Source organism: Cynocephalus volans, chromosome 9 (genome assembly GCF_027409185.1).
Source record: "Cynocephalus volans isolate mCynVol1 chromosome 9, mCynVol1.pri, whole genome shotgun sequence".
Lineage (NCBI taxonomy): Eukaryota > Metazoa > Chordata > Mammalia > Dermoptera > Cynocephalidae > Cynocephalus > Cynocephalus volans.
The window spans coordinates 58886803-58958891 of record NC_084468.1 but is presented as its reverse complement, the minus strand read 5'-3'; the positions used below and the strand labels follow the sequence as shown (position 1 = coordinate 58958891).

Here is a 72089-nt window from a genome sequence, read left to right as displayed (position 1 = left end):
CGTTATTTTCCATTGTTTTTATTGTATCTATTGAAAGGTTACAAAGTGGTATCCCATTGTTTTAACTACATTTTCCTAATGCCTAATGTCAAGCACCTTTTTATGTGCTTTTTGACCCCTGGTAAATTTTTGGAGAAATATCTACTCAACTCCTTCATTCATTTTTTAATTGGGTTGTTCTGCTATTTTTCCCCAGGTTTATTGAGTTATAATTAACAACAACAATAATAATAATAATGTGTAGATTTTATATACACTAAATTCTATTTTATTATAGGTTGCTTTATTTTTTAATAGTTGAGTTGTAAGAGTTCATTACATATTACATATTACTGACGAGCCCCTTATCAGATATATCATTTGCAAAAATGTTTTCCAATTAATTGTACATATCTGTGGGGTATAGAGTAAAATATTATTACCTGTGTACGATATGTGAGGCTGACATCATTATAATAAATATATTCAATGTTATACAATGTAATCATTTTTTTGTGGCCCTTTACCAGTTTCTCTCTTAATTCCCCTCCCAATTCCCTTTCCCCACCTCTGATAATCTAAGAAAATCCAGGAATATATGTTTATCATTTGGTCAATTGATTTTTAGTCAATTGATTTGTTAAAAAGACAGCTTTTTAACAAATCGTGCCATGAAAACTGGATATTCATAGGCTAAAAAGAAAGTTGGATTGTTATTTCACATTATATCTTTCTTTCCTTTTTTATTTATTTGTTTATTTCTTAGATCCCTCTTATGTGTGAGGACATGCAGCATTTCTCTTTCTGTGCCTGGCTTCTATTACTTAACATGACTTTCTCTAAGTTCATTAGTGTTGCTGTAAATAGTAGTATTTCATTCTTTATCACAGCAAAGTAGTATTTCATTGTGTATATATACCACATTTTCCTTATCTAATCATCTGATGAGAGACATTCAGGTTGGTTCCAACTCTTTGATGTTGTAAATAGAGCTGCAGTTAATGTGGAAGTGCAGGTATCCCTTTGACATAATGATTTCCATTCCTTTGAGTATGTACCCAGCCCTGGAAATGACAGATCATATGGCAATTCTATCTGTACTTGTTTGAGGAACCTCCGTGTGTTTTCCATAAATGCTACACCAGTTTAATGTCTTACAAACAGAGGAGGAAGATTTGCCTTTCTCTCCATACTCTCTAGCATTTGTTATTCTATTTATTTTTTGTTTTTGTTTACATTTTGTTTTGTTTTGTTTTTTACTTATAATAGCCAGTCTAACTGGGGTAAGATGATATCTCAGTGTGGTTTTGATTTGCCGTTCCCTAATGCTAATTGATGTGGAGTATTTTTTCATGTGTCTGTTGACCACTTCTATATCTATCTTTGAGAAATGCCTATTCTGCTCCTTTGCCCACCTTTGGGTTATTTGGGTATTTTTACTGTTAAGTTCATCGAGTTCTTTGTATATTCTGGGTATTATATGTTTTTTAGGTGAATATCTTGCAAATATTTTCTCCCACTTTCTGGATTTTCTTTTCACTCTGTTCTGTTTCTTTTGATATGCAGAAGATTTTTAATTTGATATAATGACATTTGTATATTTTTCCTATTGTTGCTTGTGCCTTGGGGGTCATATTCATAAAGTCTTTGCCCAGTCCTACTTCCTAAAGGGTTTCCCCTATGGTTTTTTTTTTTTTTTTTTTTTTTAGGAGTTTTACAGTTTCGGGTCTTATATTTAAGTGTTTAATCCATTTGCAATGATTTGGGTATATGGTGAGTGGTACAGGTCTAGATTCATTCTTCTACATATGGATGTCCAGTCTTCCCAACACCGTTTATTGAAGAAGCAGTCTTTTCTCTAATGTGTGTTTTTGCTGTCTTTGTTGAAGATCAGTTGGCTGTAAGTTTGTGGGTTGATTTCTAGGTTCTCTACTCTGTTCTATTGGTCTGAGTTTCTGTTTTTATGCTGGTACCATGTTGTTTCGGTTACTATATCTTTGTAGTATAATGTGAAGTTGGGTATTATAACACCTCAAGTTTTATTTATTTTTCTCAGGATTGCTTTGGCTATTCAGTGTCTTTTGTTGTTCCATATGAATGTTAGCATTATTTTATCTATTTCTGTGAAGAATGTCATTGGTATTTTCATGGGGATTGCAATGAATCTATAGATTGTTGTGGATAGTATATGCATTTTCACAATGTTAATTCTTTCAATCCAAGAGCTTGGAATGTCCTACCATATTTTTGTGTCCTCTTTAATCCCTTTCCACAGTGATTTGTTTTTCTCATTGTAGATAGAAAACTTTAATCTCCTTGGTGGAATTGTTTCTTAGGTATTTTGGTTTTTTGGTGAATATTGTAAATGGGCAAACTTTCTCGGTTTCTTTACATGTTAGTTCATTGTTAGAGAATAAAAATGCTACTTATTTTTGCATGGTGATTTTGTGTCCTGCAACTTTACTGAAATATTTTATCAAATCTAAGAGGATTTTTTTTTGTAGAGTCTTTAGGTATTTTTTCTATATAGGAACATGTCATCTGCAATTACATACTTATTTTTTTAAAAACTCATCTTTTCCAATCTGGATGCCCTTTATTTCTGTCTCTTCCCTTATTGCTCTGACTAGTACTTCCAATACTATGTTAAATATGAGTGGCGAAAGTGGGCATTTTGACTTTTTCCCATTACCATACAGGATGATATTGGTGGTGGGTTTGTCATAACTGGCTTTTATTGTGTTGAAATACTTTCCTTCTATCCCATATTTTCTGAGAGTCTTTAACATAAAGGGATGTTGAATTTTGTCAGATGGCTTTTTCTGCATCTGTCGAGATAATCATATGGTGTTGACCTTGATTTTGTTGATGTGGTGTATCACATTTTTTGAGCTGCATACCTTGAACTATCCTTGCATACCTGGGACCAATCCCATTTGATCATGGTGAATATTTGATAATCATTTATTAAGAATTGTGTTCTGCTTGATAATCATTTATTAAGAATTTTTGCATCTTCCTTCATCAAAGATACTGACCTGTAGTGTTCTTTTGTTTTATCTTGTTCTGGTTTTGATATAGGTGATGCTGACCACATAGAATGAGTTTGGAAGAATAGCATCCATTCCCAATTTTCAAAATAGTTTTAAGTGAACCTGTATTAATTCCTCTTTAAAGGTTTGGTAGATGGAGGACTTCTGGTCAAGATGACAGAACAGAAGGTCCACAGCATTACTCTCTCCCACAAATCAACCAATTTATAACCATAAAAAAGCAATAACAGCTAAGTTGGGGCCACTAAAGTTATAGGGAAGAGGAGAAAAGACCTGTGCAGTGGATGAAGGTAGGAGATGCCATGGTGACAGAAAGAAAACCTGCTCTGACCATTTCAAATCCTGGCTGCTTCCAGTCTTGAGCTGCTGAGTGCATGGAGCAGGAGCTCACAAAAACCACAGCTGTACTCTTTGGATGAGGTTACTTGGAGGTGGCAGGGGAGAAGAGGGCCTTGGTGGCCCCCATGCCAGCAAGACCACTAATAGGGTTCCCGTGGACCCGTGCAGGAGTGAGGAGCCACAACAACTGAGAAAAAGGAGCCAGTCAGAGGCCAGTGAGTCATCACAAGGGACCAGAGCATGGCCCATCCCATGGGAAGTGTTTGCAGCAAAGGTGGTGGCCAGGGTAAAACTGGGGCACAGCAAGGACAGCTGATCTGCCCCCAAATCAGCAAAGGACAACTCAGAAGAGATTGGTCAGGAATATAGAATTGCATGGGGTACAGATTGATAAAAAGACTCAGGCCCATACCTGAGTTTCTATATAACCCAGATGCACTGGATTTCAGTAGAACCAGAAGTTCATCTAAAGTCAACCATTAAAACCTGAGCTGCACAAAAAGCCTTCCCTAAGGAATCAGCAGCAAAGTAGCAATTTAGCTCAACCACACAGCTCAAGTACTGGTCCCCACAGGAATTTCCCTCATTTTAGAAATAAGCAAAGGACAACAAATTAGTTCCAGGGCTGAGTTTAAGTGGTGGGGACAGCAAATAATCCAACACAGACCTGGAAGAAAAAACAAAGTACCAACAACCAGAGACAAAGTTTGATATTAACTAGTAAAGGTCTCATTTCACCAGAGAACACCTATAACACCTAGAAGGACCAGTAGTCCCCTGGGCTACCAAGACAGAAAGGCAGGATGGTTGGAAGCCTCAGCCATGCCCCCAAAACCTGCAACCAGTCCCAAGGGTGGGGAATGATGGCTTCAGCCACATCCCCCAACATGTGCAATCACCACAATAACAACCACCAACATTTGTAACTTTTCTGAAGATGAAAGACACAAACTTGGGTAAGGAAAACACTTAATGGATTGAATCATGGCATACTTCCTCAGGCTTCTATCCTCTCCAGGCAGTTATCCAGTCCCTCTTTCCCTTAAATTCTAACAATCAACAAGTGTCCTCAAATTTCAATTTTCCTAGCAGAAAAAAATAAATGACATAGAAATGCAGGGTAAAAGACATGATTTTCATTTAGGGTGTAGTCTTCATTATGCACTTCTCTGATCAAAGATGACCCAGAAATTTGGTCCTGCAAGAGCTTTCCTCTGTGAAATATACTAGGGACCATGAGTCTGTAAGCTATGGAAAGGAAGGCTTGTTGATTCCTTGTGAGATCTGCATTATTAGACAGGAATTCTGGCCTATGAGGTTTCTCTGCCTGCCTTTTCCTTCACCCCTCAAGGAAATTCAGCTTCCCACAGTGCCCTGTTTGTTCTCAGGAGACTGGATGAGTGCAGCTGGAGACCGGATGGAAGCAACAAGGCACAATGCAAATTCTTCATGCTGTAGACCCATATTTAATGTGGAAAACCAGTATGATCTTTAGAAAACAATTTAATATTTATCCACTTAGATCAACATTGTGGCATGTCTTCAGTTTCAATGAGCAGCAAAGTGTTCCCAGTTTGGTCCCATGTCCCATGTGAAGCACTATCACATGAGTCTTTCCTCAAGGATGAGGATCTTCACTTAGTAAAGGAAATAAAACATGTTTGAAATGTCACAGAAATAAGTAAAAATGTTATGATGTCATAAAGGAGATACATACCTAATACTATGCAGATTAAATAAAAGATGGTCATTTATAATGTAACATGCATCAAATAACTAAACAATTATAGAGAATTAATTTCCTAGAAATAAGATCTATCAACTAAATTGAATGTGTAATACTTGAAAAGAAAATAAATTGTTAATGAATATTTGAACCTAGAATGTCTACAGAGGTGAGAGTATTTTATTAGATATGTAAGCCTCTCATTTGAATGGCTTGTATTTTCTTTGTTTTTGTTTAAATGTTTGTTAAAATTCTTAAACATTTTGAATATCTTGACCTACAGAAGCCTACAGAAACCTGAAACTTTATTGTTCTGTCCTCTAAAACTAAAACTAAAAATATAAAATAAAAATAAAATAAAAATGAAATGAGGTAAGATTTACATTCACAAATTTTCGTTTTCCTATTTTCTTTTTCAGGTAGACACTCTTCATTGTGTGAATGAGATTGGAAAGCTAACAAGGGGCTGATGTGAACATACTAGGATTTTAATTTCCTCACCCATAATTTGGAAGACCCCACTGCAAACTTGCCAAACTTTTGCCTAACGTGAAACTTTGGTCACTTGGAAAGAGTTTTTCCTTCTCAATCCAGATGTTATCATACAGAAAAGACATGGGAAAATGTATAATATTTTCTTACATCACTTCCTCACATATTTTGTGTTTCATTTTTTATGATTACTGCAAGACTCTGGGCTGCATTATGGTTTTGAAATGGATGAGGGAAATGCAACATTTTGTGGATATAACATTTTAAAACAGTCTTTCAATGTCCAACAAATAAGAAAAGATAATTTTCTTCAACAAAAGTGTATTCTGTGCCTACCAGATGCTCTGTACTAAAGAAAAGGCCAACATTACAGATATAGTTGAAGCTCTTAGGAGTGTGTAAACTGGTTAGAAAATCCATGAATTTTTATTATTAAACAAGTACATTATATTAATAAAATGAAGTGCAAATAATATTATGATAGGTAAATTTGAGGTGGTATGTCAGCTCTTTTCTTGTATTTTATTCAAATAAATTGCTATTGAGTATTAAAAAGAAGCAAATTCTGATAATGTTATGTTAAAAGTAAAAATGTGATGATATTCAAAGGTTGTGCTATAGATAAGATAGGATTTTTTGCTTTAATACATGGTACTATGACTGTCCTCAAGTTAAGAAAGGTCCCAATTCTGCTAGTCATATCTTTCCTATAAAAATAGAAATGTACAGGAAGAAAGGAGTAAAATAAAAGCTGTACTTTACTAAAAGTAAAGTTCTCTAAATATGTGCTTATAGATGAAAATGTAAAGCTGTGTTCTACCATGTACTGGTGTATGTGTCTTTGGCCCAGACATATGGCTGCTGTCATTTCTGTAAATGTGAACCTTACACAAGCTTTCCACCTGAAATTCAGGTTATGAGATGAATGCTTATGTATATAAAAAGGAGAGCAGGATGGACAGCTTAAACACTTGGCATCACAGAAGTACAAAGTAGGAATAAAGTGCCAGTTCCTCTTGTATGACATTTTCAGGTATACTTGTAATGAAGAGAAAGTACAAAAATTTAGAGGAAAGGAGAGGAACAATAGCTTCCCCTTTATCATGTAATTGAAAAGATAATTTTCAAAATGAACACAAATATATAATTTTAATTATATGTACCAACCCAGACCTCTTGTAAAGAGACGTGGTCAGCTAAAAAATGCAGACTCTGTAGTCAGAATAACAAATCAAGTCACAGTCCATGTTCTCCTAGTGAGCAGCTATGTAACCTTGGAGAAATTACTTAACTTATCTATGTCTCCATAGTCATATCTGTAAAACAAGAACTATAGAAGCTTGTGTCTCACTGGATTGGTGTGAGCATGTAATGGTCTTTCTCAGTTCCCTTGTGTTGCTATGACGGAGTCCATAAGGCTGGATAAATTATAAAGAAAAGAGGATTATTTGGCCTGCAACTCTGCAGACAGGGAAGTCCACAGTTTGACAGCTGCAACTGCCATAGACCTTAGACTGCTTATACTCATTGCTGAAAAATGTAAGGGAAGCCGGTGTGGACAAAATGATCACATGGAGAGAGAGGAAGGAAGAAAGAGAAATCAAGGATTGCTTGAGAATCAAATATACCTAGGCTGGTTGGTATCTTTTCTCTAAATTCATTCCATAAAATAACTTTATGATGCGTAAATTTCAAAATTCAATCACCAAAACTTATGTTCTTTATAATGTCTCAAATTGCTCCACCTGTTTTTTGTATACGAGATAAATTCTCACTCTAGTTAATCTTTTCTGCTAGAAATTATATTCTTCAAAGAATCTTGTTTTTAAACAATTTTTTTATTGTAGGCATACATGATGCTGGAAATTTGGTTTGTTTAATATAGATTAGAATGGGCTATCGTTTGCTATTTTAAGGAATGATATATCTTCGAGACTTTTTTGAAATTTTGTTATCAAAATGCTTATAGCTATGTTGAAGACATAATCAGGTAAACTCAGAAGAGCTCATATGAAATGATACTTATAGGATCGATTTTCTTTCATACCAGCACTTTATCACATATCCCCAATTCCATCATGTCTTGTCACCATGTCCCCATATAATATTGAAGAATAACCCCATTATCATCTTCTCTCTTTACTTTGCAGATTGCTACAGGGATGCCATATCCTGTCTCATTTCAGTTTATGAATTATCTCAAATACATAGAGAAGTATAAAAATGTTTTAATACTTACTGCATTCTTCCCACCTGCAGTTAACAAATTCTAAGATACTGCCACACTTCTGTCACACTTTTACTTTTAAGAAAACTAGAGGTAGCATTGAACATCTCATTTTACCCCATAGTGTTATTTTCTCTCCTCACTGTCCAAAGATAACCACTTAAATCAAACTGGATTGTATTCAATTAGCCTATTTTTCACTCTTAACTACATTTATCTTCCCTTATCAAGTCATTTTTTTGCTCTCACATTATAGTTTATAACCAATAAAAAAGGGCCTTACAATAATCTGTAGAGCCAGCCTCTCTCTATATAAAAGAGAAAACAAACTTGTTCTATGACTGACAAGACTAATATACTAATTAATTTTAAAAATTGTGTATTACCACTATAACTTTAGGAGAACTACAAGAGGATTTGAGATTCAACTATTTGAGACATAAATAAGTTCACAGAGAATGAGCAGATTTGTGTAGAATTCCTTTGTGCATGACGACAGGCCCACTTCATTTTGTTGTGCTTTACTTTTTGCACTTCGCAGATACTGTGTTTTTCACAAACTGAAAGTCTGTGGAAACCTTGCATCAAGCAAGTCTATCAGTGCCATGTTTTCAACAGCATGTGCTCACTTTGTGTCTTTGTGCCACATTTTTGTAATCTTCACAATATTTCAAAATTTTTGGTATTATGACATCTCTCATGATGATCTGTGATCCGTGATCCTTGATGTTACGATTGTGATTTTTGGGGGGCACCACGAACTTGTGCCCATGTAAGACAGTCAACTTAATTGGTAAATGAAGTGTGTGTTTTGACCGTTCCACTAACTGGCTGTTTCCCTGTCTCTCTCCTTCCCCTCAGGCCGCCCTCCCTGTTCCATAAGACACAACAGTATTGAAATTAAGCCAGTTAATAACCCTATAGTGGCCTGTAAGTGTTCAAGTGAAAGAAAGAGTCACACATCTCACTCTCTAAATAAAAAGCAAGAAATGATAAAGTTGAAGAAGAAAGGCATGTTGAAAGATGAGATATGCTGAAAGCCTCTTATGCTAAATAGCCAAATTCTGAATGAAAAAATAAGCACTTTTACAGATGAGGTGGGTAATGGTTATTCCCCCAGTATGAATCTGGCCCTCACATCATGAGCAGGAGGGGGGACAATTGGCTTTGTATCTCATGAATATTCATAATAAGTAAATAATTTTAAAAAATAAGCACTTGAAGGAAATTAAAAGTGATACTACAGTGAACACACAAATCATATAGCAAAACAGCCTTACTGTTGACGTGGAGAGAGTTTTAGTGGCCTGGATAGAAGAGCAAAGCAGCCACAACTTTCCTTTAAGCCAAAGCCTAATTCAGAGCAAGGTGCTAACTCTTTTTAATTCTATGAAGATTGAGAAAGTCAAGGAAGCTGCAGAAGAAAAGTTTGAAACTAACAGAAGTTGGTTCATGAGGTTTAAGGAAAGAAGCTGTCTACAAAACACAAGTGCTGATGTAGAAACTGCACAAATTATCCAGAAGACCTAGCAAGAATAATTGATAAAGACAGCTACACTAAAGCACAGATTTTCACTGTAGATGAAACATCCTTATACTGGAAGAAGATGCCTTCTAGGACTTTCATAACCAGGGAGAACTCAATGCCTCCTGGCTTCAAAGCTTCAAAGAATGGGAGCTCCACCACCAGCATGGCAGGGAAGGGCAAAGGCAAAGGTGGCTCCAGAGATTCGGCTGTGAAACAAGTGCAGATAGATGGCTTGGTTGTAGTAAAGATAATCAAACATTACCAAGAAGAAGGAAAAGGAACTGAGGTTGTTCAAGGTGTGTTTGGGGCCTGGCTGTAGAAGATCGGCTTGAAATTACCAACTGCTTTCCTTTTCCCCAGCACACAGAGGATGATGTTGACTTTGATGAAGGTCAGTATCAGATGGAAATGATGCAGAGCTTTCACCATATAAACACTGATCATCTCCATGTGGGCTGGTACCAATCCACATACTATTGCTCGTTCATCGCTCGTGCACTTTTGGATTCTCACTTCAGTTACCAACATGCCATTGAAGAATCTGTCGTTCTCATCTATGATCCCATAAAAACTGCCCAAGGGTCTCTCTCACTAAAAGCATCCACACTCACTCCTAAACTGATGGAAGTTTGTAAAGAGCAGGATTTCTCCCCCGAAGCACTGAAAAAGGCAAATATCACCTTTGGGCACCTGTTTGAAGAAGTACCTATTGTAATTAAAAATTCACATCTGATCAATGTTCTCATGTGGGAGCTTCAGAAGAGGTCAGCAGTAGCAGATGAACATAAATTGCTCAGTTTCGCCAGCATCAAATATTTGGGAAAGAATGTGCAGATGCTGATGGACAGAGTGGATGAAATGGGCCATGATACACTTAAATATAAACATTCATGAGGAATACTAGTAAACAGCAGCAGCAGAAACCTCAGTATCACCAGCGTCGCCAGCAGGAGAATATGCAGGGCTAGAATCGAGGAGAGACCCCGCTCCCTGAGGAGGACCTGTCCAAACTCTTCAAACCACCCCAGCCTCCTGCCAGGATGGATTTGCTGCTCATCGCAGGCCAGATTAATAGAGCCAGAACATCAAGGAGTTCACTCCCCAAAACTTAGGCAAACTCTTTATGGCCCAGGCTCTTCAAGAATACAGAAACTAAGAAAAGGATGTTCCCAGAAAAGGAGTTAATGTGGACTCTTGAGATCACAGCAGGGCAACTCTTGTAAGAAATATATTTGCATATCGAAAAGCCCAGAAGATCCCTTTAATGTTATTGCCATCATTGGCTGTAATGTTGTCTTTTTAGTCAATAATAAAATATTTAAGAATTTTGGAAAAAGCAAAATAAAAGCTTCAAAGTATGAATAAATTCTCTTATTAGGGGCTGCAGCAGCTGCTGACTTTATGTTCAGACCAGTGCTCATTTCCATTATGAAAATCCTATGGCCATTAATAATAATGCTACATCTATTCTGTCTGTGCTCTATAAATGGAACAACAAGCCTGGATGACAGCACATCTGTTTACAACATGGTTTACTGAACATTTTAAGCCCAAAGTTGAAGTCTACTGCTCAGAAAAAAAATATTCCTTTAAAAATATTAGTGATCATTGACAATGAGCCTGGTCACTCAGGATCTCTGATGGAGATGTACAAGGAGATTAATGTTGTTTTCATGCCTGCTAACACAACATTCATTCTGCAGCCCGTGGACCAATGTGTAACGTTGACTTTCAAGTCTTATTATTTAAGAAATACATTTCTTAAGGCTATACCTGGTATAAATAGTAATTCCTCTGATGCATGTGGGAAAAGTAAACTGAAAGCCTTCTGGAAAGAATTCACCATTATAGATAGCATTAATAACAATTGCAATTTAAGGGAGAAGGTCAAAATATCACTGTTAATAGGTGTTTGGAAATTGCCACACCCACCCCAACCTTCAGCATCTACTGCTATGATCAGTCAGCAGCCATCGACATTGAAGTAAGACCCTCCACCAGAAAAAAGACTATGATTCCCTGAAAACTCAGACAATCATTAGCATTGTTTACCAATAAAGTGTTTTTAATTAAGGTATGTACATGTTTTTAGACTTAATGCTATTGCACACTTAATAGACTATAGGATAGTGCAAACATAACTTTTATATGTACTGGGAAGCGAAAATTTTACCAGACTTTATTTATTGTGGTATTTGCTTAATTGTGGTGGTCTTGAACTGAACCTGCAATATCTCCAAGGTATGGCTTTAACTTTGATAAATGCATAAATATGAATCATACATTATTTGAATAAAAAGCATATGGTGTGCAATCCCTATTGCATCCTTTAATACATTGCTGACAACCCACACTTCATTTCAAATATATCAGTATTTCATCAGTATACTTTATTACTGTGTTCTTATGCACCACCAACAAACATTTAGAAAATGGTAAGTTTTTTAGATATATATATTTGTAACTTAATATGTGAATGTTATAGAAAAAAATCTAATAAATGGTGAACAAGACCACTGTCAAAAAAAAAGTATATGCATATACATAAATCATATTAAGGGACCCTCAGGAAAACTTAAGAATGGAAAGATGTGTCATGTTCAAGTGCTAGAAATCTTGGAATTATTGAAATGCCAATATTCCCCAAATTAAATTGATAAATTCAAGGTAATCCTGACTAATTTTTTTAATGGATTTTGACAGAATAATTGAAAAATTATGCATAATACATAGGGGCAAAAATGTACAAAACACTCTTAAAGAAGGTTATATAGAAAAAAATGTTACCAAATAACAAAATTTGTTATACTATAATAGTAAGGAAAATACAGTATCTCAGCCAAGACAGGCAGATTGAGAAACAGAGCCAAATACAGAGCACAGGAAAACACTTAAGCATGTACGAATATTTGCTATAAGGTACATATGGTTAGGGACATCAGATGAGAAAGGCGGCAATTTCATTGCATTGTATTGGGACAATTGCTCATCAATATAAAAAAGAGGCAGAGGACTAGTCAGTTAGCTGAGTGGGTTAGAGCATGGTGTTATAACACCAAGGTCAAGGGTTTGGATGATTCCAGCCAGCCATCTTAAAAAAAAAAAAAAAAAGAAAGGAAAGGAAAGAAGGAAGAGAGAGACAGGAGAGACTGGACCCACGTCTCATAGCAAGCACAAAAATTAACTTCAAAGAATTCAATACCTAAATGTGAAAGGCCAAAAATTTTAAAGTATATTCTAGAACAACATTTTTGTGACCTCAACTTAGGGAAGAAGGCTTAAAACAACACACTGACCACACTAATCACTAAAAAATAATAAAATAGGCACTTAAAATGAGGAACTTTTACTCATGAAAACACTGAATAGACAAGGCAAACAGTGAACAGAGAAGTTTGGAACACAAATTGACATAAGATCAGCATTTAACCTTTATAAATATCTTCAAATAAATACTATAACAGATAACAAAATACAAATAGAGGACTTGTCACTTCACACACAAAAAAGAAAATCCCAATTGCAAGTAAACAATGGAAATATCAGAGAGATAAAAATGAACAAACAAAATGCCATAACTCACCCATTTGATTGGTAAAAATTTAAAATACATAAAGTATCCCAATATTGCCATGAATAAGACACAATAAGTTCTCTCACACAATTGTAAAAATGAACTTTGAAAAACCATTTGGAGCCATCTTTTGAATATGCAATTATACACACCCTGTGAACTGACAACTCCCCAGTAAGCAAATATGTATGCCTAACTCATGTACATGTTCACCAGAATTTTAAAAACAAAATTGTTCACAGCACCATTATTTTAACAGTAAAAACTGGAAAGAAACAAATGCTAATGAAATGGAGAAAGAAGAAATATGCAAAGGTATATTCATAAAATCAATAAAAATAATGAAATAAATGAATTATTGCTATATGCATCAAGATATTTAAATTTCATGATCACAATGGTTACAGGGAGAAGCATGTCACAAAATAGTTTACCTCATATATATGTATATATAGTGTATATATATATATGTTTGTACGTATACATATACTTTATTTTCCATAACTGCATTTACAAGTGGTACAGTACAAAGTAGGAGAATATCACGACTGAAGAATGCACTAGTTATCAGGTTTTTGACTTGTAGCTCAAAAACCAGCTTTCGTTGCCTGCTCTGTGAGAATGTTTCTGGGCCGTTTAGAATTTTGTTTCTTGCCAGCTGGAATGACGTAAAGCTTTGTCAGTAGAGATAGCTGGAAAGACATTATAGCAGAAAGGTGTTTTCTTTCCTGATTCCAGATGATTACCAAGCTCTTAGAATGCATGCCTTTTTCTTTCACTGTTCAGTCCATGTGAGATCTCCTTTGTTATGTGCCTACAGAGTGCCCTCTCCTCTTTCAGGCTGTACACCCAAAGGGAGAAGAGGTCCTATCTGTCTTGTTTCTCTCTCTGTTACTACATTGCACAGCCAGGATATAAGACATAGCAAATACTGTGGGAGATTTAAAATGTTTTTATTCTAATATAAATATAATTGTAAATTTTGATAAGTGCTCGAAGATAATAACAAGGGGCTTTAAAAAACATTAACCATTTCCTCAATTTGATAAAGAATACCTACAAAACACTTACAGCTAATGTTATACTTGCTGGTGAGAATCTCAAACCGTCCCCACTAAGATCAGAAATAAAACAAGTATGTCATCTCTTACCACTTCTTTTCAACATCACAGTAGAAGTGCTAGATAATGAAATAATACAGGGGGAAAAATGATCAGCAGATTGGAAGAAATGGAGAAGGAAAAAACAGAAAGAGGGGAAAAATCTGTCTTTGTTTGCAGGTGGCCTGACTGTCTGTGTAGAAAATCTGAAATAATCAACAAAACAACAAAAAACTACTGGAACTAATAAATTATTATAGCAATGTTGCAATATTCAGCTAATATACAAAAGTCAATAACTTGTCTATAAGCCAGCAATAAAGAAGTAAAATTTGAAATAAAAAACAATGCTATTTACATCAGTACCAAAGAAATTAAATGCTTGGGCACAAATTTAACAATATTTATATGACATCTACTTGAGGAAAACTACAGAACTCTGAAAGAACTAAATAAAAGGAGAGATATATTATGTTCTTGGGTAAGAAAAGTCAATATTGTAAAAATGTCAGTTATTCACAAACTGTTCTAGGATTCAATGCAATCTAAACTAAAATCTTGGAATGGCACTTTTTGACATTGAAAACCTGATTTTGAAGTTTATAAGGACAGGCAAAAGACTCAGCACAGCTAACACAATATTGAACAAAAAGAACAAAGTTAGAAGACTAGCACTACCCAACTTCAAGTTTTAACATAAAGTTACTGTAATCAAGATAATGTGGGACAGGTAAAAGAAGAGACAAGCAGATTAATAGAATAGAAAAGAAAGCCCAGAAATAGGCACATGTAAACATGGTCAACCAATGTTCGGCAAAGGAGCAAAGGCAATATGCTGGAATATCCACATGCAAAAAGTAAATAAATAAGTAATAAACTTGATAGACAAAGAAATGAACTCAAAATTGATTATGGACTTAAATGTAAAATTCAAAACAATAAAACTAGAAGGATAACATCATAGAAAACCTAGATGACATTGAATATGTCAATGACTTTTTAGATACAATACCAGAAGCATGGTCATGAAATAAAAACTGACAATCCATATTTCATTAAAATTGTAGAGAATGACAATACAAACTACAGCCTGGGAGAAAATATTTGCAAAAAACAGAAATACTGTTATCCAAAATAAAATTTATGAAGATATTTTAAAACTTACAAAGGGGAAAAAAAAAAATAGAAAAAGAAAAAACTTAAAAAATGGCACAAAGACTTTAACAGACATCTTATCAAAGAAGATATACAGATAGAAAATAAGCATATGGAAAGATGCTTTGTATCATGTATTATCAACGAAGAGCAAATTAAAATAACAATGAAATACCACCACACACTTATTAGTGTAGCCAAACTCTGAAACACTGACAACACCAAATGCTGGCCAGAGCATAAAGCAACAGGAAGTTTCATTCATTGCTCATGGGAATGCAAAATGGTACAGCCACTTTGTAAGACATTTTGGTGGTTTCTTACTAAACTAAACATACTCCAACCATAACATATGACAATCATACTCCTTAGTATTTACTGAAAGAAGTTAAAATGTTATGTCCACACAAAAATTTTCACATGGATGTTTATAGCAGCTTTATTCATAATTTCCAAAACTTGGAATCATTCAGTGTCCCTCAGTAGGTAAATGGATAAACTGTGATACATCCAGACAGTTGAATATTATTCAACAGTAAAAGGAATTGAGTTTTCAAGCCATAAAAAGATATGGGCTAACATTTAATGCATATGACTAGCTGAAAAAAGACAATCAGAAAAAGCTACATACTGTATGGTTCCAAGAATATGACATTGTGGAAAAGGCAAAACTATGGAGACAGTAAAAAGTTCAGTGCCTCCCAGAAGTTGGGGGGTGGGAGGGATAAGAAAAGATGAGCAACAAAGAATTTGTGGAGAAGAAAAATACTCCACTTGATACTATAATAATGAATGCATTTCGTTATGCATTTGTCCTAACCCATAGAAATTGTGACACCAATAGTGATGAACACTAATTTAAACTGGGGTTTTGGGGTGGACATGATGCTTCAATGTGGACTCATCAACTGTAACAAATCTACCACTCTGGTGAGGATGTTGGTAATGCACGTGTGCAGGACATTTGTATATGAGAAATTTCTGTATCTTCCTTTTAATTTTGCTGTGAACCTAAAACTCCTCTTAAAAAATAACATTTTTAAAAAATAAAAATAAAAATAAATCACCAGAAGGAATGATGTATTAGGAGGAGGAAACAGAAGCACAAAAAGATGCTGAGTTTCCCTGTCCAAACAGGAAGTTGGAAGAGCCAGTTTTCAAGTTAAGATGGACCAGAAAAGCAATTATTCAACCACCAGAGAAATTTAAGATATATTTAATGTTCACAATTGTACTGCATGCAGCTCCAACACCAAAAATCTTCTGCAATTCTATCAATATATCCTGAAACACAAATTGGAAAATTCTCCCTACTTCTGCTGGAATGTGGCCTCTGTTACACATGCCATGTCTCTCTGTCTGGACAACTATTTACTGTACACAAATTAAAGGAACCTCAACCAACATCTAAGCAAAATTGGTCTGGGAAGTTAATAACAGAAGAACAAACACAGGATCAAGGATGAATCATGTGTGCATATGTATACACATGCGTGAATCATGTGGTGTCAGACAGAAAGTGCAAAGAGTGCACTAAAACTGGAAACTGAAGCTCTGTTACATTTCCCTCTGTGTAACAGAAACAAAAAAAAAGGAAAAAATTACTCAAAGCACCGTGAATGAAGCCTAGAGGAACTGCAGACCATCAGGGGCAGCAGCCCTGATTCAAAATTAACTTTTCTTTTTATTGTCATGGAAGTTTCACAAGAAAAATCAGTTGATTCAATCATCAAAGAAGGACATAAAAACAAAGGCAGTGTTACGGTATAGCTTAAATAACAGAAACTAGTAACATCAGTAAAATTAACAATGTGACATTCCAGAATGCTATTTGTGAAAAGATAAATCGATCCACCAACAGTTTGCCCTTAGCAAACATTTTCTTTTTCACATATTTTCCTATAGCAATTTAAACAACAATCAGTAGGTTAAATAGTCAATAGTCCTTCCATCCAGAATCAAACCAGCTACCTAAGATAGTCAAAGTACACAATCTCATCCCTAAACAGTGATAAGAATTGATTAGATGGGCTTTTGCTAAGCTATCTGTGGACTTTGGTCCTCTGCTCAAGTGCTTTGGCCCTATGCATGCGTTTACCTAAAAATCCTATTCTAAGATCAAGAGAGAATCAAGATTTCTAACCCTTTATATTTCCTCCTTTTTATGTGCTCGCTTTGGCAGCACATATACTAAAAATATATTTCCTCCTTTTTATTATTATGAAAATCAGAAGCAATGAAGGAGTTGGAGTCCATGGAGTCAGAGTCAAGGGTGCTCTGATGAAGAACAGTTAGCATTATTTCAGCCTGACAAGTCCGTTGGAACATGGAACATAACAGTTTAATCACTATAAGAAAACATAATATACATAAGCCACTAATTTCAGCAATAATCCAAATCCTTATGTTTAAACCAGAAAGCCAATGGGTTGGATTAAGCCAATGGTCCAAATCATTTAAATGTAATCTTGGAGCTTCTTCTTGAAACTGTGCCTTTTGTTGCTGAAGTTTGATTATTAAGTTTTGAATATCTCCATGTAAATCAGAATGAAAAGCTCCATGTAAAAATTTCTGTACATCTTTCCGTGCAGTGGAGGAATTAAAAGGAATAGAATTTATACACGTAGAGTGATGTCCTGCATCACAATTAAGCTGGCTCCGAGTCCAGAGAGCTTCTTGGTGTTCACCAATCCAGGTTACAGTTGCCTCTAAGGCATCTAATCTTTGTACGATTTCTTGGTCAATTTTAGTTTGAGATAGAGATGCAGAAGTTACATTTTGAAAATACTCATTTACTGTCTGTACTGTTTGAATAGAATGAGTTAAGGCCATGACTGCAGTAGCTGCAGTTGCCACAGCTGTTACGGCTATTACAGAGGCTGGGAGGATGCCCAAGAATCTCTTAGTGTGAACTTGATCTAGAGCAGAGGTGACTTGCTCCAGGGAAGAATTCCCCATCCATTGTCATGTAAGGTTTACAGGTAACCAAGCTTCTGCTCTTTGTTTTAGTATGAAAATATAAGATATATTAAGAGTAGTAACATTAAAATGAGTAATGCAAGGAGTAAACCAAGTAGAATTAGCCAGGAGAATGATATTAAACTCAGAATTAAAGTAGAAGGAGAAATTTGTAGATAACATAGCAAATATATAAGAATCAGAGATACAAATTATAACTTAACCAATATTATCCTGTGCTATCCATCTTAATTTAAAGTTTGTCATTTGTCTAATTATGCGAGGGAAAAGTGGGAGAGCAAGATGCCGAATTGTTCTTTTAAGGGGAGAATAATAAGAATTATATCTTAATCTTAAAACGGGACCAGCCAAATGGGGATTCCAGTTATAAGGGGATCTGGAATAATTAAAAGGAAGAGCATAATTCCAAGTGGTGCTGGAATGAAATACTAATAAATTTTGTGGTCCCCAATTTTCCAATGTAATATTAGTAAGTAATGTTCTTTCAGTAAAATTTATGGAATGGAAAGAGACCCAGTTTAAATCTCTGCCATCTTTTATGGAAATCCAGGGATGGGAACAGACAGAAATATTAGTCTTAGAATGACCTTTTCCATTACAAAAAAACTGCTGGAACTCCAGCAGTTGAAATAAAAATTTGATGTTTTAATGCTAAAAGTCATTTTGGATTTTTTATTATATAATTCATATACCATTGAGGAAAGAAAGGAACACATAAATTATTATTTGTCTGACTGGATGTTATACAGATGTGTAAATTGTCAGTGAGGAAATACCAATCACGGGCAAGTTTATGCCATCCTGCATTGTATCCTAAACTATAGCAGGACTGTCCACATTTTTCAAGAGGGCCTGAGGGAGGGAGCCCGATGCCTCCAGCGTGAGCACTATCATGAGATGAGAGAGGAGGCTCATGATCCTCCCAGAGAAGTAGATCAAAACAGAAGGATTCTGTGTATGTGCCCAATAAACATGAGCACTTATAGTTGAGGGAAAAGCATAGAAAAAGTTAACAAGACTCATATTACCTTATATCCTTTTGAGTTAATGTTTCCATGAGAAAGGATGGCCAGAGATAAATTTTCCGGTGTTAGAGGAATGCCTGTTCTTTGAATTGTGGCTTCTGCTTGACTAATGAGACTTTTTAATGCACCCCATATTTATATGGAGCTTGTTGTCGCTGTTGTCATTACTGGTGGGTTCATGTACGTTGGAATAGAGTTGGTTCTTGGCATCATCATCATTGGTGGTCTGATGCATGCCATTCCTGGTGGGATGAGTTGAGGTGAGATGGCAAGGCATTGAAACTCTGGGATCGGATTTGATCCTTTGTTTGACCTGGGGTTCCACATGATATGGTTTGACAGCCTTAGAAGGAATCTACAGCAGTCCTGTGCTAGAAAAAATGGAAGCATACCCTCTTCTCCATGTTAACAATTCAGCAGGTCCCAACTATTGTTGTCCTGTCAGCAGGTGGTGGTATAAAACCAACGGTTTAGGCTTCTTTACATAAGGGATAAAGTGTTGTTCTGTGGCAGTTAAATTTTGAGAATTGCAGTTTAAAAAATTCATTGTAAACAAAGCCTTAAAGACCTGTTCATAAGGGTCCATTGCTATATCTGTATTATCTCTCCTTTGTTTATTTAATTGAGATTTAAGAAGGCCATTAGCTCTTTCAACAATTGCCTGGCCTGTGGGGTTATATGGGATTCCTGTGACATATTTAATGTTCCAGTTGTCACAGAATAATTGGAAGACTATGGAGTTATGTGCCGGTCCATTATCTGTTTTTACGTGATTTGGAATTCCCATGGCAGCAAAGGCAGAAAGACAATGTTTTTTTTTTTTTTTTTTTTTTAACATGTTTAACAGTTTCTCTTGTTTGGGCAGTAGCATGAATCAGACCAGAATAAGTATCAATAGTATCTTGTAGATACTTAAGACATCCAAAAGGGGTATAATGAGTGACATCCATTTACCAAATTCCATTACTTTTTATTCCTCAAAGATTAACCCCTGCAGAGAAATTAGATTTAGAAAATCTCTGACAATCAGGACAAGCATGAACAATATCTTGAGTTTATTTGTAAGAAGTCTGATTCATGTTAGCTAAAGCTCATGCCTCTTGATGAAAAAAACTGATGAGAATAAATAGCCTTTTGTAAAACATTATTATACATAACAAAGTGATCAGCCATATCATTTCCAATTGATTAAGGACCAGGGAGACCAGAATGAGAACGTATGTGAGTTACATAGAAAGGATGATGTCTTTTTTGAATAAGTTTTTGTAAATGTCAAAGCATTTCAGATAAAAGAAAATCATTTCCCTCATGGATAGAGGCATCTTGAATAACTTGTAAGGCCGCAACTACATAGGCAGAGTCAGCTACCAAATTAAGTGGCTGAGTGGAAAATGTAAAACTGCAATAGCAGCAGCCAGTTCAGCTCTTTGAGTGGATTTATGATGAATAGTAACAAAATGTTTCCAGATTCCCTGTTCCAGCCATGTTACAGACGCCTTTCCTGATTTGCCAGAACCAACAATAAACACAGTTAGTGTTTGAGGGAGAGGGACAGAGGATAAGCAGGATTTTAATTGTTTAGGTAATAATTGAAGTCATTGTAAGATTTTATCATGCAGTAATGAGAATTGTATCTTACCAACAAAATTAGCCATAGTTATTCGTAAAAACTCTGATTGCTTAAGGGCAGTGTAAAAGTCCATTTTAGAAAGACCAGGATTAATAATATCAAGATCATACCCAGTAAGTATTTGACAATGGTGTCTTTCCCTAGTGAGTAAATGAATACACTGTTCTAATTTAGTATATAATTTCTTTTTTTGTTGTTGTTGGTGGGGTAAGAAAATCCATTCAATGATTCTTATTGGAGAAAGAAATTGACAAAGCAAACATATAGGACTATGTGTGGTATTTAAAATAATGAAATGAATGACTTGAGATTTAGCAATGCATGTCAATTGTCTGTAATGTAAAAAGGATTCAATCTGTTTTAATTCTAATTTTGCTTGTTCAGATATATAACAGGGAGAAGACAAATCAGGGTCTCCCTTTCGAGTATTAAACAAATGTTGTAATTGGTAAGTAGGAATACCCATGGAAGGGTGGAGCCAATTAATTTAGCCAGGTAATTTTTGTAAATCATTTAGAGTAAAGGGCTCCTGAATATGGAAAGATATATTTTGTGGCTGTATGTTCCTCTGAGTGATCAAAAAACCAAGGTATTTCCAAGGCCCCTTTTTTTGAATTTTATCTGGAGCTATTTGCAAACCAGCATTATTAACTTATTTGATTAATGTAAATAAATTTGTGGTAACAGGTCTGGATTATCATGAGCAATAAGGATATCATCCACTTAATGATAAATAAGAGCAGTTGTAAATTTTTCACAAGTGCGTTGAATAGCTCTATCCAGGAAGTCCTGACAAATAGTAGAGCTATTAATCATTCCTTGAGGGAGAACTTTCCATTGATACCTTTGAGCAGGTGCTCCTGCATTAATGCTAGGAAGGGAGAAGGCAAACTTTTCTTTGTCTTCTGGGCGTAAAGGTGTGGTAAAAAAGCAATCTTTTAGGTCTATGATAAATAGATGATAATTGTTAGGAATGAAAGCTGGGTTAGGGAGTCCAGGCTGTAGAGCCCCCATGGGAAGAATGCAGGCATTAATTTTTCTTATATCATGTAATAATCTCCATTTTCCTGATTTTTTAGGAATGCAAAATATTGGAGTATTCCAGGGACTATGCGATGGCTCTGAATGTCCCAATTGTAACTGTTGTTTGACAAGTAAAGTAGCTTGATTTAATTTCTCCCCTTTAAGAGGCCACTGCTCCATCCAAACCAGGGGACCAGGGATCCACTGTAGTTTGAGTGGGGGAGTGGGGCAGTGGCCATTATGATAAATTTAAAGATGTCCCAATATAAACATCCCATTGAGTAAAGAGATCTTGGCCCAGGAACATAAGGCATAATGGAAGCAGTTTGTCCCTTGAGGCCACTATATAACAAAGGATTTTTGCTTTGATAAGGGAATTTGGACCCTCCTAATCCAGTAAGTTTAACTGGTGAAGAAGTTATCTTCCATAATGGATTCCAGTCCTTTTTAGCAATTATAGTAATATCAGCTCCTGAGTCTACCAATCCTTTAATTAACTTTTGTTTGACAGATAACATCAGCAGTAGCTAAGCATTATCTAATCTTTGTATCCAAAAGGCATCAGGGAAAGCAAGAGGTTGAAGTTGACATTTTGTTTCAGGAAATAAAGAGGACAAGAGACCAAGTTGAGCTATTTGAGTCCCTTTAGGACTAACATGATATCCTGATCTAGTTATCATAACATGGATTGGTCCCGGATTACCAGGTGGAATTAATTCTGGAATAATTTGGACACCATTTATAGAGTATTTTGGATTGCCTAGTATAATATCGGGGACATTAAGAGGTAATGGACCAGAGAAATTTGTGGTCCCTAACTTCACTTGTCCTGCATGATCTAAAATAACATCTTCTGTCAAGGTCAAGTCAACAATTGTTTGATCATTTATTTGAAGTCTGGGTGAGGAAAACCGTCCTGGGGAGGAGTCCAGATTTGAGCCTGAGCATTGAGAATTTGACTCCCCTTGTTAATGGGGCATGGGAGCTGGCACCCCTTTTCTCATTTCCTGAAATATGATTGCCTTCTATATCAAATTTAGATCTGCACTGTTTTGGCCAATGAAATCCTGTTTTACATTTAGGACATTTTTGTTTTGGTTTAGTTTGTTCTGGGTTTTGTTTGTTTGTTTGTTTGTTTGTAATCCTTTTGACAATGACCTTCCTTTCCACATTTGGAACATTTTTTAGGCTGGAGAAATGCAGCAAGAATTTGGGCTTTATGAATTTCAGTCCCCACAATTTGGCAGGCTTTGATCATATCAGCAAGAGTGGAATATTTATTTTTCACTGAAAGAAGGAGCATTTAGCAGTCTTCATTAGCATTGTCAAAAGCCAATTGTAGTGAAAGTGCCTGGGCTGCCTTAGCATTATCAATTTGTCTAGTTACAGCATCTTGAAGATGATTAATAATTTCTATATAAGGCTCAGAGGGACCCTGTCTAATAGTAGTGAAAGATTTAGTGGGAGTATTTGTTTCAGGAATTTTGTTCCAAGGCTTTACAGCTGCATGAATAGTTTGGTCAAGCTCTTGTTGAAGAAGTAAAGCCTGTGCATGAGGTGTTATAAAATCTCCTTCCCCAAATAACATATTCCTGTCAGTCTGAACATTATTTCATAAATTTTCAAGTAAAATATCATGTAAGGCTCCCCAATATTCTTGTAGACATACAGTGTATTGAGCAGTAGTTAAAACAGTTTTCCCAAGCATTTTCTAATCCCAAGGGGTCATATATACCCAGTAGCAATTGATTCTAAATACCCCTTAGTAAAAGTACTATTTAGGCTATTTTCTGTTATGCTCTTTCTAAATTTTTGAAGCAAGTAAAATGAGAGCTTTTCATGTTTGGCTGAGTCCCAGTTTTCACAACAGGAAAGACATGACAAGTATCAGTTCCCACGTTATGTCTCTCTTTAAGATAACACTTTATCAAGGGAGTAGATCAATTGTTCACCTCTAAAGGCAGGGGAGGAGGAGGAGGAGGAGGTAGAGGAGGAGGCAAGAATTGTTTTTCATCCTCCTTAGTGACATAAACACATTGACCCCCCCCCCTGCCCCCAGGGTCCTGAATAGATCTTAAAGCAACTCAAAATAAATTCCAAACCATTAGATAAGAAGCCTTAACAGGACCTATTGCATTTTTTAACCATTGACCAATTTGTTGCCATTCCTCAATATCATGATTTCCTTCTTTAGGGTACAGAGCGCATTGTTGTGTAATAACAAATAACAATTAAGTTAGGTGACACTTATTTACCTTATAACCTGCTGCCTTAAGGAGACATGGAAATTGTGACCTATGTTGAACTTCCTTTTTAGACAGCGAGTTACCCAAAGTCATAAGGATAGAAAATTGAAAGAGAGAGAAAGCAAAACCTCCAGGTGAAAATCTAGCTAGACACTGCTGCAGGGGTGCAATCGCTAATCTAAAGCCCCCTGTGATTCCCTCATCAGGATGCATTTCCCTTACCGGGACTACCTTGCCAGGATGTGTAGATACAAATGTCGGACGTCCTTTTCCTTTCCAAGGCTTGTCAGGTCAGTCTCTGATACATGGAGTTGAATGCCACACACAAGGCACCACTTTGTTACACTTCCCTCTGTGTAACGGAGACGGAAAAAAAGGAACGAATTACTCAAAGCACCAGTAATTAAGCCTAGAGGGACTGCAGCCCATTGGGCCAGTGGCCCTAATTCAAAAATAGCTTTTCTTTTTATTGTCAACACAAGAAAGTGTCACAAGAAAAATCAGTTGATTCAATCATCAAAGAAGGACATACAAACAAAAGCAGTGTTACAGAAGTTAATTATGGCTAAGTAAAGCTTAAACAATGGAAACTAGTAACATTAGTAAAATTAACAATGTGACATTCCAGAACGCAATTTGTGAAAAGATAAATCAATCCACCAACAAACAGCTTGTCCTTAGCAAACATTTTCTTTTTCACATATTTTCCTACAGCAATTTCCTCAGCATATTTAAACAACAATCAAGCAGCTTCCTCAACATATCTTAGCAACAATCAGTAGGTTTAAATAGTCAATAGTCCTTTGAGCTGGAATCAAACCAGTGACCTAAAATAGTCAAAGTACACAATCCAATCCCTAAACAGTGATTAGAATTGATTGATGGGCTTTTGCCGAGCTATCTGTGGACCTTTGGCCCTCTGCTCAAGGGCTATGGCCCTATGCATGCATTTACCTAAAAATCCAATTCTAAGATCAAAGGAGAATCAAGATTTCTAACACTCCATAAAGCTCCATTAAATACTCACATGTGGAAATACAGCATGGCTTTCACTCAATCCAAAAGAACGAGTTCAGCTGAGAAATAGCCACAGATATCCCATAAGGAAAATCTCTGTCCTCATTGGAATAACAAAGACATTTGCTACCAAAAGTTTGCCGTATAACAGACTTAACAGTATTGTTTGGTCTATTGCAATACTTGTACATTCTTTTTCAATGTATCTTCTTCAGCTCACCATATGAATCCTAGAGGAGTATTGAAACAGTATTTGAGTCTAAAAAAGTTTGTATATATTTAAAAGGATGACTTTTTATACTCTTTGTTACATGTTCATTGAGAGAAAAATGTTTTGGGTTTCTTGGGGTTAGAATTTTTATTTTTGTGCTTTATCTCAAGAGCAGAGTACTTAGTAACAGGGGTAATTCCTGAATCCAGACAAAACATTTTGTACATTAGAAATTTTAGTAGATTATCTAATCACAGGTTAGTGTTTTTAGTATTTAAAATTAACTATATAAATTGTAGGTGACTGTGGGTCTGTTAAACACCAGAGATGTTTAAGTATCCTAGCGCTATCCTCAGTGTGCCTGCTCAGAATGCATATTTGAAATACAACTTCAACCTCACGTTCATCACCGGTTTTTCAAGCCATGCCAAATAATGTTAAAAGCAGCCTTGAAAGTAGTTTCTTTCACAGTGGTGGACATAGTCTTAGGCCAAGCATCTGGTAAGGAATGTGGATTTCTCCAGGAATGGGGAGGATTGCTATTATAAAGAAAGGTAAGAGCTGGTTGTTTGTGGAATATACTACAGGGCCTGGTTTTCCAAAGCCTTGCAGTTTCAAATATTGACCTTGCAGAGGACAGGAAATTTTCTTCAAGCTATAAGTCTCTGGTATAAGATAAGAATTCTGGCACAGCAGGGTTGCTGGCTCAAACACAGACTAGTTACTGATTATTATGTAAAGATACTGAGAAATTGCTGTAAGACGGGAATGTTTGCTAAGATCAAGCTTGTGTTGAAAGGACCACTTAATTGCCTTAATGGAATGTCCTCTGACTTGTTTCACTGACAGTTATCAGGCTATATTGTTAAACTATAACCCCACCTTTGTTGTCTTCCTGTAACTTCCTGGTCTGGAAAATAAATGCAGGAAAAGAAGCCCAATTTGGCATTAATTTCCCAAGGAATGGATCCCTCTCACTTGAGGGTTACAGCGGGAGATTAACCACTTCGGGGCCTCTCACTGCTCAGAAGAGATGGGTTTTGAGTAATCCTTTGTGTCTCTGTCACTTAGGGGAAGTGAGGTGACAAATCCGTAGGGGGCAAAGCAACACAAAGCAACAGTTGTTTTCTGAGCAAATTTGCAAGATGGGTTTAAAGAGCACAAGGAGATTAATTTATAAAAGGACTGGACTTGTAAAAGATAAAAGTATGTAGTTATATCAATAAATGTATATAGTCATGTTTTTGTCAAATAACTTAATATTACAATAAAGAATATTGTAAACAACATTAGAAACAATAAAGAATGGCAAATATTTCTCTGATTCCTAACAGGGAAAAGAAAATACACACACACACACACACACACACACACACACACACACACACACACACACATACACAAAGAGTTAACTGTTGTGTAAAGAGTAGGTATTTCCTGTTCTGCCTGTAGCAAAGGTTCTGGTACTTTGAGTTGAAATGCAAAACTTAAACCACCAACTTCCCAATGAACCAGCAACCTGTGTTTTGCAACTTGCTGTTAGATTAAGCACAGAGCCACCTGGATTTAGATCACTAATTCCAATCAGTGTACTTAATGTAGATAATTCTGCTTTATTGAAGTACAGCAAAGGTGCTCATCTGTGTCTTCTATTTGTAGTTCTCTGGAAGGGTTTTATTTGTATTTTTATGTGTGTTTGCATTTTTTATGTTCTATTTATCCTTGAAAATATGTTGTACTTACAAAAAAGAAATTTGTCGTGTGCATATAGAAACTTGCATGATGTGATGTAAACAGTCAATTCCTTAAAGGTCTTGCTGCTATAATATGTTGTGCACTACATCCATCACAAGTGTTAAACATATTTCATATGTAAGCAAACATGGGACATTTGGCCAAGAAACAAAAACAGTAACCTGGGAAAGCATATTATATAGTATGGTAAGGGAAAACCTTCCCAAGGGTGTTAAACATAAAATTGGAAGAATAAGAAAGAGAATAAAAGAGGAAAATCAAGTGCAAAGTTAACAAGGTAGGAAAGAATTTCTTATCACAAAGCACAAGTGAACTGATATGGAGATGAATGGAGCAGGAGAGTGGAAGGTCGTGATATAGAAAAGTGTCAGGATTTCAGGGGCCATTTTAGAGAATGTAGATTTTAATGTACATAAAAGAGAAAGTTATTAAAGTACTTTGCTCAGGAATGGCACTCTCTGCAATAGATATTTTTGAAAACAGGGAATTTTCTGTGTGGAGAGTGGTTTGTAGGTATACAAAAGTGGGAGCAGGTATATAAGAAGGCTGTTGCAGAAACTCCACATTAGATATGGAAATGGCTAGGTTTACATGATAGTAGAGAAGACTGATAAAGGAAAATGAGTTGACATATACTTGGGCAATCAAATTTGTATGATATGGTAATCAATTGAATACTCACTCAATACTGTTTTCTTATTGTCCAGTAATTCTTATGATAAGGAAAATAATAATATTATTATTATATATTCCTATTGATTAATTATTTGGGGAAAAATCAACATTTTAAGCAAAAACATTATACATGAACATATTATTCTAAATAACATTGAATCCTTTTCTACATAGGGTAGTGACTTCTAGGTATGGAGATCCAGGCAAAAAAAAAAGAAAAAATGAAATTACAAGTAATAAAAAGTCTGTGAGAACAAAATTGCAAAGAAAATAGAATTGGATATGCTGTAAAGATAAGATTCTTATCTTCTTCATGGTTTGTATTTTCTGTTCTGAGATATTGCTTCTCAACACAACATTAATCTGACCTTAAATCAGAACATTCACACATATCTTTAGTAATGGTTAAAAAAATGATTCTACTTTTCTCTTAAAGATAGATGTGATATCACAGAAAAGCTTTGGATTTAACATTAGATGTGGACTTAAATCTTCTCCCTGCACCTCTTAAAGTACACATTTTTTCCTAAAAGGAGGAGAGGGCCTCTTTTCTTACTAGAACATCCAGGAGAGTTATCAGCAAGGTAAATACTTGAGACATCATTCTGTTCAAATGAACATTCAAATGAAACCAGAAAAAAAAGATAGAATAAAAATTCAGTCTTAATTGAATGAACAGCAAATGGTGATGAATTTTCTTAACATCATTTAGAAATTATTTTGCATTCGTGTTTAATTTTAAGCCCCTTTATTTTCTTGTTGTCTGAAAGAAGCTTGAAATTCTAGTTCGGAGTATTTTCTTTGCAACTGATTATATTAACTATGTCTATCTGCTTTTTTACAAAACAGTTGCATTTGATTTTAATCAATAATACAAAGTACACTCTTCAGAGTTTAGCCCAACCCACCATAAGTTGAGAGGATCAAAAATACAAAGTTACTCTTTAATGTTTGCCCAACCACAATAAATTGATTGAGAGGATCAAGAAAGAGGTCTTTGGAGCATCAGCCTCTTGTGCTTGGTTTAAACCCAGGCTTAGTTAACTAGAGTGAGAGTTGGTCATGGGGACTGTGAAAGTCTTCTGTGTCCTTTTCATGCTGCATCTGTGTTTCTTCGACTCTGGAAGAAGTGGGAAAATACTTGTTTGGCCAATGGACTTCAGTCACTGGATTAATTTAAAAGTTATTCTGGACGAACTCCAGCTTCGTGGGCATGAGATAACCGTTCTAGTACCTTCGCCAAGCCTGCTGCTTGATCATACCAAGATCCCCTTTAATGTGGAGGTCCTCCAACTTCCAGTAACCAAAGAAACTCTCATGGAAGAGATCAATAGCTTTATCTATGAAACTTCTTTTGAACTGCCAAAAGTTTCATGGTGGTACAGGTACCTAAGGATTGCAAAAATCGAAAAGAGTTTTGCAAGTGCATTGAAAAGAGTATGTGACAGTGCTGTAATGAATAAGGAGTTACTCGCCAAGCTAAAGGCAGCTAAGTTTGATATCTGCTTTGCTGACCCTTTAAGCTTTTGTGGAGAGTTGGTGGCTGAGCTTCTCAATATTCCATTCATGTATACTTTCCGGTTTTCTATGGGGAACTTCTATGAGCGATTTTGTGCTGGACTTCCCAGCCCTTCTTCATATGTTCCTGGCAGCACATCAGGACTGACAGACAACATGCCTTTTGTACAGAGGCTGGAAAATTGGTTACTATATGTAATGTATGATGTGATGCATTTTTACTACCTATTTCCAGAATGGGATGAGTATTACAGCAGTGTTTTAGGTAAGAGCAATTTGCATGTAAAAGAATTGTTATTTCATATGCAAAACTTAAACGCTTATCTGACTGTATGAAAACTTAGAATAGGCATTTTTAAATGTTCACACATTTTGCCAAGTTTTTGTAGGTTTTAAGTAAAAAAAAAAGATTCTCTTTCTCTTCCTTTTTTTTTAGATTTAAATTTTAGGTGATTGAGGCAAAATAACATATCAGAGAAAGAATGTTTTTTATACGTATTATACATAAATCCTGTTTGCTGCTACTAATTCTTTTTGAAGGTGTACTCCAATTTGGGACCCCCAAATCGGACACTGTGCTTAACCTTTTACTGTTTCTTGTTTAGATTGCCATTTTCACACCCTGTTTTCTGTCTGATAAATTGCCTCCTTCTTTGGCTTTCTCTTTGCAACCTGTGTAGGCTTGGTTGTTTGGTAGCAGGGCTTGGTATGTGTTGAGTATGAAACCAGAAAATAGTCAAAAGACTGTAACTTGGTGCATATGCTCTTGTCTCCCAAAGGAGAGAAATTGGAAGATATTTTGTTAAAGGCCTTTTTTCCATATATTTTTTTTAACTTCATCTCACTGATCTGTTGTTGTTTTTGTTGTTCTATACAAAATTGCATTAGAGGACATCTAGTGAGCTGTGACCCTGAACATGACCTTTCTCTCCATTTCAACAAGTCCTCTTATCCTTCCTTATTTATCTCTACATTCCCATACTACAGAATGCAATGGAAATTTCCAATGTAATTGTCTTCTTTTTCCAAAAGATGGGAACTTGTACTGCTATTGTTTGTTTTGTTTTACATCGCAAAGAGCCATGAAAATAGAAAGTTTCCTCCTTATAGCTTGTGCCAGCCTGGACTGCCAGTCCAGAAGTCTGTGTATTTTAGATTTCTTGCATCCATGTCTTTCTCTTAAAGTATGTTTTAAAAGGAAAGTGACTCTCCTGAACAACTTCTTTGTGGGTAGCACCACTGGCATCTTAACAAAAAATCATGTCCTCCCTGTGAGGTTCTACTCATGTAACCCTGAAGATTTAGAGTATTAATATCCTAAATTTAAATTTTTATTTGACCCAGTTGACTTACCTAGCATTGCCCTTAAATTTACAATGTTTTCTATTAAGGAGAGATATTTTCACGTGATAAGTAAATTGTCCCAGTTTGGTTTTATATGGAAGTTGAGGCCTTGATAACAAGAGGAATTCTCACACAGTGCTCATCTTCAAGTGTAAAATTTTTTTTAAGTATAAAAAACAAACATTTCTTTAAATAAGTATTCTGTGCTCATTAGAACAAAATAAACCCCATTCACCTCTGTAAAACATGACAATTTTTCATATTAAGAGAAAATGTATTTTGAGCAAGAAGATTATTCAAATCATTTGAATAAGCTACATCCTGAACGATCTAATTCTTTAAACACGTGTACTTTATAAGCCTCTAGTTTACCTTAAGCATGTGCCAGCCATTAACCATATAAATTCTGTATCTCTCTCTCTCTTTTTTATCTACTCTAGCTCACCTTTCTCCAAACACACACACAAACACCCACATATATATACAAACATGCCAAAAAAAGGCCTATATATTTAGGCTAATATATTTGTTGTGTGTGTAGTTAAACATATATATGAGGGTACTTCAAAATGTTTATGGAATTATGGAATTAAAAGATAATAGGAAACGTTCCGTGTACCTTTTGAAGACATCTCATACGTACCCAAAACTATAATCTGGAACACTCAGCAACCATATATAAAAGTAAACTTTTCTAATACGGTTTTTAGAGCGAATAAATACAAGTGTCTATGATAGGGCAAATAGGAAAAATGTTTTCCCACCTGTGGTAAACTGACTCAGAGCACTTTTGTGGTTCACAATCGTGAGGTTCTTTTTAGTATCTATGGCCTCCAGTAAAGAGAAGCAAATGGAGGGCATAGTTTGTCTGCCCCATAATCTCACTATCAGTTGATTCTTAAAGGCATAGAATTCTGCTATGTGTTTACATATCTATTAGAAAGTAAGTAAGTAGCAAGTAAGTGAGTAGTCAAATCAGTAAAATCTTAGCCTTTTCTCCATTCAATTACTCCAACACATGTTCTGAAGAATCACTTACAGCAGATGTATTAATGTTGGAGAAAGAGCATTCAGCTAGCACTCTAGAGGCAATTAGGTACCACACTCTTCTGCTAAGTCTTAGAACACAAAATTGAATCAGAGTCCTGTTATTGAATTCCACCCCAATGTGTGCCAGCTTTCTGGATCTTCTAGATACTTCCCTTCATCTGTTTATGCAAAGGCAGAGATGCTGAATTGTGTTTTCAGCTAACCTGCAAATATGTAACACTTCACATTAACCGTGAAAATTACTTTGAATCTTCCTTATGTGGACTAACTGTACTCCAGTGTAGCTTTAGAGATAAATACTAGAAATGGTTACATTAGGTGTTCTTAATTGTGTAATCATAATTTTTGAATCAATATTAAGTAATTGCCTCACACATGTGCATTAAATTAAATCATGCACATGCACACAGTTGTATATGCTGAAAAATTCTAGATTAAATTGCACAAAATATAATACTCCTCGTTTTCAACTTACTTCCATTCTCAGAAAAAAATATATCAAACTGAATTTCTTTGTCAAGAATGTTAGCTCATTTGAGTCTCGAGATTTGAGTAGGATCATAATATGGTTATCCCTAAGCCTTTAGCAACCTGCAGTAACTGTATTAGGAAACCCAAATCCATAAGGAGTAACTAGATCCCAGAGTGGCAGAAACCAGGAGACAGCACACAACCTTCAAAGGCAAGGTGGGAGTGGTTACCAGGATGGACAGAAGAGTCAAAGCAGCAGAGAAGTCTCAATAGCACAGACCTATGGCTTTGGTCAGTTAATCATTGTATTCCCAGATGTGGAATAGATAGGAAGCCTATCAAATTATTACTAGGTTTCTATTAGTGGAAAAACTCCAGGTCAAATGAACAAATTCTTAGATGAATTATAAAAAAAGAGTGTCATGACCTCTCAATCAATTCCCAGACTTCACCCTGTTTATAGACTCGGAACCGCTTGAAAGAAGGGGAGGGCAGGTCAGCTTGATGAAAGACACCAGCACACTATTATAAATTTAAACTGTTACTTTTCCTCCTTTCCCAAGGGGACCTATCACCTTTACTAAGGGATATGTGCATGGGGAAAAAGGAAATAATCAGGGCCGACCCTGTGGCTCACTCAGGAGAGTGCGGCACTGAGAGCACAGCGGCACTGCGCTGGGAGCACCGAGGCCGCGGGTTCGGATCCTATGTAGGGGTGGCCGGTGCGCTCGCTGGCTGAGTGTGGTGCGGGCAACACCACGCCAAGGGTTGCGATTCCCTTACTGGTCTCTCACACACACACACACACACACACACACACACACACACACACACACACACACACACACACACACAAGAAAATAATCAGACCTTCTGGGGACTACTGGACATTGGCCCTGGAATTACTGGAGATCCAAAACATCACTGTGGTCCAGTGGTCATAGTAGTGACTTATGGAGGACAAGTGATCAATGGAGTTTTAGCTCAGGTCCATCTCACAGTAGGCCTAGTATGTGCCCAACCCTATCTGTGGTTATTCCCCCTGTTTTGAAATGCATAATTGGCATAGATGTAGTTGGCAGCTGGCAGAATCCCTGCACTGGTATTCTGACTGGTGGAGTGAGGGCTATAAGATTGGAGAAGCCAAGCGAAAGCCACTAGGCCACATGAAGCCACTGCCCCTAACTGGTAAATTAGTAAAGCAAAAGCAATACCACATTCTCAGAAGGACTGCAGAGATTAGTGCCACCATCAAAAACTTGAAAAAGTCAGGGGTGTTTGTACCCAACACATTTCCTATTCAACTCAGCTGTTTGGCCTAGGCAGAAAACAATATTTTGAGATTTTAAGGTTGACAGCCAATTATTGGCTTAACCAGTAGGTGACTCAACTGAAGCTTCAATACATCCCTGGACTGCTTACATCATGAAAATGGCAGCATTTTATTCTTACTGGATGGGCCCATGCACACAGAATTTATTAGATTTTTTTGTTGTTGTAGTTGTTATTTATCCCTCCATCTGCAAGCAACTGGTCAGATATAACAATGGAATGGCCTTTTGAAGATCAGTTGCAGTGCCAGATAGATGGTAATAGCTTACAGTGCTGGGGCAAGTTTCTCCAAAAGGCTGCATATGCTCTGAATCAGTGCCCAGTATATGGTGCTGTTTCTACCTTAGCTAGGATTCATGGGTTCAGAAATCAAAGGTTGGAAATGGGAGTAGCACCACTCACTGTTTCCCCTAGTGACCCAGCAAGAAAATATTTGCTTTCTGTTTTCACAATCAAATGAACTTTATGGGAGTTAATGGAGAAGGAGTGTTCTGTATGGATATTGAGTTTGGCTTACACTGAATTTAGAGATTAATTGGTGGAAAACTTACGTCTTGAACATCTAGAATCTTTCAGCAAAAGAAATTTCCTTTACATATTTTTATCTAACATTCAATAATGTCTTATCATCCTTTTGATAAAAATCTTAAATATTTATTTCTGAGATTATTCTTTAGAGTTTGTAGTTACCATTGATATCTTCTTGCAGTGGCTACTGCAGAGTTAAGGAAGCTATTGATATTTCTGTATCTCACTCTTGAATTTAGTAACCTAACTAAAATGTGTTAATAAATTCTATTAACATTTAAGTTGAGAGATTTATATCAGATTAACTAGATAAAAATCACATCAATAAATATTAGCTATTTTTTCTTTCAAAACTGTCTCTCACTTGTTTTAGATTTTGGTTTTGATTTCCGTTTTGGGGGGGGGTTGTTGTTATTTCTATTGCTGCTTATTCCATTGACTGATGCCTCAAGTATGACAATAAGTATTAGTGGTAATAACCAGAAATCTTCCTTTTTACTAATTTTAACAGAAGTTTCTGTAATACATTATCTCTACTAAAGGTTAATTTGCTCTTATAAATATTAAAATTTTCCCATATAATTGTGATCTTTTATAAGGAAACATCCATTTTCCTTTTTATTGCTACCAGTAATGTAAATTTCCTCTGAAAAATGATTTCCTCACCAATTTGCATACAATGTGAATGCTTCATTATACCGGTGACTGGCTTTAGGAGGTACTCAACTTAATCAGATCCAGTTGTTGCACTGAGACTTTTTCTGGGCATTCTGGGACAGAGGCAAATGCTTATTTCCTCTTGAATTCACCCTGAAAAATGTGTACAGAAACTACTACACCCATCCTTTACCCATGGTCGTAGGCCAAGCAGCAAAAGGCAAAACTGAGAAAAGGTAACTGTGTAGCCGATCCTGGTGACCATCTCTGAGCCATGGATCAAGCAGTGACAGATCTACTCCTGGAGTTAACTTATTTGATTACTTTTGATTCCAGTAATTTGGTAGTCAGGTTTGAAACCTCTTTTATAGTAAAGCATTACTGATAGACTATTATTCTGTCTCTGATTCTTTCCTAGGTCTTAATACTGTAAAGTGTACTTTTTAGCAAAAAAATCAATATTCTGAGAAAGAATGTAAAATTTGATACATAGAAGACAAAAGATTTATTTGCCAGTCTACACTTAAAAAGGCTATTAGCTGTCATTTGTCATTTGATTGTTTAGAATTTGGAATCTTTATTACGTCATTCAGTCCAAGTATATTCTTCAGATTTTTAGAAAAATATAATTCATAACTCACATATAAATTAAATAAACAATGTCATAGAAATATCTACATCATTGAGGAAGAAACCAGTAAGATCACAAATCTGTTTCAAAAAATATTTTGAAGAAGTATTTATAAACTTTTTGGTGAGAAAAAGGAATGTGATGATTATTCTGCCAAATCAGATACAAAATTGATTAATGCTAATAAAATCATGATTTGGGGAAAGATATTTCTACCAGACAGAAATATGCAAGTTAATATTTGGCTACATTGTATCCAAACTCAAAAGTAAATAGTAAATCAATATTAAATAACAAAGTCAAACTTAAGCACATTCTTCTGGAAGATTAAATCCTTAGAACATTCATTGGTAAATTGCCCCAGAATGACATCAGAAGGAATTGTTGTAATATCTTTTGATTACACAATTTGAGACACCTTTCCAATAATCTCTTTATCTAAATCAGATTTTCTTTGGACTGTATTGGCTATATTTTTTTAAGTTGCATTAAGCATACTCCACTCTTATCTAAGGAGGAGGAATTTCAACAGGAAAAAAAATATCGTGTTATGAAAGAGAGTGAATCAACTACAGGAACCACTGATTCTATGCTAGGTATGCAGCCAAGAAAACATATCATTTACAGAAGCCAAAAGTGGAAACAACCCAGATGTTCATCAGCAGATGAATGGATCAATAAAATGTGGTATATTCATGCACGGAAATACTATACAGGAATACAAAGCAATGACATGACGATACATGTTAAAACATGGATGAGCTTTGAAAATATTCTGGTTAATTAAAAAAGCCAGCATGAAACACCCAATATTGAACGATTCTGTTTATATAAAATGCTCAGAATAGCAAATCCATAGAGACAAAAAGTAGATTAGTTTTTGTCAGGGGATCGGAAAAGGGAGAAACAGATAATGATTTTCCATCGGTTATAAAATGGGTGTAATAAAAAATGCCCCTTGGGGGCAGTGAAAATGTTCTAAATTTTAAAAATGAATTAAAATTAAACAGTAGTGATGGTTGCTCAACTTTATGAATACACTAAAAACTACTCAGTTGTGTACTTTATAAGGAAGGACCTTACAGTATGTAAATTATATCTCAATAAAGTAGTTATAGAAAGGGTGGGGTAGTGATGTATCATACAAAGAGAATAAGAACACACCCATGGCTGATTTGAACAAGGCACTAAAATGGGATATGTACTAAATCTGGATTTTGGACATCATCATCATTACCAGAATTAAACACATAAATTACTGAAATGTGCTTGCTTTTGTACAGATACACTGTCCTGATCAGTTCATACTCTCTCATATTTCCTAACCAAAATGCTGGTACATTTAAGACATAAGGAGAATATTCAGAGAGCCAGATGTGGAAAAAATACATTGCTATGGTTTCCTCATATCTATATCACTGAATACACATATGAGAAGACACCAAGAATCTGGGTAAGATTCCTCATACCACAATAACTGAATAGAATTCAGAAATGAGTACTCTGACGAAGCAAAGTGACCTTACTCAGAGTCACTAATATGAGTTCTTATTCCCTTAAAGTTCAATTGCTTGCCATGTCCGCAGAAAGATACCCCTTTCATAGTTTTTGTCATTTAATATGTCAGACAGCAAATATTTTACCACCAAATTATTACGCAGTGCTATGTCTCACCAAAGTTGACAAAGCCCTGTGACACAGGAACTTTCATTTTGTGTGGTGAAGGAGGAGTTAATCACTTTCAAACATTTATTAAAAGATTTCCACTCCTGCTATGATATAATTTTCTGTGGCAGCACATTCAAAAACACTAGAAAAAGAGAGATAAATCACAAAAGCCTCTAGAGAAAGGCCTCAGAAGGCTTTTGCAGCAATAACGATGAGATCAATTGGAATTGCAGAAGAGGAGGCGTGCTCTGTCCCAGTGAGTGGAGGATCACTGGGTTCCTGGCAGGGAGCATGAGCCCATTCTCAGCATGGAGCTGGGCTCATGTGGGGTTCAGGCAGAAAGACTGGACTGGCAGAGGGAAAGCAGTGGGCTTCTGACCTCGTTCTAGTCTTCAATTCTTGTTTGGGTATTCGTAATCTCAACAGAATGTACTCTTGAAAGGCCAGCTGATTTCAGATGGATTACATAGGCCGAATAGTAGTTCTTTAAAGATTTTCTTTGAAAATTAGATTGTAAAATATTTCTCATTTAATATATCAATTTATTTTCCCTCTATCATTCTTTATTTTTTTTCAGGAAGACCTACCACAATTTGTGAGATTATGGGAAAAGCTGAAATGTGGTTGATTCGAACTTACTGGGATTTTGAATTTCCTCGCCCTTATTTACCTAATTTTGAATTCGTTGGAGGACTTCACTGCAGGCCTGCAAAGCCCCTACCTGAGGTAATTTATTGTGCTTACTTTTTGCTTGTTTGAGTATTTTTCTCCTGCAATGATTTCTTCTTTATTTTTTATAACATTTGATTCTTAAACTGAAAAAAATAGAGAATTAATAGAGATGAGCGGAAATTACTGTCTGAAGTAATTATACTACCATAGATATATTGCAACCTTATGATGTCAGTCATTAGTGATGTTCATCAAATATGCCAGATATTTTATAGGAACAAAATTTTTTGCCCCTGAGTTGGGGGGCGGGGTATGAAATAATGTCTGATCAATAAATATGAGCTGAAGTGGCATGCATAATTTCTGGGTCTAGCACTCAATTGCCAAGTCCAGTGCTCCAGAATTCTCTTTCCATTTGTCATATGAATTGAGTGTGTTAGAGTTAGTAGTTGCTCTGTCAACCTGCATTTTGAATCAATGAATATACATAGCAACTACAGCACAATAAATAGATGTATGACATGACAAAGAAATAAACTGTTCTTTTAAAACACTGAGATTTTGAAATTACAAGTTATTTGGAATAACCCAGTTTTAGAATTTTCCAATAGAGGAGAAATTTTACTTTGAGAATAGGTTGAATAGACATATGATGACCTAAAAACAAACAAAAAAACACACATGAGAACCCTGGAAGAAGTTTAGTAATGATAATGATAAACTGTTTGGTTGAACAGAGCAGTGATATTACTCTGGAGAGATGTGAGGGGATAGGTTGTGAAGAAAAAAAGGGCATCACTAAGTGTACTTTACCTCAAGTTTAAGGACAATTGCCGGAGACCAGTTCGGCAGGATTCGTTAGACCTGAATAGGTGGTGTGGATTTGATGAAAAGGAAGAGATGGACCACAGATGTCTAGTGCAAGTGTGGATGACAAACACAAAAATCTTGCTTTATTTATATTTTTTACTTAACCTTTTACATGATGATTTATCTTTTAATCAAAACACTTTTTATTTTATCTCTATAGAAAAAGAAAAATCAGAATGTTCTAAAGCAGTTATGTTGTGATAAAAGCACCCACTCATGCATCAATAGTTTACCCCAAAGCCTATGGCTTGTGGCCAGGAAACTATACAATAGCAGCATGCTTGGCTTTAAAGAGCATCAGACTTTTAGTTTAAACTATAATTTTTAACCTTCTTAACTTACGATTTAACCTTTTTTAAATCTCACTTATACTTTCTATACTTGCTTTTAATAACATTGATTAGTTATGGTTAAAAATTTAATATTGCTTATACTCTATATTGATCATTTTAATTTATAATCAAAATCACAATGTTTATACCTTTTATTTCCCTGCCAATAGACTCTGGGAACAGCACAGGAGACAAAGTGAAAAGTGAAATGATCCTACACAAACTAACAAAAACACACTATATCATTCTTATTATTACTGAGGAAAGAACATGTTCGTGGTAAATCAAGTGAAACTGTGGGAGTGGGAGAAACAAAGAAATCTGTAACTGGTTGATGATCAATTAGTTATATGCACCACTGCACTTGGACCCACCATCTCCCTGGGGGAATGTAGATAGAAACCTAACATAATAACTTCATTCCACACCTACAAGAGCATGACTACAGCCACAAGGGGTTAATGTACATATCACTAACAAGGAAGATTAATGACAAAATTAAATGGAGCCAGCACATACTGGGAACGTGCATCAAAAACACCTTTAGTACTGACAATGCCCTTTAAATAAACCAGTTAATTTGGATGTATTTTAACATGTCCTTTCAGAAACTCCAGGGAATTTCCCAAAGCCATACTAAGCCAAAAGATTAGGCTATTTAATTCTGGGAAGCCTTGCCAAGCAACCAAAGGTGAACAAACAAGAGATTCCACGGAGCCATGCCACACACATGGGACCCCCTCGTAGCCTGCAGAACAAAGGGTATCTATCACTCAGGCTCCCGGGCCGTTCCCTATAGCAGGATGGCTCACGGCAGACAATGAAGAATAAGTGACTAATGTTTAAGCAGTAATATGGCAGAGTTTTCCTTTTCATAAAGATCATCTGTTTGAATTGTTTGGAAGGAAGAAAGATTGAAGGCAAGAAAATGAGTGAAGATATAGTTGCAGTAGTTCCTGCAAGAGATTATAGAGATCCAAACTGTGCTATGGTAGTGCTTTCGAGTCAAAGTGAGGAGATTTAAGAAGTGATTACAAACAATGTAATTAGGACTTAGTGTCCACCTGGAGGTGGAGATTAAGGGAAAGAGAAGTTAAAGAATAAATCCTGGCTTTTTCTTTCCTTGTGTGTCATTTATTTATTTATTTATTTATTTATACAGGCTCTTATATACAAGAACATGATAAGAAAACATGCTAAAATTGGAAACTTTAAAAAAAACAATAAATAATGTTGTTTCGGAGTTAGTGTTATGTACCTTAATCCCTGTGCAGAGCTCTCTGGTAAATCAGCCTGGGTCATTTGGTTTGAATCAAGTGTGCATAGCTGTTTCTTCCCTGGAGACAAAATCGTATCAATAATTGCGCAGCTATCTCAAAGTAATGAGACACATGTACACTTCAAAAGAAGAAGACTATATTCAAGGCCTGCCGTTGGAACAGGTTCTTTTCTTCTTAAATGTTTCCCCCATCTATAGAAGAAGTAGAGTAAGGGCCACACTCACCCATGTATGTGTGTTCTTACAACACCCAGCACAATGAAACCCTAGTGAGTGTGGCCCAACCAGGGATCTGGAGTAAAACTCAATTGGATTTTCATATCCCCCTTCTAAGAAAGTAACAGGAAAAGGCTGGGGAGAGGAATGAAAAATGACCCTCCCTCTAAAACATGATACATGATGTCACTTTGATTTTGAATGCCAAAACAAGTTTGTGGAATTGTACAATTTATATTTGTTTTTCTTTGCTTTGTTTGGACCTCTAGTTCAGCGAACGTATTAAACATACTTTCAATTTACACCATATCGTAATCAGTCCATAGCACAATCCACTCCTGGTTTACTTATATTTTTACCTTTTTCCTTTGTCCTTATTTCTTTTTCCATTCTTCTACCACCATTAGGCACCAGTAAAGTACACTTAATATTACCTACTCATTCAAATTTGCACATATTTATGTAGGTAACTATTGATCCTGAACAATATGTGTTATTGATTTGAGTTTTTTAATTATGTAAATGATATTATGCTATAATTGATAGTTTCTTATTTATTACTCAATACTATTTTTCATATTTATTCAAGTTTCTATTTGTAAATACAGTTCATTCACTCTGACTTATCTATTCCCCATTAAAAAAAATTAGGTGTCTCCATCTCTATCCTACTACAAAGAATATTGTGAAGAAAAATTTCAAACATCTTCCTTTATGGATCAGTGTATGCATTTGAAACATATACCTAATATTGGGATCATAAGGTCACAGTACAAGTTTTCTGTAGTCTACAATCTCTAGGTATCAATCCTTATTTTAGCCATTGCAAATATCTTCTCCCATGCTATCATACATCTTTTATTGTTACATCTGATTTCCCTTTTTAAACATAAAGTACCAAAGTTGATGTAATCAAATCTATAATTTTTTACCTTATGTTTTGTGCTCTTCAAAGTACTATTTAAAATGTCTTTTTTATCTCCAAAGTTATAAAGACATTTGCCTGTGTTTTCTTCTGAAAAATGCTTAATACCTTTATTTTACTTCAACATGCATGCATTTAATACACGTATTTATATTGATGTATGGCGTGAGGTAAGGACCCATGTCTCTTTTTTGTCTAAGTAGTGAATATACTTTTATTACCACTTCTTAATAAATAACCCAATCAGTATGAGTTGTTCTCGCTGATTGTCTCAGTGACTTATGATATCACCTCATCATACCGCAAGCTTTTACATACTCATGGTTCTCTTTCTGGGCTCACTGCTTTGTTCAATATTTCACTTTGTCTGTTAGGAAGTCAGTGGCATTCATTTCACATTATACATTATTACCTAGTTGAAGTAGTTCCCAGTATTTCCCTTTCTCTTTCAAACTTTATTAATTATTTATGAAAAATTTTCTTCCACATACATTTAAAATTTTTCCAAAGTTCTCAAGAAAATTATACTGCAATTGCAAACTAATTTACAGTGGTTGATATCCATGTTAAGTCAATCCATCTATGAATAATGTGATAGTTACTTTTATTTGTCAACTTGCCTGGGCCACAGTGCTCAAATATATGGTCAAATATTATCCTGAATGTTTCTGTAAGGGTGTTTTTAGATGAGATTAACATTTAATCAGTTGACTTAAAGTAAAGAAGATTTCTCTCCATGTGTAGATCTCATTTAATCAGTTGAATGCCTAATTAGAACAAAACACTGACCTTTTCCAAGCAGCAGGAATTCCTACCAGCAGACAGCCTTCAGACTTGAACTGTAACATCAGCTCTTCTCTGGTCCCTAACTTTACAGCCCAGCTTGCAGGTTTTGGACTTGCTCGCTTCCATTTCATATGAGCATATTTGTTAAAATCTCTCTTTCTTTCTCCGTACACACACACACAAATGCACACACACACATCTTATTAATTCTGTCTCTCTATTTGGGTCTTCTTTTACGTAATTTACTACAACTTAAAAGTTTTTAATTAAAGTACATGTACATGTGGTCTTATTTGATATTTTTAGCTGCTACAATGAATGCTGACATATTTTAAAAACTTTCAATTCAGGTTGATTAGTGCTGTTATGAAAGAATATTATGGATTTTTTGTAATGCTTATATTCTGGCCAATTTGGTGGAATATTTTATTATTTCTAATAGTTTCAATACTGGTTATTTAAATTTTTCCAATATTTTTATAAATGTACATGGACATTTTATGTCTTCCCCTTTCAATTTTCACACATTTTTTGTTGTCTTCTTTGGTAAGTTTAGTTTGATATAGTACTTAAAGAGAGGGTGGAATTAATTATTCTTACTTAAATATGATTAAATATGCTATTTTTACTTGAATGTAAAGCTATATTTTTAATAATTTCACTGTCATCTCTAGAGCATGCATTATATATTTCTGTGTTATGTATTTGGTAAGGAATTTATATAGCTACCTTGTTCCAAAATGTGAGTGTGAAAGCTCATATAAGGTAGAAATGCAAACAAAAAAGAAAATTTTAATTTATGAAACAAAAAATGTAGTATATCACTAGTATGTTAATATACTAGATAAGTCTGGAGAAAATTATGTTAAGTGAAGTAAGACAGACAAGGAAAGAGAAATACCTCACATTATTGCTCATAACTGGGTGCTAAGAACAAATGAATTAAAGGATGGATGTATGGATGGATGGATGGATGGATGGATGGAAGGAAGGAAGGAAGGAAGGAAGGAAGGAAGGAAAGAAGGAAGGAAGGAAGGAAGGAAGAAAAAAGACCACAACAATGTGTTGAACTTTCAGAAGGAGAGAACAAACCTAAGGGTACTAGAGTTGTGGGGAGGGAGGGAGGGGGTTTGGTAAGTGATAGGTCAGGTAAAGTGTGTAAAAAAAATTACAATTTGTAATAATGAATATGTTAATGATAAAAATTGAAAATTAAAAGAGTAAAAGTTAGTCTTCATTAAAGAACGAGAAAGAAAAAAACGTTGGTGATAATCTTAGCATCTAAGGCTAAGTAGAGAATACCCAATATGGTCATTGTCTTTATAGTAAATAAGTTTAACTTGGAAATTTGGCTCTGCTACCTACTGCTGTATTGCCTTGGACCAACTATTTGACATCCATGGGATAGTTTTCTCATCTGCAAATGTATACTTATATCTTAAGCTCATTACATGTAAGGAGTTCAGCTGATGCTAGGAGATAACAAGTAGTCGATAGTTTTTAAATACAGACATACACACATACGGACTCCTCAAAAACATTTAGAATATGCTAGAAGACAACTAACTTTGATTGTTTTTAATTGGCCTAATAAACAATGATTTCAGGTCATATTTCAGTCTCTTCCATGGTTGAACATATATAAAGACAAAGCTGATCTAATAATTCCGACACACTGAGAATCACGTGTGGCTGTTTTATTTTTGTGGCACTAAGCTTTCGTATTAAAATACTGATTTTTTTTTTTTTTTTTTTTTTTTACAGGAATTGGAAGAGTTTGTCCAGAGCTCTGGAAAAGATGGAGTCGTGGTATTTACTCTGGGGTCAATGGTCCAAAACCTCACAGAAGAAAAGGCTAACATGATTGCATCAGCCCTTGCCCGGATTCCACAGAAGGTCAGATAATATTATTTTCTGAGGAACAGCTAACGTAAAATCCAAGAAAGTATCCTAAAAATGTAGGAAAAGTTATTGGTAATGTTAGTGCTTAAAATTGTAAAGAAAAAAAGCATTAACTGTCAGAAGAGGGTAGCTACAAACATTGGATAGAAATCTAGCTTAAGACATGAAATTACTATCAAGAGAACATATTGCAGAAGTTTTAAAAAATAATGGTTTAAAAGTAAATCATTCACTTATCTTAAATAATCTGTTAGATTTCTTCCTGGTTTCTAAAGCTTTTATGGAGTCTAAGTTTTTTAATGTTCTTGTTTGTTTTTAAATCTGAGGCATACATACAAGGTAAAAGCAAGATGATGGTGAAAGAGAAAAACGTTCGAATATATAGTTAATTCACATGATTTCTTGAGTATATATTTAGTTTGCTTTTTATCTTTCTTTCCTTTTTTTTTTTTTTTTTTTGGATTCGCTGTGAATATTCATGGGGTAAAAGCTGATTGTCACCACTTGTGCCCAAGATGTGATGGCCAGATCAATACTGGCAGCATGTCCATTAACACAACTTGCGGTTATACCTCGTATTCCCCACCCAATTAATCCCCAACCTCCCTCCCCATCCCTTCTTCCCCAACCCCACTTTGCAACCCTCAGTATGCTCTATCCCTCTGCAAGGCCAATGCACCACTGTGGTCTTTCTTTCCTTCCTTCTTTCTCTCTTAGTTCCCACTTAAGTGTGAAGACATGTGTTATTTTTCCCTATGTGCTTTGCTTATTTCTCTCAACATAATTTTCTTCAAGTTCATCCATGTTGTTGCAAATGACAGAATTTTATTCTTTTTATGTAAGAGTAGTTTTCCATGATGTGCATATACCACATTTTCCTTTTGCAGTCATCCATAGATGGACACTTTGGTTGGTTCCTTATCTTGGTTATTGTAAACAGAACTGCAATGAGCATGGGAGTGCAAGTCTCCCTTCAACATGATGATTTCTATTCCTTTGGCTATACACCCAGAAGTGGTATTGCTGGAATGTATGGCAGATCTATCTGTAGTTGATGGAAAAACCTCCATACGGTTTTCCATCGTGGTTGTACTAATGTACAGTAGCACCAACACTGTAGGAGCATTCCCTTCTATCCACACCCTAAACAGCATTTGTTATTCTCCATCTTTTTGATTATAGCCAGTCTAACTGGGGTGAGATGATATCTCAATGTGCTTTTAATTTGCATTTCCCTGATGATTAGTGATGTTGAGAAATTTTTTCATGTACATGTTGGCCATTTGTATGTTTTCCTTAGAAAAATGTCTATTCATCACCTTTGCCCATTTTTTAATTGGGTTATTTGTTTTTTTTACTGTGTAATTGCATGAGTTCCTTGTATATTATGGATATTAATCCCTTGTCAAATGTATGGTTTGCAAAAATTGTCTCCTACTCTGTAGGTTGGCATTTCACTCTGTGGATTGTTTCCTTTGCTGTGCAGATGATTTTTAGTTTGATATAGTCCTATTTGTTTATTTTTTCTTGTGTTGCTTGTGATTTGGGGCTTTGCTCATAAAGTCTGTGCACAGATCTAGTTCCAGAAGAGTTTCCCCTATTTTTTTCCTTTAGTAGTTTTATACTTTCAGGTATTATATTTAAGTCTTTAATCCATTGTGAGTTGATTTTGTTATAAGGTGAGAGGTGCATGTCTAATTTCATTCTTCTGCATATGGATATTCAATATTCAAAGCACCACTTATTGAAGAGGTTGTCTTTTCCCCAATGTATGTTTTTGTTGCTTTTGTCAAATACCAGAAGGCTGTAAGGCTGAGGGGTGATTTCTGTGTTCTCTGTTCTGCTCCATTTGTCCGAGTGTCTGTTTTTATTCCCGTTTTGGTTAGTCTAGCTTTGTAGTATAATTGGAAGTCAGGTAGTGTCATGCCTCTGGCTTTACTCTTTTTGCTCAGAATTGCTTTGACTATTAGGGGTCTTTTGTTGTTCCATATGAATTTTATGATTGTTTTTCCCATTTCTGTGAAGAATGTCATTGGTATTTTGATGGGGATTGCATTGAATCTATAGATCACTATCGGTAGAATGGACATTTTCACAATGTTAATTCTTCCAATCCAAGAGCATGGAATGTTTTTCCATCATTTTGTGTCTTCTTTAATTTCGTTCAGTAGTGGTTTGTGATTCTCATAATAGAGATCTTACACATCCTTGTTAAATTGATTCCTATGCATTTTATTTCATTGGTGACTGTTGTAAATGGGCCTACTTTCCTGATTTCTGTTTCTGCTAACTCATTACTGTAGAATATAAATGTAAGTGATTTGGGTCATTTATTTGTATCCTGCAACATTATTAAAATTATTAACCGGATCCAGGAGTTTTTTGATAGAGTTTTTAAGTTTTTCTACAAATATAGTGTCATGTCATTTACAAATAGGGACAGTTTGATTTCATCTTTTCAAATCTGGATACCTTTCATTTCTTTCTCTTGCCTGATTGTTCTGGTTAGTACCTCCAGTACTATGTTAAATAGAAGTCTTGGGAGTGGGCTCACTTGTCTTGTTCCAGTTCTTAAAAGAAAAGCCTTCAGTTTTTCCCCGTTCAGGATCATACTAGCAATGGACTTGACAGAAATGATGTTTACTGTGTTGAGATACTTTCCTTCTAATCCTCACTTGCTGAGTCTTTATCATGAAGGTACTTTGAATTTTGTTAAATGTTTTTTGTGCATGTATTGAAATAATTACATGGTTTTTGTCCTTGATTTTGTTGATATGGTGAGAAGAATGTATAATCTGTAGTTGTTGGGTGAAATATTATGTATATATCTGGAAGGTCCAGTTTGTCTAAGGTATAGTCTAAATCCTGTGTTTCTTTGTTGATGTGTTGTCTGGAAGATCTGTCCCATAGTGAGAGGTGTGTTCAGGTCACTCACTATTAACACATTAGAGTCTATTTCTTTCTTTAAGTATAACAGTGTTTGCTTTATATATGTGGGTGCTCCAGTATTGGATACATACATATTTATTATGGTTATATCTTCTAGCTGAATAGATCCCTTTATCATTTTATAATGACCTTCTTTGTACCTGTTTATGGTTTTTGATTTAAAGTGTCTTTTATCCAATATAAGAATAACTACTCCTGCCTGTTTTTGGTTTCCATTTGCATGGTATATCTTTTCCCATCCCTTCACTTTTAATCTGTGTGTGTCTTTACAGGTGAGCTGAGTCTCTTGAAGACAGTGTATACTCAGGTATAGCCTTTAATCTAACTGGTCAGTCTGTGTCTTTTGAATGGGGAGTTTAATACATTCACAATTAGGGATATTGGCAGGTATTATTTAACTCCTGATTTTTGATTTCTTTTTGTTTAGATGTTTTAAATTTATTTTGTTCATTACCACCTCTTTCTTTCTCTTCTTCAATGTTAGTTGGAAATTTAAGGTGGCATGATTTAGCCTCATTCTCTTTCTCATTTGCATTTTTTAAAATTTTATTTTATTTTGTCAGTGTACAATGTGGCTGATTATTGTGGCCCATTACCAAAACCTCCCTTGTACCTCCCCCTCCCCCTCCCTCCCAACAACCTCATATCAGTTCACTTGTCATATCCATTTCAAGGAATTGTGATTGTTTTGTCTTTTACCCTCCCCCACAGTTTTTTTGTGTGTTTATTTATTCATTTTTAGCTCCCACAAATAAGTGAGAACATGTGATATTTCTCTTTCTGTGCCTGACTCGTTTCACTTAATTTTCTCTAGGTCCATCCATGTTGTTGCAAATGGCAGTATTTCATTCTTTTTTATAGCAGCATAGTATTCCATTGTGCAGATATACCACCTTTTCTGTATCCACTCATCTAATGATAGACATTTGGGCTGGTTCCAACTCTTTGTTATTGTAAATAGTGCTGCAATGAACATTGGAGAACAGGTATAGCTTTGACTTGATGATTTCTATTCCTCTGGGTATACTCCCAGCAGTGGGATAGCTGGGTCATATGGCAGATCTGTCTGCAACTGTTTGAGGAACCTCCATACCATTTTCCATAGAGGCATTTTTATTTTACAGCAGGTTTTGCTCTTTCTTTTTCATCCGTGGCCGTGATCATCATTATTCAGATTCCAGCTGAAGGACTCCCTTGAGAATTTCTTGCAGGGCTAGTTGTGGGGTGGCGAATTCCCCCAATTTTGGCTTCTCTGGGGAATATACTATTTCTGCCTCATATCTGAAGGGAAGCCTTGCTGGTTATAGAATTCTTGGCTGGCAATTTTATTCTTATGATATTTTGAATATATCAACACTGTCTTCTTGCCTGTAGGGTTTCAGTTGAGAAGTCTGCTGTTAGTCTGATGGGGGTTCCCTTATAGGTGACTTGACACTTTTCTCTTGCTGCTATTAGAATTTGCTCTTTGTCTTTGAGCTTTACCAATTTGACTATAATGTGTCTTAGAGAGGATCTTTATGGATTTAATCTGTCTGGGTACCTTTAAGCTTCCTGGATCTGAATGTCTTCATCTCTCCCTACACCTGGGAAATTTTCTGTTATTATTTCCTCAAATAGGTCCTCAATGCCTTTTCCTTTACCCTCCCCTTCTGGAATACCCATGATTCAGATGTTAGAGCATTTGAGATTGTCTGCTAGCTCTCTAAGATTTTCTTCATTATTTTATTTTATTTTTTCCTTTTTTGTCTTCTTGGGTTATTTCAAAAAGACTGTCTTTGAGATCTAAAATTCTTTATTCTGCTTGCTCTAGCCTGCTCCTCAAGCTGTCTGTTGTGTTTTTTATTTCATTGAGTGAATCTTTCATTTCCAGGAGTCTGTTGCATTTTTTTGAAAGGTATTAATCTCTTTATAAATTTCCTCCTTTATATTCTGGATATTTTTTCTTGTTTCATTATGTTCTCTAATTGAGTCTTCATCTGTCTCTTTGAGTTTTCTTAAAATCATTTCTTGGAATACCTTTTCAGACATTTCAATCATTCTCTGTTCTGTGGAATCTGGTGTTTGAGCATTACTGTACTCCTTCAGTGGTGTCATATCTTCTTGTTTCTTTGTAGTTCTAGTATTTTTTCATTGATGATTTGGTCATATGGTAGAGGACTTCCTGCTTCTAGTTCTCTGTTTTTCTCCTATCTCTTCTATATCTTCTTTATGAGGATAAAGATTCCCTCCTCTATTCGTAGGCATTGCCTGTGAATCTTCTTATGTTGATGTAGTTTAGTGTGCTGCAGGTTGCCAGTAGAGTGGCCATGGCTGCTAATGTGATGGTGAGCCATGCTTGAAGTGACAGTAGCTGTGGCAGTGTATATATACCCCACCTTGGCTACTGGTCCAGCAATGAACAGGGCTTTCCCAGGTTGGAGTCTTGGCCCCCAAAGACACGTGGTGCTTGTCTCACCTCAGTGCCTGCTGGGGAAGTAGGCAGCTCTCTCCAGTGCTGGAGACTGTATCTCTGCTGGTGTATAGGGTTGGCTCACCTCAGTGTCTGCTGGCACTTGTGCGTGGCTCCCTCCAGGGCTGGAGACACTCTATATTTAGTTTTAATTAAGCATTTTGGGCCAGGACCTGGTTGAGCCTGTAATTAACAGCTTGTATTCCTGAGGTATTTCCTAAATAATGGTTGTTTTATTTATTCATTCATTCATTTTTAAAATACATTTTTTCATTATACACATTTATGGTTACAGTGTGTTCTTTAATGTATGCATATATTGCACAATGGTCTAGTCACAGAAGTTACTATTTCTATCATCCAAATATTTGTCATTTCTTTGTGGTTATAACATTCAAGGTCCCCTTTTCTGGCTATCTTGGAATATACAATACAGTATTATCAGCTATTGTCATCCTAGATAACCAGAACTATTCTTCATATGTAACTGTAACTTTGTTATTTTGTATTGGTCTACCAACCTTTCCCTCTTGCCCCCACTCCTTCTCTGGCTTTGCTAACACTAATCTATTCTCTATTTCTTTTTTGTTGTTAATTTATTTTTCTTAATTGACTTATGATAATTGTATACATTTATGAAGTTATTAAGCACATTCATACTGTGTAGGGCATTTAGTCTATCCTTCACTTTAAATATTTTCCACATCTCTGTACTGGGAACATTCAGCATCCTGTAAACTGTCTATACTCAAGTTACACCGTACTTTGTTTACTCCAGTCTCTGCATATTGCCATAGAACTCTAGATCATATTCTTCCTCTCTCTCTACAATTTTGTAGCCATTGTCCACCCTCTCCCCATCCCCCCTTTCTTCTCCCCTTACTACTTTCTTGTAACCGCTATTCTACTCTCTACTTTAATGAGATCAACTTTTTTAGCTTCCCCATATGACTGAGAGCATGTGGTATTTCTTTCTCTGTGCCTGGATTATTTCACTTAAAATAGTTTTCCCCAATCTTATCTATGTCATTGTCAAGGGCAGAATTTCATTCTTTTTTATGGCTGAATAGTACGCTCTTGTATGTACATACCATATTTTCTTTATCTAATCATACATTGAATGACATTTAGATTGGTTACAATTCTTCGCTGATATGAATAGGGCCTCAATAAACAGGGGAGTGCAGGTATAGCTTTGACTTGTTGATTTTCATTCCTTTGGATATATACCCAGTAGTAAGATTGCTGAATCTTATGGCAGCTTTATCTGTAGTTGTTTCAGAAATCTTCATACTCTTTTCCATAATAGCTGTGCTAATTTACATTCCTATCAACAATGTATAAGAGTTCCCATTTTTCCACATCTTTGCCAGCATTTTTTTTTTTTTCTGCCTTTTGGATAATAGCAATTCTAACTGGGGTGAGGTATCTCACTGTGATTTTCATTTGCATTTATCATATGATTAGTGATGCTGAGCATTTTTTCATATATTTGTTATACATTTGTATTTCTTCTTTTGAAAAATATGTATTCAGCTCCTGATCTATTTCAATGAAGTAAAAATTATTACTTATACAGTAAAAATTTTGTGAAATTTACAATCTCATACAATATCATTTTTGGCTAACACAAAAGGTTAGGTTATAACTGAGTGGTGTTTTTCTTAAACTACCAAGGACAGTTTTTCTTTCTACCTTTCATTAAATAGACAATAACATATAATTTTATGTTTGAAATGCTATTGATAATGCTTGTATTCACAACAAAATTTCTTTTAAAAATTATTTGTGGAAGCAGAACCCGTTTGTATTAGTCTGTTTTTGTTACTTGTAACAAAATACATGGAAATGGATAATTTGTAAAAAATGAATTTTGTTGCTCACAGTTTCAGAGGCTGGGAAGTCTCTGACATCTGGTGAGGGTTTTGTTGTTAGTGACAGTGACACAGGGTATCACATTGTGAAAACTGTGGAGCAGAGAGAGACTAACCTCCTTATTCATTCTCTTTTCAAAGCCCTCCATACCATGTCCATGACCACCATTTTTAATCCACCTACTATGGTATGGTCCTACAATCTAATCACCCTTTCAATTACCATAAAATGATTTTTCAACCTATTAACACTGTTACAGTGGGGGTCAAGTTTGGGGGCGACACTCAATCCAAGGCACTGTTTTGATAGTTCTTTCGATTCCATGGAAAATTGTATTATTGTTATTTTTTATTTAGAATGTACATGTTTATGGGGTACCCATAGTGTATTGTTTCAATACCTGCATATGTAGTAGCTAGCATATTTACCACCTAAAGCTCTACTGTGGTGATAAAATTCAAGATTTTTTCTAGCTATCTTGAAATACATAATGCAATATTATTAGTTGCCATTACCCTAGAACACCAAAACTTATTCTTCTTTTCTCACTGTAAATTTGTACCATAGACCAACCCCTTTTCAATCCACACTCCCATCCTGAGCTTCAGGTAACCACTATTCTACTCTCTACTTCTATAAGAAATCCTTTTTTAGATTCCACATGTGAATGAGATAATGCGGTAGTTGTATTTCTGTGCCTTGCGTTCCTCAGTTAACATAATGGTCTCTAGGTTTATGCGTTTTGCCACAAATGGCAGTCATTTTTTTTTAATGGCTGAAAAATATTTCATTGTCCATATACACCATATTTTTTTTATCCATTCCTCCATTGAAGGACATTTAGAAATTCTGTCTATTAGACATTGTGAGTGGTGATACAGTGAGCATAGAAGTTCAGTTATCTCTTCAACAAACTTATTTTATTTTATTTGCATATATACTCAGTACTGAGATTGTTGGAGCATAAGGTAGTTCTATCTTTTTGTTTTGTTTTGTTTTTTCTGGACCTTCCATACTGTTGTCCATAACCCCTGTACCAATTTACACACCCACCAATAGTGTGTAAGTTTTCCTGATTCTCTGCATCCTTACCAACATTTTTTACTTTTAGTCTTTTGGTTAATAATCCCTCCACCTGGGGTGAGGTGAGGGGGCACTGTGGCTTTGAATTGCAATTTCCTAATGATTAGTGATGTTCAGCATTTTTTCACATGTCCATACCACAATGTTTTGGTTATAGTAGCTTTATAGCATATTTTGAGATCAGACAATGAGATAGTTTCAGCTTTGTTCTTTCTTTTTTATCTTTAATTCCTTTTTTAAAATTCTTTTTTTATTGAAATGCAATTGATTGCACATACCAGTGTTAAGGGAAATACACCAGGCACAGAAACAGAAATACTTACTCATAAATGAGAATTAAATAATGAGCAAGTAAATTTAAAAGTAAGAAAGAAACATACAATCATCACAATAACTTGTTGAACTTTCAAAAGAAGAAAACAGAACTGAGGCCACTAGAGGTGGGAAAGGTAGAGGTGGAGAGGGGCCAACAATAGACTGGTAAAGGGCCACAAAATATGATTACATTGATAATGCAGAACATAGCAATTATCCTGATTTGAGCATCACATAATGCTCAAATATATAATAATAGTATATTAATATTATATATTTATAATAATAATAGTATATTAATATTATATATTTATAATAATAATAGTATATTAATATTATATATTTATAATAATAATAGAATATATTAATATTATATATATAATATATATGATAATGTTAACAGAATATATATACTCAAAGTAGGATAAACTTAGAGATCCATACCAATACACATTATAACTTAAGCTATTGAAAGTCAAAGACAATGTGTACCATGAAAGTAGCAAGGGAGAAGTGGCTCATCTTAAATGCCCCCAAATCAGTTTGCATTTATGTACCCAAATAATGAACTAACAGAAAGAGAAATAAAAAATGTAAGCCCATTTACAATTGTCACAAAAAAATTAAAATACCTGGGGATTAATTTAACCAGGGAGGTGAAAGACCTCTACAATAAGAACTACAAACCACTTCTAAAAGAAATTAAAGAAGACACGAAACGATGGAAAGATATTTCATGCTCTTGGATCAGAAGAATTAACATTGTGAAAATGTTTATACTACCCAAAGTGATCTACAGATTCAATGCAATCCCCATCAAAATACCAATGACATTCTTCACAGAAATGGTAAAAACAATCTTACCTTTCATATGGAACAACAAAGACCCCAAATAGCCAAAGCAATCTTGAGCAAAAAAAATAAAATAAAATAAAGCTGGAGGCACACCTCTACCTGACTTCAAATTATACTACAAAGCTATTGTAACCCAAACGAAATGGTTCTGGTATAAAAATAGACATTAAAACTGGTGAAGTAGAATTGAAACCCCCAAAATCACACCTCTAGATTACAGCCATCTGAATTTGGACAAAGGCAACAAAAATCTACATTGGGGAAAAGACTGCCTCTTCAACAAATGGTGCTGGGAAAACTGGATATCCATATGCAGAAGAATGAAACTAGATATGCGTCTCTCACCATACACTGAAATCAACTCAAAATGGATTAAAGACTTCAGTATAAGACCTGAAACTGTATAATTACTAAGGGAACATATAGGTAAAACACTTCAGGAACTCGTTCTGGGCAGAGGCTTTATGAACACAAGTCTGGAAGCACAAGTAGCAGAAGAAAATATAACAAATGGTACTATACCAAACTAAAAAGCTTCTGCACAGCAAAAGAAACGATCAACAGAGTGAAATGACAGAATATACATAGAACTCAAGCAATTATACGGTAAAAAAGCAAATAACCCAATTAAAACATGGGCACAGGAGCTCAACAGATATTTCTCAAAGGAAGACATACAAATGGCCAACAGGTATGTGAAAAAATGCTCACCGTCATTAGTAATCAGGAAAAGCAAATTAAAACTACATTGAGATACCACCTCACCCCAGTTAGACTGGCTATAATCAAAAAGACTGTGAATAACAAATGCTGGCAAGGTTGTGGAGAGAAGAGAAAACTCCTACAGTGTTGGTGGGACTGTAACTTAGTACAACCACTATAGAAAACAGTATGGAGATTTCTCAAACAACTACAGATAGAGCTTCCATACGATCCAGCAATCCCACTTCTGAATATATATCCAGAAGAATGGAAATCATCATGTCAAAGGGATACCTGCCTTCTCATGTTTATTGCACTTCTGTTTACAATAGTCAAGACATGGAACCAACCTAAATGCCCATCGATGGATGACTAGATAAGGAAACTGTAGTATATACACACCATGGACTACTACTCTGCCATAAAAAAAAAAAAAAATGAGATTTGCATTTACAACAACATGGGTGAGTCTAGAGAAACTTATGTTGAGTGAAATAAAGTACAGAGGGATAAATACCACAAGTTCTCACTCATAAGTGTGAACTAAGAGAAAAGAAGGAAGGAAAGAAAGGCCACAGTAGTGTGTTGGTCTTGCCGAGGGAGAGAGCATTCCTTGAGCTACAAAGTGGAGTGGTGGGGGCAGGGAGAAGAAGAGGGAGGGAAGTTGGGATAATTGGGTGGGGGACACGGGGTACAAAAGCAATTTCCGGTAATGGGAATGCTGCCAGTTTGAATCTGGCCCTCACATCATGCCACGAGGGGTGACAATCACCTTTGTGTCATGTGAATATTCTTAAGAAAATAAATTTTATAAACAACAAAAAAGTAGATGCTCGTCATATAAAAGTGACCCTTGACAAGATTATTGATTGATTTTTCATCAGACATCAGAAACCTTGGAGGATAAAAGGCAGTGAGTTGATATACTCAAAATGCTGAAAAAAATGTCAATAGAGAATTCTGTATTCAGCAAAACAGCCCTTCAAAAATGAGAATGAAATTAAGACATTTCCAGATAAACTAAAGCTGAGGGAGTCCCTTACCACCAGACCTACTCTGTAAAACATATAGAAGGAAATATTTCAGGTTGAAATTAAAGGCTGTGAGAAAGTGACTTGAACCTATATAAAGAAATAAAGATCCACAATAAAGACAAATGTATGAACACTTATAGAAGTACATACTATTGTTCTTTTAGTTAGAATTCCACATCTTAATTTTCTCAATGTTTTACAAGACAAGTGCATAAAAAAATTATTATTCTATGATATTTGGTAAACAATATATAAAGATTTAATTTGTGACATCGATAACAGAAAGAGGAGTTAGAACTGTATAGGAGAAGAGTTCCTGTATGCTGTTGAAGTTAACAACTAATGGTCAAAGAAGAAATCACACGGCAATTAGAAAATATTTTAAAATAAGTGAAAGACAACTTACACAAAATTATGTGAGAATTCTATTGCTCAGAGGGAAATCTATTGCTGTAAATGCCTGTATTGAAAAAGAAACATGATCTCAAATATATCATTTAATTTTATACTTTAAGAAAAAGAAGTACAAACTGAACTCAAAGTTAGCAGAAGGAAGCAATTAATGAAGATTTGACTAAAGGTAATCAAAACAGAATAGAAAAACAATAGAGAAATTCAGTGAAAGCAAAACCAGTTATTCACAAAGGCCAAAAACATTGAAAATATCTTTACCTATACTGACAAAAGGAAAAAAAGAATAACTGAAATCAGAGATAAATCTGGGGATATTCCTTCTGACTTTACAGAAATAAAAAGGTTATAAGAGAATATTATGAATAATTATGCAACAACAAATTAAGCAATAGAAAAATTCCTTAAAGCATACAAGTTACTGAAACTGATTCAAGAAAAAATACAACAATTTTGGCAGAAATTAATAATAAAAATCTTCCAAAAAAGAACTCCTGGACCTTAAATCTTAACTGGTGAATTCAAGTGACACTTAAAGAATTGACAGTAATCCTTTGCAATGTCTTTGAAAAATTGAAGAGGAGGCATCACCTCATAAAATCATTTCATGAGACCAGATTTACCCTAATCACAAGCCAATTATGTCACACCCTAAAAAATTACAGATCAATGAATATGGATTAATAAAAACCCTCTCCTGATGAAAGACATGATTTCTCAGATTGAAAATAAACATTGATTACTGATTAGAATAAAGAATAAATCTACACTTAGAAAAAAAAGAAAAACCCCCGTCAAAAAATATTGCCAAATGAGATCCAGCAGCATATTTAAAGAATTATTCACCATGACAAAGATTTATACAAGAAATACAAATGTAACATAACATGATAAATTCAGTTAATGTAATAAACCACATTAATCAAACAAAAAATAAAATGTATGATCATTTCAAATTAAAAAGAAAAAGAATGACAAAATTCAACACTCTGACATGATGAAAACTCTCAGAGAAAAAGACATAGATGAAAAATTCCTCAACACCATAAAATGTTTCTATGAAAAATATCCAGCTAATATCACATATAATGGTGAAAACTGAAGCTTTCCCCCTAAGATCAGAAACAAGACAAGAATGCCTGCTTGTACCACAGCTATTTAGCATTATACTCTAACCTCTAGGCAAAGGTATTATACAAGAAAGAGATATAAAAAACATGTGAACTAAAAAAAAAAAAAAGGAGGTAAATGTATGTCTGTGTGCATATGACATGATCCTCTATACAGAAAATTCCAAAGAATCCACAAAGAAATACTAGAGCTAATAAATGAATTCGACATAGGTGCAGGGTATAACATAAACACAAAAAATTAGTGTTTCTGTACACCATTAACGAACAACCTGAAAATACAATTAAGAAAGCAGTTCCAACAAGAGCAACTCAAAGAATTAAGTACTTAGGAATAAATCTGAAGAAGGAGGTTAAATATTTATATACTGAAATCTACAAAACATTATTGCTCTAAGAAAGTAAAGATGGCCTAAATAAATAGAAAGTCATCCTCTGTTCATGGATTGGAAGACAGCATTGCTAATGTTACTGAACCCAATCTGGCTGCCTGCTGCCAAAACAGAAACAAATGACTCTAAAGTCAGATGCTGGTGACATAGAAGGCAGCTATATTTCAGGCCTGAAGAGACATCAAGCCCTCATGATTGAATTAGTATTCTTACAAAAAAGGTTGAATTGAGTGCCCTAATACCCTTTGTCCTTCTGTCTCTCCCTTCTTTTCTACCATATGAGGATTCTGTGAGACAATGCCGCCAATAGAACAGGTCCTCACCAGACTTCAAATCTTCTGAAACCTTGATCTTGGATTTTCTAGTCTCCAGAACTTCGAAAAATAGGTTTTTACTCTTCATAAATTACCAAGTCTAAAGTATTCTGTTATAGCACTAGGAAAAGACTAAGACAATGATCAGTTGATTTTCAAAAAGTGTACCAAAGACTTTCGATAGAAAAGGACTCTCTTGTTAACAATTGGTCTTAGGAAAAACTAGATATCCACATGCAGAAGAATGAATTGGACCCATACTGAATAGGGGGAAAAAACCCTCTTTTTCTCTATTCTCACAACACAGAACTTCTGGCCACCAAATATGTGGGTGTTTTTCTCCACAACAATTCAGTCCGATTCTCTACAGACACTGGCTATATGTCCTACAATTTAACTCAATTGTAATACTATCTACCTGGCAATAGCATGTTCCCACAGATTAAGGGCTTACTCCCAAAAGACTGCCCTCCAATTAAGAAGCCAATTGCAAATAGTAGGTAACCAGGTTACCCACAACTTACATCTTACTTGGCTACAAATTGCAGTCCCTCAGGGTCAATAGTTTGCTAGATCAACTCTCAGGCCTTTTCCCAATGTTGGGTTTGAGCAATATTCAGTATCATTCATTCAGTCTGCCTGACCCACGTTGCTAAAGCCTCATTATCTTTCCAGGCTGATTCCCATTTTTTGCCTTCTCCTTGGAAGAGAACTCTTTCAAATCTGCCTATTCCAGTCAATAAATCTTTTTCCTCTGACAGCTGCTTCTCACTAAAATGAATATCAGCCTGTTGCAGAATACCTAGACTGGCACTTATATCTCCTAAGGCCCTTTTTTGTCTTATGGGTCATTACTATGGATTGAATATGTCCCTCAAGGGTTCACGATTAGAAACTTGATCCCAAAGGTAGCAGCATTAATAGGATGGGAAAGTCTATTACGGTAACTGGAGGGTAGGGCTTTGAGAAATGACTGGGTTGTGGGATCATACAGATCTACTGTGTGACACCTACTGCTTTAATTCCCCCATCAACCCATTGTTTTTCTCCATTTCCATTTGTAGATAGCTTTCCATCCATAAAAACAAGGGTGATGTGTTTGTGAACTGCACACTGTGGTGAGTTGTACATGTTGTCATTATATTTTGTCTGTTATAACCAGAGACCTTTCTAAACATTCAGACATCAAGATTTATAGTTATGCAGTGATCCATCTGCTGGGAGCCATGCACCAAATGATTTGAAGGTCCAGTAGAAAACAGTAGAAAATTCCTTCCTGTATAGTATCCTTTGCAGTAGATGTAGCTTGTAAAATATTCATTAAAATATACTAACACTTTCCTAGAGTTCCATTTAGTCATTATTAATTGCTCCAATTCATCAGCATATAGTATGACCAGAATGCCTCTCAGAACCTTTCTCAGGGTATTAATATAATGTTGTATTACCTTCATTGCAAAACCCACTTATTCATTATTCTGTCTTCAGCTGCTATTTCCCTTTTCCTCAATTGTCATTAATTTTTATCCAAACATTTTATCTTTAAATGTAATGTTAGGTTTGGCCACTGTGTTGGCCCAATTGCTGGCAGTAATACTAGTGTAACCAGTGCCATGCCCTTAGTTCACTTTCATTCATAGAGGGTAAGCTTACTTGGGAATAAAACTAATGGGCTATCCTGACCACCAGGGAGCACAATAGCATTTACTGTTACCTCCAACTTTTCCAGCTGGGGTAAAGGCACAATCTACCATATCAGGCTCAATGGAATTCTGACATATAGATTTAAAGGTATAATGACAGTTTCTGCCTTAGGAGTCATCCCTGCTTCTGGCACCCACTGTTGTGTGCCTGGTCCTGGGACCACTGCCTTAGGCAGAGATAAAAAAAAGAATTGAGTTGATGTGGGGAAGAATTGTATAGTTGCAAGAGCATTCTCTCGATTCCCTCTGTCCTTGATCTCTGAGAAAAGTGAAAGAATCTATAAGATGGGGACCCTCCCTTAGCCACAACACACATTGAGCATGAGCACACACTAATGAAGGTGTGTAAGCCAGTCTTTTATGTCTTTATTTCCCGCAGCTTTAGAAAGTATCTTAGTTCATTTGTGCTGCTATAAGAAAATACCTGAGACAGAGAATTTAAAATAAACAGAAATTTATTTTTCACAGTTCTCGAGGCTGAGAAGTCCAAGATCAAAGTTTTGGCAGGTTCAGTATCTACTTAGGTCTTCTCTGTTCCTCCAAAATGGTTACTTGAAAGCTGAGGCCTCTGGAGGAATCAGATGCTGTGTCCTCATATAGTGGAAGGGACTGAAGGGGCAAACTCAACCCTCATGCTCTTTATTAGGCACCAATCCATTCATGAAGGTGAATCCCTCATGATCTAATCATCTCCTAAGGCTCAACATCTTAATATTGATGCATTAGGGATTAAGTTTCCCAATAAATTTGGGAGTGGGGCACAATCATTCAAAGCATAGCAGACAGCAAATGTTTTAACTTTCTCTTCCAATTCTCTATTGAACCATTACTCTGAGGATGATATGCAACATGATTTGTTCATTTGATATAATATCTCTTTGCCCACTGCTTCACACTATTGGCTGTAAAGTACGTCCCTTGATCTGAAGAAACATAGTTTGGTGACCCAAATTAGTACAGTATCTTTGTTCCAATTTTTAAATAGTAATTTGAGCATTTTCAGCTACCACTCAGCAAGCAAAGCCCAGTCTTGAGTGTCTTCTCCTGTCTGGACTCATTTATAGCCCCCTGGTGCTGCTGGCATTGCTCTAATGTAATCCACTTGTCAGATGTGTGCAGTGCCATCTCCCTGGTGAATCTTCCCCTTAGCCATCTGCAGTCTCTATCTCTCTTGCTGGTGAACAGAACAGTTCTTGTTACCTTCTTATGATTTTGGGGTGCAAGAGGAATATGACTAGATTCAGCCTATGTCTATTTTATGGCAGCTCTCCCACATCCACTCATTTCATGAACCCAGGTTGCCACCTCTAGGTAGTGCACCAAAAGTTCCACTTGGTGGTTCCAATCATCTTCTGAACCTGGAAGGGGAGTCTTCTGACGGGCATTGACATGCTCTACTTTAATGCAACACTTAAATTCCCAGAGGGATTTCCAACTCCTTGAAGTCAGTTCTACTACCAATTCCAAATTCCATTGGTAACTTTTAACTTTTGTATCAAATTGCAGCACATCTGCAGTTTCATGCCCTAGGTGACTTCCTAGCCTTCCAGGGATCAACAGTTCCTCATCCCCCAGCCTTTTATCCTTTCTCTTTGCAAACCACATGTTCATGAGCCAGGACCATTCCAGCAAATCCCACGTCTTTGACACCAAAAGAAAAGGGAAAAGCAAACTGTTATGCTCTATATTTACTCACTCCTGGCCACCAGTTTGTGACAACATTTTTTTACCACAACAACCAAATTCAATTATTTGCAGACACAAACTAGGTGCACTGCCATTTAACTGAATTCTGACGCTGTCAGCCTAGAGATAGCAACAGATCCCAGGGGTTAAGGGTTCAGTCTCACAAAACTGCTCCCCCTTCAGGCACCAATCATTAGTTGGTCTCCAGATTGCCCACAACTTCAGTCCAATTGTGGTACAAATAAGAGGTCCTCGCAGTCCATTACTAAAGTTCAATACTTTACTACAATAGCTCACAGAGCCCAGGAAATCAATTTATTTACTAGGTTACCAGTTTATCACAAGGGATCTTTTAAAGAATACAAATCAATACCAAATGAAGAGATAGAAAGGGAGAGGTTCTGAAGGATCCCAAGCACAGGACCTTCTTTTCCCATTGATCTTTGGGGTGTTCCACCCTCCTGGCATATGGATGCATTGTTGTTCGCAACCCCAGAAGCTCTATGCACCCTGTCCTTCTGAGTTTGTATGAAGGCTTAATTATATAGGCAGGATTGACTAAGTTATTGGCCATTGGTGATCAAGTCAACCTTTGGTCCCTCTTCTCTCCCAAGAAGTCAGGAGTTTGGTCTGAAAGTTTCAACCCTCTAATCACATGGTTGGCCATGTTGGCAACCAGCCCTCCATCCTGTGATTTTCTATGGTCTTCCAAAAATCACCTCATTAACGTAAACTCAGATCAGCTTCATTAACATAAACTCAGGTGTTTTAAGAACCTTGTTCTTAAAAAAAAAAAAAAAAATACCTCTTTGTTCTTTCGTCTTTATCTCTTGAGCTGCTTCAGGAACAGAGAAAAAAAGACCAAATATTATACCAAAGGATACTCCTGATTCCTGTTGCTCTCATCACTTAGTAAATTACAAGGGGTCTAGGAGATGCAAGCCAGAAACTATGGACAAAGACCAAAATACATATTTCTTATTAAATTACTTATCACACTTACCTTACAGCATGTGCAAAAATTAAGTAAAAATGGATCAGAGAACTGAAATTTAGAGCTAAAACTGTAAAAATATTGAGAGAAAAAAATACCATTGGGGAAAGCTTCATCCCATTGGATTTGGGAATGAATGATTTCATAGACATGGCATTAAAAGCACAGGCAATGAAAGAAAAATATAGATAAATTAGATTTCATCAAAATGAGAACTTTTTACATGAAAGCAAAATGCAATGTACACATTAGAAGAAAATATTTAGAAATCATGTATCTGGTAAGAATGAATATCCGTAATACCTAAGGAATTCCTAAAACTCAACCACAACAACAACAACTGCAACAAACAACCCAATTCAAAAATGGGAAATGAAGTCAGGGGTCATTTCTCCAAAGAAGATGCACAAATGGACAATAAACTCATAAAAATTCTCAGCATCATTAGTCATTAGAGAAATGCAAATCATAATTACAATGAGATACCTTTTCATATCCATTAGGACACCTATTAAAAGATGGAAAATAACAAGTGTTGGTGAGGATGGGAGAAACTGGAAACTTTGTGTATTTCTTGTGGGAAAGCAAAATGGTGCAGCCACCGTGAAAAACACTGTGTGAGTTCCTCAAAAGTTTAAACATAGAACTGCCATATGACCCTTCAATTTCAAGCATGGGTATTTACTCAAGAGAACTGAAATCAGAAACTTGAACAGATATGTGTACTTGAGTGTTTTTAGCAGCATTATTGGCAATACCCAAAACATGGAAACAACTCACTTGCCTATTGGCAGATGAATGGTAAATAAAATGTGAAATTTACTCACAATGGAATATTATTTAGCCTGAAAAAGGAAGGATGTTCTGACACATGTGACAACATAAATGAACCGAAGAGACATAAAGCTTAGTAAAATAAGCCAGTCACAAAAAGGCAAATACTGCATGATTCCATTTTTATGAAACACCCAGGGCAGTTAAATTCATTGATACAGGAATTAGAATAGAGATTACCAGGGGCTAAAGAGTGGCAGTGGAGGGAGGATGGGGAGTTATTGTTGAGTGATCCAGCAATTATATTGAAGGTGATGAAAACATTCCTCATACAGACAGTGGTGATAATTAAACACCACTGTAGTTGTATTTAATGCTATGAAATTGTGTACTTATAACATTAAAATGATAAATATTGTTATATGTATTTTACCACAATAAAAAGAAACAATGGTTGCTTCTATGTTACTGTCAAGTATGATACAAATTTGAAAACATTAACAAATTCTTAACAAAGTGAATGTAAACAATATCTTTTACTTTTTGCTTCAGAAAACTGCTTTTAAAAACCCTTCTTTACCAGGATGACTTGGTAACACTAATACATAATTTTCTTGGTTACAGATTGTCTTTTTTTCCCTTCTCATCTGCTAGGTGAGAATTGTAATGATAATGATAGCCAATCTATTAGACCTTTGCAAGCATTTAAAATATAGCTGTAGATTCAGTGGTTTAAAATCACTCACTAGTTCATCTCTCAGGGTCTCAGATTGCTCATCTGTTACATAGAGGCAATGACCTAGACTGATTCAAAGAAATTGTCTCATCTGACAGGCTTTGATCCCTATCTTCTAATAAAGACATTTGTCTTAATAGGTTCTGTGGGGATACACAGGAAAGAAACCAGATACATTAGGACCCAATACAAGGCTCTATGAATGGATTCCGCAGAATGATCTTCTTGGTAAGACCAAAGAAAATAAACAGACTGGGATGAGGGATAATCTGAATAATTACTCAACAACGAAAACCCCCAACATATTTGTATTTGAAACAAGCAAACTAGCAAACAAAAAACTTAATGTCTTCTTCATATTTCTTCTGGAGCTCCAAAATAAATGCAGAATCTAAAATTCTCCCATTTATTATACAAATTCAGACTCAGACTGAGAATCAACATGCCTTTAGATCAGGCTCTCATTAACTTTTGCATGGAATATTGCAGCCCCCTCTTGATTCTTGTATCCTTTCTCTCACTGCTTTTCTATCTTGCCCTCTATAACTTTTGGAAAAGAAAAATCTGATAATTCCATTGTGGGCCATTTGTATATCACCATTTCTAATATTATAAATGACTCCATACTGCTATAAAATCAAGTATAAGTTCCCATTTTCTTAAACAGAGCACTTCATGAATTTGCCATAGTCTGTGTTTCTAGCCTGTTATACCAACGCTCTCTCCTTGAAACTCTGCACATCTTACCTACCCTTCCCCAATCACACAACAGTTTAGTTTCTTAAATCCCTCCAATCCTTAGTATTCATGTATTCTTCCTCCCAACAACTTGTCTGCCTGACAACTGCTCTCCATCATTTAAACTCAACACAAATCATCTCAGATGTTTGAGACCTGAATTAATTGCTGGAGTAACTACTCACTGCTACCTTTGGAGCCAAGAGTAATTTACATATAAGCCTCATGGCACAGCAAGTTATGTAGAAGATGCTGCCTAATTAAGTCAATACTTTGTACAGATGCCATGTTTCTCTCTTTCTGGAATTCTCACAATTTAGAATAATGCTACATTATTTTTTCTTCTCTTAGGTCATCCCAAAACCAGAGCTTTCATCACTCATTGTGGAACCAACGGGATCTATGAAGCTATTTACCATGGGGTCCCTATGGTGGGAATTCCCTTGTTTGCTGATCAGCCTGATAATATGGCTCGAGTAAAGGCCAAAGGGGCAGCTGTTGAGGTGGACTTGGAAACAATGACGAGTTCAGATCTGCTTCATGCTTTGAAGGCAGTGATTAACAACCCTTCGTGAGTATATATGTATTCTTTCTGAGAAGCATCTACCTCCTTAAAAGCAAGAAATTGTTTCATTCCATTTTAAATGAATTACTCTTAAATAATTACCAATACATACTAATCTCAAACATGATTGTCTTATATTTCCAAAATTCTATGGAGGCATTTTGATTCACCTACTGTGAATGGGTAATAAATTACAACTTCAAAGAAATATTTAAATTGCTTTAAAGAAAATCAGTTATGTTAAAAAGGCAAAAGCCTTCATTTTTATAAAAAGTAATTATGTTAATATCTTAAAAACTTACAGAATCTCCCATTATACAGGACTTAGAGAGTATAACAAAAAAAAGAAAAATTAAAATTAAAAATCACTAAAATCTCCCCTCACTCTTTGATGAACAATCTTACTGGTAAAGAAATTGCTTACATTAAGAGATTAGAATAATTATATTTTAAATGTTTCCAAGTTTGTCACCATAGAATGGCTTTTCGCTATGAAGTCATTTCCCAGCTTCACACACATCTCTTAAACACCAGATATTAATTTTTGTTTGATATGTTATTACGTGGTTGAAGCTTACAACAAACGCATCTTGTTTGTGCCCACAATGTCCAATGTTGTTTAATCTTAGTTTTATGTTATATGGACTAAATGATGCCATTCCTGTTTTACTATATTTGTCCCAGTCCTGTGAGTTTCTGTTCTTAGTATTTGTTATGAGAAGTATTTTGTTTATGCATCTGGGTGCTTTTGTTGTTTTCTCATTTTTATGCAATAAATCCAGAAGAGGCACTTATTCTTTAAATTTTTGTATATTAAAGAAAGTCTGTCTTATTTTCTTTTTAAAGCAATAATATACTTGGCTTTGTATAAAATCTCTGGCTCACAATTTTCTCCTTCAGAACTTTCTACATGTCATTTTACAATCTTCTATAATTTAATATTGTTACACTCTCCTTAATTAATGTTGGTTCTTCGGTGTGGGAGAATAAAGCTTCCACCTTCTTCTGAAATCCAAGGAAATCCTCCTTCTAGCTCAAACATCCAAAACCTTAAGTCAAAACTGTGGCCTGGCCTTTTGTTCCTTAAGTGAAGGTAGAAGGTTCAGTGTCCTAGCTGTTGCCATTGTCCCATCTCACCACTGGCACTTGAATCCCTCCACAGCTTGTAGCAAAGATTGCAGCATCTACTCACTCTGAGACCTCATTTCATGTCCGAAAGATCTGATGGGCTTTTTGTTTTACTCAGAAGTATCGTGGCCAAAATGATCGCAGACTGAAACCATTACTTGGCACTGTTGAAGACCAGCTTATTGTTCACACTAAGAACTCCGGGCCCACATGGGTGGGGGAGGGGTTTCCTTTATCATCGGCCCACCCCTAAATGCTGTTGACTGTCACTACCTTGACCCTAACGCCATACATGGCAAATGAGATCAAACTTTGGCATTTTCAGCCAACATATTCTACATTCTTATTTCTGAACTTTTAAAATGCTATCTCTCATCAAGAATTTTAAGAATATGTGACATAATTTCAGGTGTATCATGTTCTTAACAAATTCTTTAAGTTGCTATCCATGTATTTAATCTTCAGCTACAAAGAGAATGCCATGAGGTTATCAAAGATTCACCACGATCAGCCTGTGAAGCCCCTGGATCGAGCAGTCTTCTGGACCGAATTTGTCATGCGCCACAAAGGAGCCACGCACCTGCGGCCAGCTTCCCACAATCTCACGTGGTTCCAGTACCACTCCTTGGACGTGATTGGGTTCCTACTGGCCTGTGTGGCAACTAGTATATTCCTGTTCACAAAATGTTGCCTGTTTTGTTGCAGGAAGTTTGGTAAGACAGGGAAGAAAAGAAAGAGGGAGTAGTTTTTCTTTAACAGTTCTGTCTGGAAATCTTGATAGAGCCCATCTGGATAAATTTAGACCCTGATGTGAACAGATTCCTCTCTGTCTTTTCAAAGTTCTTGTTCATTCCTGAGCTTATCAAGTCAAAGATAAAGTAATCGACAAAGTAGTCTAATTCTAATGATTTCAAAATAAGGTTTTAAATAGTTTATTGTTTAAAAGTAGAAGATAAGCAAGCCCATGGACTGTTCTACTACTACTATAATCTTAATGCTTTCGCTTTATTTACATTTTTCAGTTCAACAAATTGAGATGCTACTTGAGACATTAGGAACAAAATGGTTAATTTTATTTTTATTATCAATCATATTAAATATTTTCTAAATATTCATCACCATTTTGGGTCCATTTAATAATTACTGAATATTCCCTAAAGAACTAGACAGTAAGTAGGATAAAGTACACTATAGCTATAGCTTCCCTTCAAATAAGGAATATCAGGAGATGGTCAGGGATTCTATTCTGCATCCCGCAAAGTGTATTTTATTCCACTAGTTTCCTTTCATATGAAATAAGATTTGCTACTTCTTGAACATAAAAAAAACTATTTTTTGTCTTTACAGTCCACCCTTGACTTCGAAATTTATAATGTTAGTGCCAAATTTATATCATAACACTTTGTGGCTCTGTGGAAAATCAATAATTTTGACAGGTTATCAGGATTGTTGATATGGTGGAAAGAAGAGACACAACTACTTAGCTATACTCCAGATAATTTGGAGAAAAATGAATTTCTTAAAAATGCTGTTGGCTATGAGGATGATTTGTTCATCTACTCAGAATCTCAGTGACTATGCCCACTTCTTCCTTTTCTTTTTCCCCATCATTCTTCCTGGCTTTCTCTTGACATGTATTATGATCAGTATACAAGGCATAAGTACTTGGGTTTTGTATTAACTAGAATTAGCCAGAAATATTCAGGAAACACAAAGGCAGAAATTTAATTTTCATAAAAGGAAGAACCTCTTTTCCTCTCTTTCTTAAAAAGACTTTCTCCCAGTATATTTGCCAGTTCATTGTCCTTGAGGTCAAGGAATTATTACTGTGGTAGTGGTATGTATTAAGCAAGCTCAGTAAATGATTTTTCCACAGTTTGATATCTGTAACACAAACTTAGTAGTCCTGCAATTACAATTCTATCTTAGAACAATATAAGTCATTTAGGAGATGACATTACCATTTTAAAAAAATAATAGTGGCACAAATAAAACTGTACCAAAAAATATATATATTCTTGGATGGGAAATTAACTGTAAAGGTATATAGAAGAAAAATACATTTTGTCAATTTCATGAGGTTTTGATAGAATTTAAAAACTTATAAAGTTTTAAGGCATAGAGTTTAAAAAGTTTAAACACTTGTACTGTTGTACAGCTTGGTTTAATGTCTCATTAATGGAATCAAAGTCATAATTTGCCATTGTGCTGAATTATTTAATTTGATAATGTTCTTGCTATAATAGTCTTTAAAATGACTATTATATAATCTTTGATCAGATAATATTGTATCAAAATCAAACTATCCCTTTAATTTTTTATTAGTGTAAAATGATATAATATACAGCAATTTAAATAACTTAAGATTTGAATAACTTGCTAAGATTCTCTGAGTTTATTCAAAAGAACTACCTTGACATGTGAAATGATACATTGTATCTTGTAGAAACCAAGGCTATTCTTAAGAACAAATATTTGCATATTTAAATTATTTCTGTAGAGACCAAGGAATTTCTTAGGAACAAATATTTACCTAGTTAAATTATTTCTACTGCATTATATTAAATATATTGACATTCTGGTAATAATTATAGGTATGCAGAAGCCAAACCTTGTGATATATATTTCTTCCAGTTTAAGTTTTAATAAAAACTTATTTATCAGGAATTTAATGACCCCTGGCTTTCCTATTCAGTTAAACAAAATATTTGAACATACTTTATTTTTAAACTATTTACAATTTATATGTGACTATATTATGAAAATCTGCTCAAGCTTCTTTTGGGTTATAACTTAACTGAAAATGCTAATAGGTAGATGCATATGTGCATGAATATACATGTGAACATGGAAAATCATGTTCTATATGTTATTAATAAAAAGTAATTCATATTGTTGTATTTGTGATTTTTGACACTGGCTTTTCTTATGCAGAGGGATGTATCTGTTTCTGTTATGTTCTATGTGTTTTACAAAAAATCTTGATTCATGTGCAGGATCAGATCTACCATATTTCCTAACTTAATGTGGATATTATCCATGATATTTTAAACTATTATACACCTGGGACTGAGAAGAGTCTGCTGCCCATGGAACACTGTAGGTTCTACAATGCACTGTGATTGTCACTTGTTTTCTTTCTTTTTTTTTTTAATCCAAAATAAAAAAATTTATTTTATTATTTTATTTTATTTTTTATTTTAATTTTATTTTGTCGATATACATTGTGGCTGATTATTGCTCCCCATCACCAAAATCTTCCTCCCTACTCCCTCCCCCCTCCTCCCACCGATGTCCCCTCTGTTTGCTTGTCATGTCAATTTCAAGTAATTGTGGTTGTTATATCTTCTTCCCCCCCCCTTTTTTTTTTTTTTTTGTGTGTGTGTGTGTGTGTGTGTGTGTGTGTGTGAATTTATATATTAATTTTTAGCTCCCACCAATAAGTGAGAACATGTGGTATTTCTCTTTCTGTGCCTGACTTGTTTCACTTAATATAATTCTCTCAAGGTCCATCCATGTTGTTGCAAATGGCAGTATTTCATTCATGTTTATAGCTGAGTAGTATTCCATTGTGTAGATGTACCACATTTTCCGTATCCACTCATCTGATGATGGACATTTGGGATGGTTCCAACTCTTGGCTATTGTAAAGAGTGCTGCGATGAACATTGGAGAACAGGTATACCTTCGACTTGATGATTTCCATTCCTCTAGGTATATTCCCAACAGTGGGATAGCTGGGTCGTATGGTAGATCTATCTGCAATTGTTTGAGGAACCTCCATACTATTTTCCATAGAAGTTGCACCATTTTGCAGTCCCACCAACAATGTATGAGAGTTCCTTTTTCTCCGCAACCTCACCAGCATTTATTGTTCAGAGTCTTTTGGATTTTAGCCATCCTAACTGGGGTTAGATGGTATCTCAGTGTGGTTTTGATTTGCATTTCCCAGATGCTGAGTGATGTTGAGCATTTTTTCATATGTCTGTTGGCCATTTGTATATCTTCCTTAGAGAAATGCCTACTTAGCTCTTTTGCCCGTTTTTTAATTGGGTTGCTTGTTTTTTTCTTGTAAAGTTGTTTAAGTTCCTTATATATTCTGGATATTAATCCTTTGTCAGATATATATTTTGCAAATATTTTCTCCCGCTCTGTTGGTTGTCTTTTAACTCTGTTAATTGTTTCTTTTGCTCTGCAGAAGCGTTTTAGTTTGATATAATCCCATTTGTTTATTTTTTCTTTTGTTCCTGTGCTTTTGGGGTGTTATTCATAAACTGATTGCCCATTCCTAAATTCTGAAGTGTTTCCCCTATGTGTTCTTCTAGGAGTTTTAAAGTTTCAGGCCTTATATTTAAGTCTCTAATCCATTCTGAGTTGACTTTGGTATATGGTGAGAGGTACAGATCAAGTTTCATTCTTCTACAAATGGATATCTTTTTCCCAGTACCATTTACTGAAGAGGCAGTCTTTTCCCCAATGTGTTTTCTTGGTGCCCTAGTTGAAGATCAGTTGGCTGTAAATATGTGGGTTGATTTCTGAGTTCTCTATTCTGTTCCATTGGTCCATGTGTCTGTTTTTATGCCAGTTTTCATTACTATAGATTTGTTTTATGCTATTTTTGTTACTATAGATTTGTAATATAGTTTGAAGTGAGGAAGTGTAATGCCTCCAGCTTTATTTTTTTGCTCAGGATTGCTTTGGCTATTCAGGGTCTTTTGTTGCTCCATATGAATGTTAGGATTGCTTTTTTTATTTCTGTGAAGAATGTCATTGGTATTTTGATGGGGATCGCATTGAATCTGTAGATGGCTTTGGGTAGTAAGGACTTTTTACTACACTGATTCTTCCAATCCATGAACAAGGAATGTCTCTCCATCTTTTAGTGTCTCTTTAATTTCTTTCAGTAATGATTTGTAGTTCTGATTAAGAGATCTTTCACCTCTTTCATTAGATTTTTTTCTAGGTATTTTATTTTTGGGTGACTATTGTAAATGGGCTTGCTTTCTTGATTTTTTTTCCTAGTTTTTTGTTAGAGTATGAAAATGCTACTGATTTTGGTATAGTGATTTTGTATTCTGCAACTTTACTGAATTCATTTATCAGATCTAAGAGGTTTTTTTTTTTTTTTTTGGTAGAGTTTCTTGGATTTTCTATATAGAGAATCATGTCGACTGTAAACAGGGACAATTTGATTTTCTCCTTACCTATTTGGATGTCCTTTATTTCTTTCTCTTGTCTAATTGATCTGGCAAGTACTTCCAATACTATGTTAAATGGGAGTGGTGACAGCAGGCATCCTTTCAGCTTTTCCCCATTCAGATGATATTGGTAGTAGGTTTATCATTTATAGTTTTTATTATGTTGAGGTACCTTCCTTCCATACCTAATTTGTTCAGTCTTTATCATGAAGTACTGTTAAATTTTGTCAGATGGTTTTTATGCATCTATTGGGATGATCATATGGTTTTTGTTCTTGACTTTGCTGATGTGGTATATCACATTTATTGACTTGCATACATTGGACCATCCTTGCATTCCTGGGAAGAATCCCACTTGATCATGGTGTATAATCTTTTTGATATGTTGCTGTATTGCTTACTAGTATTTTGTTGAGGATTTTAGTATCTAAATTCATCAAGGATACTAGCCTGTAGTTTTCTTTTGTTGTATCTCTGTCTGGTTTTGGTATCAGGGTGATGCTGGCTTCATAGAGTAAGTTTGGGAGAATGATTTCTGTTTCAATTTTTTGGAATAGTTTGGAAAGAACTGGTACTAATTCCTCTTTAAAGGTTTGGTGGAATTCAACAATAAAGCCATCTGGTTCTGGGCTTTTCTTTGTTGGAAGATTTCTGATTACTTCTTCAATCTCATTGTTTGTTATTCATCTGTTCAGTTTTTCTGTGTCTTCTTGATTCAATTTTGGTAGTTCGTATGTGTATAGAAATTTATCCATTTCTTCCAGGTTTTCAAATTTGTTGGTGTATAGTTGTTCATAGCAAACTCTAACAATTCTTCATATTTCTGTGGAATCAGTTGTGACATCCCCTTTTTCATTTCTGATTTTTGTTATTTGGGTCTTCTCTCTTCTTTTTATAGTTAGTCTGGCCAGTGTTTTGCCTATTCTGCTTATCTTCTCAAAAAACCAACTTTTTGTTTCATTGATCTTTTGTATCATATTTTTGGTCTCTATTTCATTTAGTTCTGCTCTGATATTAATTGTTTCTTTTCACCTATTAACTTTGGAATTGGATTGCTCTTGTTTTTCTAGTTCCTTGAGGTGGAATGTTAGGTTGTTTGTAATCTTTCTATTCTCTTGATGTAAGCATTTATTGAAATAAAAT

General features: G+C 35.4%; 1 protein-coding gene and 1 pseudogene across 2 annotated transcripts; both read left to right on the top strand.

The window, feature by feature from the left end:
- The first annotated feature begins 9423 nt into the window (after nt 1–9423).
- LOC134385715 (eukaryotic translation initiation factor 3 subunit H-like) lies at nt 9424–10500 on the top strand (annotated as a pseudogene).
- Nucleotides 10501–28796: 18296 nt separating this feature from the next.
- LOC134385560 (UDP-glucuronosyltransferase 2C1-like) lies at nt 28797–66493 on the top strand. Of its 2 annotated transcripts, none has more exons than XM_063107235.1 (6): nt 28797–29517; nt 37511–37659; nt 43778–43909; nt 63458–63545; nt 64407–64626; nt 66214–66493. In XM_063107235.1, exons 1-6 carry the CDS (start codon nt 28797–28799, stop codon nt 66491–66493), a joined length of 1590 nt encoding a protein of 529 aa, XP_062963305.1. The 2 variants fall into 2 exon arrangements, with proteins under 2 accessions (XP_062963305.1, XP_062963306.1); XM_063107236.1 differs by having other exon boundaries at nt 29199–29269; nt 37515–37659.
- The last annotated feature ends 5596 nt before the right edge of the window (nt 66494–72089 follow it).

Coding starts and splice junctions, on each gene's coding strand:
- LOC134385560 (XM_063107235.1), top strand. CDS start 28,797: ATGGGGACTGTGAAAGTCTTCTGTGTCCTTTTCATGCTGCATCTGTGT. Junction 29,518..37,510: donor GTATTACAGCAGTGTTTTAG/GTAAGAGCAATT, acceptor ATTTTTTTTCAG/GAAGACCTACCACAATTTGT. Junction 43,910..63,457: donor TTGCCCGGATTCCACAGAAG/GTCAGATAATAT, acceptor TTGTCTTAATAG/GTTCTGTGGGGATACACAGG.